Source organism: Ascaphus truei, chromosome 5 (genome assembly GCF_040206685.1).
Source record: "Ascaphus truei isolate aAscTru1 chromosome 5, aAscTru1.hap1, whole genome shotgun sequence".
NCBI lineage: Eukaryota > Metazoa > Chordata > Amphibia > Anura > Ascaphidae > Ascaphus > Ascaphus truei.
In genome coordinates, this window is record NC_134487.1 from 100,122,003 (window position 1) to 100,194,091 (window position 72,089).

At 44.4% G+C, this 72,089-nt stretch overlaps 1 protein-coding gene across 2 annotated transcripts; it reads right to left on the bottom strand.

The window, feature by feature from the left end:
- Positions 1–7,422: 7,422 nt before the first annotated feature.
- On the bottom strand, positions 7,423–33,897 carry CAND1 (cullin associated and neddylation dissociated 1). 2 transcript variants are annotated; one of them, XM_075600311.1, is made up of 15 exons: positions 33,393–33,897; positions 24,720–24,863; positions 24,085–24,239; positions 22,660–22,783; positions 22,028–22,284; positions 21,831–21,936; positions 21,342–21,487; positions 18,802–19,094; positions 15,758–15,899; positions 14,146–15,639; positions 12,334–12,429; positions 9,682–9,851; positions 9,416–9,580; positions 8,504–8,611; positions 7,423–7,973 (listed from the first exon to the last, which is right to left on the bottom strand). In XM_075600311.1, exons 1-15 carry the CDS (start codon positions 33,458–33,460, stop codon positions 7,749–7,751), a joined length of 3,693 nt encoding a protein of 1,230 aa, XP_075456426.1. In that variant the 5' UTR covers positions 33,461–33,897; the 3' UTR covers positions 7,423–7,748. The 2 variants fall into 2 exon arrangements, with proteins under 2 accessions (XP_075456426.1, XP_075456427.1); XM_075600312.1 differs by lacking the exons at positions 24,085–24,239; positions 33,393–33,897 and having other exon boundaries at positions 24,720–24,851.
- Between the last annotated feature and the right edge of the window lie 38,192 nt (positions 33,898–72,089).

Here is a 72,089-nt window from a genome sequence, read left to right on the forward strand (position 1 = left end):
AGGGAGAGAGAGGGGGCAGAAGGGAGAGAGGGGGGAGGAGGGAGAGAGGGGGCAGAAGGGAGAGAGGGGGGAGGAGGGAGAGAGGGGGCAGAAGGGAGAGAGAGGGGGCAGGAGAGAGAGGGGGGAGAAGGGAGAGAGAGGGGGCAGAAGGGAGAGGGAGCAGAAGGGAGAGGGAGCAGAAGGGAGAGAGAGGGGGGGGAGGGAGAGGGGGGGAAGGGAGAAGAGAGGGGGGGAAGGGAGAGAGAGGGGGGAAGGGAGAGAGAGGGGGGGAAGGGAGAGAGGGGGGGAGAAGGGAGAGGGGGGAGAGAGGGGGGAGAAGGGAGAGAGGGGGGGGGAGAAGGGAGAGAGGGGGGGAGAAGGGAGAGAGGGGGTGGACAAGGGAGAGGGGGTGGAGAAGGGAGAGAGGGGGGGCAGAAGGGAGAGAGACGGGGAGAAGGGAGAGAGACGGGGAGAAGGGGGAGAGAGAAGAGGCAGAAGGGAGAGGGGGGAGAAGGGAGAGAGGGGGGAGATGCGGGAAGTGGATGAGATGAGGAGGGGGAGATGCGGGGAGTGGAAGAGATCAGGAGGGGGAGATGTGGGGAGTGGAAGAGATGAGGGGGAGATGCGGGGAGTGGAAGAGATGAGGGGGAGGTGCGGGGAGTGGAAGAGATGAGGAGGGGGAGGTGCGGGGAGTGGAAGAGATGAGGAGGGGGAGGTGCGGGGAGTGGAAGAGATGAGTCACTGTCATCCACCCACCGCCATTCACCCACCCACCGCCATTCACCCACCCAGTCACTGTCATTCACCCACCCAGTCACTGTCATCCACCCACCGCCATTCACCCACCCACCGCCATACACCCACCCAGTCACTGTCATTCACCCACCCAGTCACTGTCATTCACCCTCCCAGGCAGGCAGTCACATGTCTTTTCTTGAAAATATAAAAAATAAACAGGTTGCATTGTAATGTTTTTTTCTGTATCACAATAAGAAAACAGTTAAGTAAAAGTTGCGCGCTAAAAGATATTTTTTCGTGGTAGGTGCGCTATGGGTTCGGGGGGGGGGGGGGGGCCCTGCTCCTTTCATTTGTCCCGGGCCCCATGATTTCTGTTGATGGCCCTGTGGGTGATGTGAGGTGCATGGGGGGAGAGGGTAATGGGTGATGGGAGGTGCAGGGGGGAGGGTGATGGGATGTGCAGGGGGGAGAGGGTGATGTGAGGTGCAGGGGGGAGGGTGATGGGAGGGGCAGGGGGGGTGATTTGAGGTGCAAGGGGGGTAATTTGAGGTGCAGGGGAGGGTCATTGGAGGTGAATGGGATGTGATTTGAGGTGCATGGGGGTGATTTGAGGTACAAGGGGGGGTGATTTGAGGTGCAGGGGGGTCATTGGAGGTGCAGGGGATCATTGGAGGTGCAAGGGGGGTGATTTGAGGTGTATGGGGGGTGATTTGAGGTGCATGGGGGGTGATTTGAGGTACAAGGGAGGGTGATTTGAGGTGCATGGGGGTGATTTGAGGTGCAAGGGGGGTGATTTGAGGTACAAGGGTGGGTGATTTGAGGTGCAAGGAGGCAGAGTGATGTGAGGTGCAAGGGGGGTGATTGAGGTGCTAGGTGGGAGAGTGATGTGAGGTGCAAGGGGGGTGATTTGAGGTGCAAGGGGGGAGAGTGATGTGAGGTGCAGGGGGAGAGGGATGTGAGGTGAAGTGGGGTGTGATGTGTGCGCTGTGCAGGGGGGCATTGTGTGTTTGATGTGGAGGGGGAGTATTATGTGTGTGGGTGAGGGGAGAGATGGGGTTATGAGAGATAGATGGGGAGTATCGCAAAGGTTGATAGTGAGGGGTTCTTGGGGAGATATGATGATGATTATGAGGTGCTGGAGGAGAGATGATGATGATGGTGATGGTGATGATTTTACCCGTGCGGCCCAATTTTTTTTCCCTTGGAGCAGTTCGGCCCTTCTCACTTTACGAGTTGTGCAGGCCTGCCCTAAACAGACTGAATAGAAAGATTCACAAAAATGTCTGAAATATTTAAATTTGCTGGTACATGTCTCCCTCTAGACTACTGTGAACAAAGGAGAAGAAAACCCCATGAACTGTTGCACATTAGTAGTAATAATAATACAATGGTAGGTATAATGAACTAAAAATGAGCTTTCAATTGGTTAATGTGTCCCTGTTCATTACTGTCACTCTCATCCATTTATTGCCCTGTCTGTTTATTCCTTCTTTGCCTTAGATGGCTTTCTTGTCTTTCATTTTTACGTGTTAAACACATGGAATCTTTGTAAATCACTATTGACCGGAGTAAGAGAGAACTCTCAAAAGCTTGTCTTATAGTATCAATTATTAGTCCAAAAATAGAAAAGGTATTACCTACTACTGATGTACTCTTAGGCCTCGGCCAGGCTCCCTGCTGGCGTGCTGAGGCGCAGGGAAAGCGGGTGCTTTCCCTGGCCTTGCGGTTGCTTACCGCACGCGCTGTCAGGGGGCGGGCCGGGGGCGAGCACGTCACTGGCCGGGGGCAGGCCAGTGACGTCATGGAGCTGGTTCGCCCTCATTGGGCGAACCGCTCACGTGACCGGCCTGTCGCGCCGGCAAGCGGGGGAATTTTAAATTCCCCTAAGACCTGCGCTTCTGCGCGCTTGCGGAAGCGCAGGTGAACCCCTACTAAAGCCGCTCTAATTGCGGCTGTAGGGGCTCAGTGCTGAGCGGGAGCGCGCGTCAGCCAAGGCTTCCGCCAGCAAGAAGGGAACATGGCCGAGGCCTTATTGGGTAATATATTAAAATAGATGTCTAGATAAGCCAAGGACATACATAAAACAAACAAACAAACGACAGTACCGTAAAGTTAGATCTATGATAGATCTTTGTACTAGGGATTTTACCCACTTTCTTTTCTATATATATTCCTCCTCTCTATGCTAGGCATTACTGGATAGTTTAGTCAAAAATCATTCAACAGCTACAACTGACTTCTTTCAGTAGATGTATTATCACTGAGCTGTGGCTTGGCATTTGTAGTAGCAGGTGTGGTATAAGGCACGTTCGATAGTGCCGGGCGCGCGCGCGGATTTTTAGTTCTATACAAGAGCCGCGCGCGCGCACGGCAGGGAGAGGGGAGCCGACAGACAGCGGCGAAGATGAGGAAATTCATCTTTTCGCGCAGCTGCCTGCACTCAAATGTATGTGTGTTTGTATGGATGCGTGCGTGTGTGTCAATGATTGCAGAAGTAAAAAAATTAATATTTATTAAAGTTTTTTTTTCTTTAAATAAATCTTATCTAGCACTTTCTTTCATTCACACAACCCATGCACACATATACTCGCACATTACCTGCAGCTCCCGGCACTATATACTGGAAAAGCATGCGGCACGTACACGCGCGTTCGCATAGGAACGCACGGCCGCCTGCTGTATATAACAGCCCTTAGATGCACGTTACTTTGGCAGGAATTATCAGACAGCCTCAGTGAACCTAAACAGATAGGCACCTTCATACTCCTTTTTTCCCCTCAGGGAATAGAGCGGTATCTCACTGCTCTCTAAAACCAGAGCCTTTCATAGCTACAGGTCTGCTATATCCTTTGAAGCTATTTCTTTCTGCAAATTGCCTGCTTTCCAGTCCCCAGTGGCTGGTAACGTTTTAACTAGTTTTAAATTGTTTATACGGCACCTACTAACCCCTAGTTTGATCTCCCAGCTTCTCCCATGTGAGGACTAGATCAATATTATTTATATAGGGCTTGTTTATTTGTGAATTTTTCACTTAATCCCTAATATAAAGCACTAAACCATTAATGCCCACACGTGATACTCCTATTTTAGCTCCAGCTATACAAACAGTACTGTGTCATTGTTTGCTTTATGTATGTGCTTGGCCTATCTAGACATTTATCTTAATATATCAAAGAATAAAAGCTAACTTTTAGTTAATTCCACTTGCCACTATTATTAGGGTCCAACACTTCATGGGGTTTTTCTTTCTTCTCCTTTGTTCACCTGTAGATGTAGCACCTATTAATGTAGCTGAGCGAGAGTTAGCCCCGGTTTAGGAACACTTTCTGTTTTCCAACTCCCTCTAGACTACATCAGATACATCAGTCTCGTTGTGTTGGATGAAATGTGGTACGAAGACTGGCACACCCATATTTGGTGGCATTGCCCAATTATTCAGAGCAATTGCTTGACTGAAAATAATAAAAATAATCAATGTCCTTGCAGTGAAATGGCCTTTGGACCCATAGTTGATGGTTCCGAGCAAGCTTCCACAAGATGTGCATAGATGCAATTAAAATTGATAAACCAATTAAATGCAATTGCACATCTTGCAGTTAACACATGGAAGTTACCACCGACTATGGCTTAATTAAGCAACAATATGGTTGTTGGTTTTTTTTTCCAAAAGGACAAATAAACTGTATGAGCAATTCAACCTATGGAAAGATGCTCAGCATTGGTTTAAGATCTCTAACTAGTTTTTTTATGCTTTTGGTATGGAGAGGAAGGGGGGAGGGGTTGGAAGTGAACTTTACATGTATTTTGTTTGTCACCATCTAGCTTCTTAAACATTTTGGACTTGTTATACGGTGTATAACTTTAGTTTCTTTTTAAACTAACTTAAGTATTACAGTGCCCCCTTAAGTGAAGGCATGTTATTACTTAATTGAAATGTATTTTAACAGGTTAAAACAATGTCCATGTGAAACAGATGTAATTTTTTATACTACCAGTATAAATGTGTGGCAGGGGAGAGGGGGTGTACACCTTCAATAATTTTGCAGATTCACATTTGTATTTACAGTATAGCTTCCATCTGTTTTAACTTGGTCTACAAAGAAAGAACTAGAAAACCCACACTATTCATTTCTGTTCCTAAACCCACATGTAAATTCACTCTTCATATGGGCTCAAGAACCACAACTTTAAATGTCATGGAACCAATTCTGCTAAAACATACCATACCACACCAATTGTGACCAAATTAAGCACAAAGGCAATTCATAAAAGCCTACAGACAGGAATAGGACAACTACATTTGTTATAAACAGCTTAGTCTCCAAATAAGTTTGCAATATTTTGTGTTGTCTGCAGATTAATACTTCACTGGCCTGATGTGTGTTCAGAGCATGAGAAGCTTTAAATACACATTTTTCTACACTGTGTAGGCAGGTGACAAATGATAGGCAACTGCTATTTTGAACCTCATCTGGCAAAGGCATTTTTTCCTAATTGGATTCCTTAAAGCCTTGAGTGTTCAATGTGTCACTGCGTTGACATGGAGAGTATTGTCCTCCTCATCCACATTGCATGATGACATTCTCCTAGAAAATAACAAAATTCATGACGTACCAGTTGCATCATAATGGGCTCCAGCCATCAGGATGTACAGTGTGTGTCCATAGGGCACTCAATAGATTAGTTTAATCTAACTTTGCGAAATGCAAATGTGGCTGCTTTTGTTTCTTTGGAAAATACTGATCGACATTTCTTTGGAATCTCTGATAAGGGGGAGTAGTGTTTGTGAATCAAGAGTTTCTTCTACCCAGAATCCACCGTGTGCTGCCATTGGGCCAATAAACAAAAAAGGTAAAGGGGAAAGAGGAGTTGGAGGATGCAAACTCTTGTTGCAGAGATGTAAATTTCTTTTAAGTAAATATATTTGGTGCAGTTACCCTGACACTAGAGAAATTATTATACAGAAAAGTTGTAACATGCAGAAAACAGATTGTCTACAATGCAAGAGGAAATGTAAACTTTATGACTAGTGGCACATGCATGCTCTGCAACATGTTTTAGAACATTTGAAACATTTTAGAGGTTGGAGGGAAAAACCAAACCAAAAAAAAACGTCCATTGATATCAACCGTAACTCGTTCCTACTGCAGCCAAAGGAAAAAAAATAATTGTGTAGGGTCAAAAATCTGACTATGTACACTTTGGAAAGTAATATATAGTATAATAAAACAAAGCACTCAGCATGATGAAAAAAGTTCCCAGGCAGCTGTACTTTACTAAAGAGCATTAACACAGAATACGGATATCTTTTTAATAATGGGAGAACCGTTACAGTCCTGACAGGCTTTATTTTACAGAAACAACTTCTATCAGTGGTTAGGATAAGTAATATCTCTTAAAAAAAAAAAAAAAGCAATTTTTTTTACAATTAACCTAAATAAAGCACCCAACGGTTCCTAGATAAGATTAGTACTGTATCTATCTTTTCCCCAATATAAAATTTGGATTTGGTCAAAAAGATTTTTAAAAGCAGGAATTATTGAACCACTTCAATTTTAGAGGAATCAGCAATAGATCCATGCAGGCTCTGCCTGAATTGAAGGGATACAACATTGCAGAACCAAGTAGCTTTTTGTAAACGTACCACGTTTGGGCCCATTTTAGTGGCCAAAAAGGCTGGTGGTGCACTCTTGAAATTGCCTCCACTATGATATTCCCACCACTGATTTAATATTTTTCAAATGTATGTTTTCTTTTTACGCTGTGTCCTCATATTTGCACGAGTTGATTTGCCATTCCTTTGATTTGCGAATTTCTCAACTGACGCAGTTTGAAGCACCCTCCTTTTAACCCAAAATTTGTCTGAATACCTTTAGTGTACACAAGTTTAAAAAAAAAAAAAAAAGAAACAATTTATCAGGGTCCCAGTCACCTAAAATTGAGTATTGGCACTGTCCTTTCTAGCAGAAAAGGGGGGTGTTACGATACTTGACATTTTTTTTTTTTTAGCAATGCAAACGTATTCTAAATGTAATCCTCTGGAAAAATAAATAAATATCAAATTCACCACAAATGGCATTTCTATTTTGCCCATAGCATTTAATGATTATTTTTTTCCTTTTTTTTTTTTAACAAACTTTTATTTTTAAGTCGCAATTATGTGAGTGAGTAGCGTTTGTTTCTCTATGTAACAACTGTTATAGAATTGAAAACATTTGCAAATTAGTTTAAAATAATGAGCAAGTTTTAAATCAAAAATGACTGAACAATAAAGTAGGAAGACAGTGTTGCACTGCTAGAGGGGCTTGCAACAGTATTTTAAAGAACAATAAAGTATTTATTTATATCATGTCAGACCATTCTGTATGCTATAACACACCTAAAGTCCCATCATTTCTGCAATGTGAAAATTGCCCCAAGAGAAGTTATTACGCAGGCTCGGTGAAAATACAGTGTACATGCCGTTTTACAGACACTATATATTTGTGGACCCAGTCATGCAAACTATGTGCAGATTGTGGATAGTATATTAAATCTGCTCTGTCCAACATAATAAATATTACAAAAGACTTTGATCTGCAAGCCAGAAGCCATTTATGTAGCCGAATCAAAGAAACAGAATAGAAGTTGTACAAAAAAAGCCATGTCTTCATCTGCTTAAACAGCGAAGAGAAAAAATATGAAATAAAAAAAAAATGTTCATGGTCAAATTTTTAACATTTTTAATCCTAAACATTACAGGGAAAAATGGATGTTGGAATCTATTTCCACACATCATGCATTCTAAGCTATTTCCATCTTAAAATTGGCTGAACCCATAACCTCTGGATTATGGAAATACATATTCCTGAAATAAATGCTACAAAAAGCAACAATGGAATAAAGCCAACCTGTCTCCGTAAAATGTAAAGAAAGTGGAACATTGTGAAGCTTGAAACGTAGATATTTCATTCTCTTTTACCTTACTTCTAACCTGCCAATTTCAGTGCATTATCTGGTTCAACATTATGGTCCCTAGTTAGAATTAATATTTAGGTAGTGTCCATTGATTCCAGGTTAGCGGTGGAAGTATCTTTCTGGATACTTTCAAAGATGGCCGCCAGTTCGGGATTTGAGCTGATCTGGGACTGGAATTCACTCATCAGGGGACTTTTTTCTGCTTCAGGAATGGTTAGAAGTGCTGCCACTGCTCTCATTGCAGAACGCTTCAGTTCATCCTGCTTTTCGAACTCTTGTTTCACAGAGTTTGCCTTTACCTATTTAGGGAGAGCGTTGTAACAGTTTAGTTAAATGCATTACTCTTTTACAATTAGACACTACTGCCCCAATGATATACCCCCAGTGCAGAAACAATGCAAGCAGATACTAGGAAAGTACACCCTAATGAACAAAATGGTAATCGTGAAAAAGATAATTACATCGCTAAATATGCATTCACTAACATTCTGTTATGGTTCAAAGGTTGACTCTTTAGATTAAATTTATGTTCAGTATACTTGTGTTTACGAAATTAGATTGTTTTGTTTCACGTTTGTGTGCATACAAAAATAAAATTAGGCTTTGCATTTATAAAGCCTAGTAATACAGTCCAAAACAAACTTGAGGCATTTATAAGAGGTCACTTTTTATTTTAGAAGCTGCATCTTTAAGCAATATCCATAGAGGATATTAATTGCCATAGAATGTTAGTCCCAATAAGTCACACAAGGCTGAGTCAACCAAGAATGAATATAAAAGAATAGGTATAAATAAGTGAAAATTCCACTGTATCTGCAAAAGATCATACCTTTGTTGTACATGTGGCACGCAGGGGCTCTACCAGCCTATCCAACCTCTGCAGTACCGCACTTGGACATAAAGTAGACAGTCTTACCAACATTAGAAATGTCAGCATCTATGTGGCAAACAAAATAAGTATCAGTATGAAAAAGCCAACACATTTCATACACATTTCATACCTGTGACACCTCAAAGAGGGTTATTTGATGGCATCCTTCTGACATGCCCCAGTTAACATACAGAAAAAGTAAAGCAGAAGTTCATCTATAAGTTCTCCTTCTCTAAAATGGGAATGTTGGAGAATACGGAGACTATAAATCAGAAAATCAGTGTGAAGAACCATTACTTTTTTTTAACTTTTATATAAACCTACTAGTACTACTATTATAATACAGAAACTTACAGCTCCCCTTTTTATGAATAAAAATATTTGAATGTTATATAAACCATGTTTATAAAATTAGGCTCAAACAGATTACAATTAATAGATTTACAATTTCTGGAATCAAGCATTGTATAAGAAAGTCAAACACTGGTTACACTATAAACTTCCCAACCCAGACCGCTCCGAACCCAATACTGAAGCTCTCCAATGCTTAGTGCCTGCACTGCTTCTATTCAGTGCCTTGGAACCTCCATTGGATTTTGAAGAGCATGGGAAGACTTTCTTATTAGTACTCACATGTATTACAATACAGCAGCAATGATGAGTAGGGCAGCACTATTGAAGACTCAAAGAAATCTTACATGTTCACTCGTTAGGAAAATAAGGGAAGATAAAAATAATATAGAGCCTAAAATCTTGCTTTAAAAAAACCCACCAAGGTTTACAAATTCTTAGCACTTCATACAAAGGTTTGGGAGTTGAAAATCTGTGCAAGACATGGGCTTTTTACACCAATACACTATATAAAAATACCTTTATGTCATAATGATCCTTTAAGCCATCTTCAACGTGGTTTAGAAATTCAAAGATGTCTAGTCTGTCCAAGCAGCTGTCAAGAAGAGTATACATGCACTCAAAGGCTGCTTTTCTGATGTCCAGGCCATCATCAACAGTGTGCTTGAAAGGACCCATTTCAACCTGAAATTGTTAAGTAAAAAAGTAAGAATGCTGCCAATATCGAAGAACCCGGAGGGGGGAGAGCAAGGCGAGGGAGGAACACTCTTACAAACGTTACCAACCTCTCTTATTAGTTCCTTTCTGACTTTTGTTTCATTATACAAATGAGGAAGCACAGAATCAAGCAGATCGCGGATTAAGGATGGTTTGTTGTGAGCTGCAGAATTGAATGTCACTAGGGCTACTCGTCGGACGTTTAGATCGGGATCCTCCAAGGTTTTTAGAAAGTCACCTGATAAAAAAAAAATATGTATGTATTTTTTACTGTAGTTAAGAGTCTGTCAAATTCCTATTCATGTTACATAGAACCAAGTGTCAAAATTGGCAGTGCCTCCTACGACCAAAGGACAGCGTCATGTTTAATACTCTATATAAAGCAGATTGACACATTTGTAACAAAAAATATATTTTTAAAATTTTTAATGTTTCTATGGTAAACAGATGTTTTGGGTGGGTTTGTTTTTTTTACTATCTATACCTAGTCTTGTTGATGACTTGTCAGTACCTAAAAACCAGAGGTAAATTGCTCTCTGCTTTGTTTGCAAAGTACTTATATCTTACGGTGTCATCAATAATCAAACAATTAGCCAATTTGTTTTACTCTGGGAACAATGAATTTAAGCATAACATTTTTTTTTTTTAACAAGACGTGTAACAGTTTAAGAGTGTTTGAATCGTTCTAAATAACGAAAAGAAACAGGTCTCTGTATGCTGCACTCATATATACAATTCATTTGTAGTGATGGTTTAGTTAATTAACTTTTATTGGATATATATTAAAATATTCAGATTATTAAATAAAAGCAGAATTAGTGATTATATACAGTTAATAGCACGATTAATAATTACCCTTGGCATAATACATGTTTTAAAGTGTGGTGTTTTATTTGTAGTACAGGCATACCCGCATTAACGTACGCAATGGGACCGGAGCATGTATGTAAAGCGAAAATGTACTTAAAGTGAAGCACTACCTTTTCCCACTTATCGATGCATGTACTGTACTGCAATCTTTATATACGTGCATAACTGATGTAAATAACGCATTTGTAACAGGCTCTATAGTCTCCCTGCTTGCGCACAGCTTCGGTACAGGTAGGGAGCCGGTTTTGCTGTTCAGGACGTGATGACAGGCGCATGCGTGAGCTGCTGTTTGCCTATTGGGCGACATGTACTTACTCGCGAGTGTACTTAAAGTGAGTGGGGTATGCCTGTATACCAATGTGGGTAGTGTGCGCTTGTAGCAGTCCAAGTAGGTAAAAATTTGGATTGCTCTCCTAAAATAGCCCAGTATCTAGTTTGTAGAGCGAGTAGATGGCAGCAGGTATTGCCATCATGTATAGCCCTTTATTGGGTCAGTGTAGAAATGTCTATATGCGAAGCGGTATACAATAGACTATTATAATTATATTGAGAGCATTTTAAAAAAATCTAGTGTTGATAAGAGATTATATTGTAATGATCAAATAACTAGATGTCCATTTTAGTCTGACTATTATGTAGTGATGTTCAATAATAAAAGCTCTTGAATAGTCTGCTTAGTGTATACAATATTACATTAAATATAAGCAATGATCTTCAGAGTCACTGTTCTAAACCCTGGTCAAATCATGGGAAGGGAATAGGAGGACCCTGCGCGGCTATTCTAATGTACTAGGCTTTTAGTTGGTACACAAATGCGGACACTGTTGCCAACGTGTACGTCGGTAACACAGTCAATCGGAGGAGCAAGTGGAGTGTTTGAGTGCCCTCGGAGAATAACATACTACTGACGTAATGACGTTAGGGCGGCAAAATAAAACATTAAAACAGCAAAATAAACATTATGCAGCTACTGAATACCTTTCACAAATAGACTATTATACTATGGTTCGCATGCGTGTCACAGATTTAACCCATTTTCCAAAGCAGTGTTTTCCAACTTTTTTTTGGTTAAAGGAACCCTACGTGAAATTCGGAGAAATCCTTAACCATCTCTATTAGCAATTCTGATCAGATGCATTGTAAATTCTTCTGTATTACCAGAAAATTGCAGGGAAACTTTTAGGGATGGCCAGGGACGTGGACAGGGGGAACTAGTGGCTGCAGGTGACCCGGCTCTCCCCCAGCTGCAGGCCTCACGCTGTCCCACGCCAAGCTTCTGACACGCGATGGGCCTCTGACGTCAGCGCACCGGAAGTAAGCTTGGCCCAGCTTCCAGCGCGCGCCGGCATCAGAGGGAGGCCCGGCGTGTGCCAACATTGGAAACTCGGCGCGGGATTGAGGGAGAGGCCCACTGCCTTTGTCCGGCTGCCGGGACCCCCACAGCCACACGGTCCGGCCTGAGACCATCCCCAAGGTAACTCTGTATTTTGAATATGTATTGGGGGTGGTGGGTGTATTTTTATTATGTATTGGGGGGGTGGGTGTATTTTTTATTATATACTGGGGAGGGGTGTATTTTTTTTTAAATTATTTATTGGGGAAGAGGGAGTATTTAAAAATGTATTGGGGTGATTATATGTATTTGGGGTGTGGGGGATTATATGTATTTAGTTGGTTGGGGTAACTGACAAGAGGGTTGGGGAGAGGGAGGAAAAGAGGGAGTAAGAGTGAGTAAGAGTGAGTAAGAGGCCGGGAAATCTGTCTGCGGCCATAGGGATGGCCAGTGTTTGAGAGAGCCAATTAATATTTTTTATAAATGCATGAATTACTTATTTGCAAATAACACTTACCAATGCAATTCTTCAGCAGTGGGTCTATTGGCTGAGGATGATCAGAAATGGTAAACTTGACAGCTGTTACTACGGAGCTTCGAGCGTATGATGACCCTAGAGTAACGGAAACATTAGTTGTCAAAGAGAATAGCACTGCCTTTCATACAATTGCATTTACATCCAATTCTTAAAATTATTAGTATATTAACGCAAACTTTTGTTTAGTACAGGAGAGCCAGTGGCAGCTTCTTTAAATTAAAAAAAATATATATTTTTTTTTAAAAATTCAAAGTACTACATTATATTCTATTCTTAAAACAAGTCACAATTGCCTACTTCTCAGATTTAAAAATTATTCCACTTTAATACAAAATATTGATTATGCTAAAGAATGAAACGGGTAGCTTCAAATAGCCAGTTTTAAGTAGGGTTGTACAAGCTATTGTGATTGATTTCATTATATCTTGGTGCCATACATATATACACACTTTTTTTTTAATTTGCAGACAGATTCTCAGTTTAGTATTGGCCTTAATATGTGCTACCAAATTGTATATAAGTGTCATTTTAAAACTTAAGTCAGGAGCTAGTAGTGAGTTACAATATTAACTCTCCACTGCAAATTAAAGAACTGGCAATGAATAATGCAACACAAAAAATGTATTTCCTCCCCCTTTGCCAATGTTAAAACCCCAGCTGAACCTTGCTCTCAATGTTATACTGAACCCCAGAAACAGATTGAAAGGAATGCATTACAATGGTTGTCAGGAATTGTACTCTAATACAGAGTAGCCAAAACACAAACACTTCAAAACAACCATCAATTAACCATGATCATTTAGAGCTTAGAGACATCTTAGAGCCCCAATTTATAAAAAATGTTCCCACTTTGTGACAAATGAGATTACCAGTCCCTTCACTCAACCGTAAAAAGTACTGCTTGTTGCCCTCTTGTCTCTCTCCTACGGGCGCTCCTGCTTCCTCAGGGGCATAGTCTCGTGAAATGTGTAGAGGAAAGACGTTAACTTCCTCATACCTGTCATGACTTCACCTGCCGCACACCGTAACACAACTGCCACCACTAGAGCTCCCAGAGAGGCGGGGCAAGCAGTACAGTACGTCACAGAGGGACTGGTAACAGTGTTGGTGTTGTGTACTCTTCTGTTCTATTGTGATTTTACATGTACAATGATTGTGGAAAAAAACCTACATGGGGAGGAAGCCACACCATACCTCACTTTCTCCAGACTTTATGGGCCCTTTAAATGATGATCGTTTTGGACATTTGTCATTCAAGGTTGTCTATTTTTAGTGCTGTACGGTTTATTGCTTTGTGCTTTATGGCAATTACTAGAGCTCATAGGGTAATATTGGAATTGTACAAGGTTTTAATAACTTGCTGCTTAAACCGCATAGTTCAGTTTTGCAGTTATATGAATTTAGGCATCTTAAAATAGGGCAAACCAAGATACCTTAAGCTATTTTCTAGAATAAAAAAAAAAATATTCAGGAATAACTCCACGAAGAATGACCCAATGAAAAAATTGCAAGTCTGAAGCCTTGCCCTTATAGCAATTTGCATCATTTTATTCATGATATGCTTTATCAGCGGTTCATGGACATTTTGGATAGGATTTCAGACTAGTTTAGATTCTACTAGTTCCTGTACATAACGTCCTCCCCCCCCCAAAGTTAAATGAATGGAATCCAAAAATGTGAGGGAAAAAGGAAGTTTCAACAACTAAAAAAAAAATCCCTAGGTTGTGTACCAACTCTAACACAAGCCCAAACCAATTACTTCAATAAAAAACAGCACAAAGTGTTACAAACCTGAAACCAAGTATCCTTTAAGCCGTGGTAGAAGAGTTTCTGGATCTATCAAAGTAAGCTTGCCCAAGCATTCAGCAACAACATTCCTGGTTCCTTCTTCTGCACACTCACAATGTTTAAGTAGTAACGCCCAGATGTTCTCAACATATGGTTTAAGGCCTGCTACTGATGCAGAGCTTATTATTTCCTTGAGGGAATGAAGTAGAAGATATTGCCTCTTAGGCTGACTAGTTATCTCTTGTAACACAAATGGCAGATACTCAGGCAGGTTGCCTACACTGATACTGCCTAATGCGTAAGAAGCCGCTGATTTTACTTCTTCACTAGGAGAGGAAAAGGCTTCCAATATCACAGATTTTAACTCAATCTGCCCACTAAGGTCAATATGATGTCCAACTTCACCTAGAGAGAGCAAGGCTAAGAGACGAATGGAATCTGTGGACCTAGAGTTCTTTACATCCTGGATAAACTGGCCAACGACAGCAGGTCCTTGTTTTGGACATGCTCTAGTAAGTGCTGCTACACATTTGGCAATAGAATAATATGACTGCTTGTGGGTAAGTGCGGTACTCTGTGCATAAACTGGACCTGTCAACATACGCAATAAGTCCATGTAGCCTAGACTAGCTGTTCCAGTCACCACCAGAGCTTGGAAAAATTCTAACATTGCACTAAGCGCTCCTCCTTGAAGCAACGGTGACCTCACCAGCCCAATAAGTTCATTGAGGATAGATCCACTAATCTTTGACAGAGAGGTTGGATATACTTTAGCCAACGTTGTGAGAAAGCTGATGGCCATCTGAGACACGTGCATGTCACTTTCACTGATGAGAGGTGGAAGCTCATCTAGCACAGCATCAATCATTGCTGCAGTTAGGCTGTCACAATAGTTTTTTATTAAGATATCTAAAGCAGAAAGTGTTCCAAGTTTTAAAGCCCGCTGATTTTTTCTGAGGAAGGAGGCAAGAATAGGAACCCCTTCTCCCAAGATCGGCCTTAGATCTATTTTCAATGAGGATCCAGCTATCAGCGTTAGAGATTTTACTGTGGTTAATCGAGTGATCTCATTCTTCAGTCTCTCAAGGAAAATCTGAAGAGTACTAGGAAGATCACTACCCAGATTATCACCAAGACTGCAAATGATTTGACCCATGCAGGAGATTGCTCTCTCTTTCACTTCTTGATCAATGTCTGCTGCTTTTAATCTCTTAATTGTACATGTAAACAGATCTTTTATGTATGGGGTGGCATCAAAGGAAGATGGTTTGTCCAATGGTCGGATGACCTTCACAAGTTGCTGTGTAACTAACAGAGCCTCGGACGTTATTTTGTAGAATGGATCACCAACACAGATAACCACTGGTGAAACCAATGCCTGTACATGTGGATGGAAGACTTGAGGAGAATGGTTACAAAGGATCACATAGAGACACGATAAAGCATCTATCTTCAGATTAGAAGAACTTGACTTGTCATTCAATGAAAAAATGATCCCTGCAAAAAAAAAAAAAAAAAAAAAACATTACATCAAATGTAAAAACTGAACATATTTTCTTTTCTGAGCAAACCAAAAAAGTTAATTAACAAAATAAATAAATGATGTTCTGCTTACCTGGCACTAGAACTGGAATGTGCTGTGTCAAAGCACCAGGCAACACATTGACCAACTCTGTCAGCATATTAAAACAACACTGGCGAGTCTTCACACTCTTCTCCTTCATTTGTTTATGTAGTGCTTTCACAATGTTAGGAACCTGAATTTGTACCCCAGGAGGCAAGAAAGTATTTATTTAAAATATATTAGTTCAATAAAGAATCCACAAATTAGTATATCAGACAGAAATCAAATTTAAATCGATAAAGGATTATGGGGTATTCAAGACAAAAGTTACATCTCTCAACACTCAGCAACTAACTGATACTTTGATGGTTGCCCATGAACCATTGTGACAATTTTCGGTGGCAATATGTTGTGTATACTGGCTAGGTCATAAAAAAGTTGTAACAATTGACATTGTAAGCTATACAGAGCAAGTATGTGTTTTCATTTTAGAAGTAGAGATGTGCAAACTTCTTGTACGCCTTAGAAAGCTTTGTGACTATCACCCTTTTTAGTTCGGCGAAAGTATTCATCTACTGTTCACTTTACGCTAAAAAGTCGATAGGCATTGCACGTTTAATTATTTTTTATTACTGTCACTTTTGAAATTCAATCTAGAAAGAGTTACAGATGTGCAAGTTTACCACTTTAAAAAAAGCGAAATAGCTCATTTTGAACAATTTGGGTCATTTCGCCAAAACGTTTGGTGCCAAAAGCTCTATCAAAGTTTTTGCGAACTGTTAGAAAGTTTGCTCAAAACTGAGGTTAATCGAATCCCGGCAGGTTCGGACATTTCGATTTAGAAGTATGTAAAAACTTGACATGATATAACTATGCTCCACCTACTACAGACAGTCCTCGGTTATCCGACACAATGCGTTACTCAAAATGGCGTTGGATAGCGAAACACGTTTTCCCACAGGAACACTGTTTAAATGAAAGGTTCCGTTCCTGAAGGCATTTTTAACATTAAAATACACCAAATATTTTATGCAGGCAATACATACATTATATAGTGTATATACTGTATTATATAAATAATATAACATAATAAATAATTATATAACATAATTATAAAACATAATAAATAATTATAAAACATAATAAATAATTATAAAACATAATAAATAATTATATAACAATAATTATATAACATAATAAATAATTATATAACATAATAAATAATTATATATATATATATATATATATATATATATATATATATATATACACACACACTCTTACGACGCTTTGCAACGTTGTTTGTGTGTATATATAAATATATACACAAACAACGTTGCAAAGCGTCGTAAGAGTGTTGGATAAGCCGTTTTGGCATTGTAAAAATGAACATAGGTATTGCATAGCGTTGGATAAGCCATTCGTTGTAAAACGAAGCGTTGAAAAACGAGGACTGCCTGTACTGCTGTTATTCTCCAGCACAGTACACCAAGATGAACATGTTGGTGTTTCAAGTGAAAAGTAATTAATGGACTCTACAATTAGATATAGTAGTTGGTAGTACAAGGGGGGCTGAAGGTCAATTTTGTTTGCTTCACTCAAATTCGAAGACTAGATTGGACACTCCTTTTCTGAAGATTGACCTTTGATCTATTTTCAGGAGGTCCAGCTGAAAATGTTCGGAGCTTTCGTTATTTTAAATGGGCAATGCATCCTAGGAGCAAAGTGAACGAATGCCAGTCACATGTTTAAAGAGGTTGCATCTGAGTGACACTATAAAACAAAGTATTTCAAGTTCGTTTGCCAACATGGTGAGCAGCGACTTAGGAGGTGTTTTCATTTCTTCTTGTAAGTCCCTTCTCTCTGTCACGGTGTTCAGCAAGTGCTTGCACAGCTAGTGTCCTCTCTGTCCTAACTTATCTTGGCTCTCCGATTAGAACAAAGTGGGTTAAGGATAAAGAATACGATTGACAAACCACGCACCTTTTCAGAAGCCCCCCCAAGAAATGTAATTCATACTTAATTTCCAAAAAAGAATCAAAGCTGAGAAACCTTTGCTGTTAGCATGGTTTGGTTTACTTAGATAAGCCAATTCGACTTCAATTCTTTACTATAGGTAGTTTTCAGGCCAGCTATTTGGGATCGCACCCCTAAATGCAATTAAATAAATTATTCACCCTTTTCTCAGTTCTACTTAGACGATTGTGTAGGATAGAAGTGAAGGCAAGAGAGCTGAAACCATCACAACAAATTTAAAATAAAGTTTACAAAAAGTGAGATTTTTTTTTTTAAACACTTATTTTCAACGTATTGAACATATTACAGGCATACCCCGTATTAACATACGCAATGGGACCGGAGCATGTATGTAAAGCGAAAATGTACTTAAAGTGAAGCACTACCCTTTTCCCACTTATCGATGCATGTACTGTACTGCAATCGTCATATACGTGCATAACTGATATAAATAACGCATGTGTAACAGGCTCTATAGTCTCCCCGCTTGCGCAAAGCTTCGGTACAGATAGGAAGCCAGTATTGCTGTTCAGGACGTGCTGACAGGCGCATGCGTGAGCTGCTGTTTGCCTATTGAGCGATATGTACTTACTCGCGAGTGTACTTAAAGTGAGTGTCCTTAAACCGGGGTATGCCTGTACTGCTATTTCAATCTGGTCCTACGTGATCCAGCTTCTTTAAGCATTCAGCCTTAAAAAGACGCACATGTAAAAACAAATTATAGTGTCCGTCGGAAAAAATTTACAGTGCCAAAAATATAAAAATAAGAGTCGATAAGCATCAAAGAAAGAATCGCGTTTAAGAGCGCAAAAAAATGGTTTGTTTTATGCTTTCCTGAAAAATAACTAAATGGCAATTTCAGAATTTAACGTGAGTAGGATAAAGATACAACTACTGCAGGACAAACATTTTTGAGCAGAGTACTGCTTCAAAAAGTACAATGTAACCGTTTACTAAATATGTTTTTAGGGAGTAAAACAAATATTGATCAAATGGTAATAATGAAATAGGAATGGAAAAACTGTGGTTTTTACAAACCTCTTTAGGCAAAGTCATTTTACAGTGCAATCCACACAAACCTGACTCTGAAGCATCGTCAAAGGAGTTTCTCCCTGGTCCATTGCATCAGGGTCACAAAGCCAGCTCTGTATCGGCCGCGTCTGTTTCAGAAGTGAGAGATATGCATGAAAAACATCAGCCTTCACATTCTCTTCACGTTCTTTGAACCTGGCTATCAATGCAGGAGACACTGTCTTGTAAAACTCTGGCAGCATTTCATGTCGAGTGCTGACCACAGCATCCAAGCACTTGGCAGCTGCACGTCTCACTTTCCAGCTCATATCATCATCATCGCTATACTCATCATCACTACCTATGACAGATAAAAATAAAAACAAAATTTAGAAATGCTAAAATGGATATCATGGTGGAAGTAGTTAAACGGAAGACTGGAAATATGAAAAGCAATGGAAAGAGCTGAACAGTTTTAGCCAAGTAATTGTCCTATCTGAAATTTGTATGGAAGTATGCAAGTATGGGTCACCCATTAACAAATTTTGTAAAATCTACATTAGTGTTGTATGTGACTACACAGGCCCACCACCTAAAACATCTTAATTAGAACTGCTTACAATAGATTATGGCCTCACAGACTATGCCCTAATGCAGAGGTGCACAAAGCATTTATAGGCCCCGCGCTCTTTCCCACAACATTTAAATTAAACACCGGGGGAGCGCGAGGCCTCCAACTCTTACCTGCTCTCAGGCGACGCGGCTTCAAATGGCAACGCGATGTCACATGATGCCACCTATGCCAGAGAGCCGGTAAGGAGAGAGTGGGCACAAGCAGGGGGGGGGGGGGAGAAAGAGAGCAGACAGTGGGGCACAAACAAAAGTTTGTGCACCCCTGCCCCAATGCACTCTTTAAGGCCAGTCGGGGGACAGAATTTAGAACTATGATAAAAGAGAAAAAAACTTACACAATACGGCTGCTCAATATACTAAGTGTCAAGCTTTTCATTGCTACGTTTTGGAATTTGAATCTGTGCGTTGTTTTAAAATCGGTATGCTGGTGAGAAACGCCATATTCGTTCCTCCCCCTAATTATATTCACCCCCACTTTAAATTATGTATCGATTCTGAATCTTATGTAGGGGTCTTTCAATAAGTTTACCTACATGGTGATTTGTTCCAAATGTTCTTCATAATCAGAAGAACACGAACAAGCCAGTGTGACTAAGAAGCCGGTTTAACAGACCAAGGCCTGCTCACATTTAAGCTTTAAAAAAAGTGTCAGGAAGCATATGCAAACAATGAAATCAGAGGATATGCTGCTTATATTCTGCTTTTCATATGTCTTCACTCGGCTGTTAGAAGACTGTACAGAATAGCAATCCAAATACCACTTTGTTACAATGGTTCATCAGTCTAGTCACCAACAAGGCCCAAGGCAAATAAGTATGAATCTACTGTAGACTGAAAATTCCACATGCTGACATTCCTACCAGAGCACTTTATATTTATTTATTTTAAAGCCTATTGATTTTTCTTTCCTTACTCATGCATATATAGAACCCATTGGTATCTATAAACCTAAATTACAAAATTTGTTAATTTTATACAGCAAATAAAAAAGTCCCGTGAGCACATTCACGTCTCAGACAGGTCAGCAACCCTGCTTTTCCCCATTATCTCCTAGCATAGTGTGCTTCCACTGCAGCAAGGGATTCTGGGAAATTACATGTATATGAGCACAGTGTGTAACGTTTTGCGTCAAAATCGATTTTAACATGGACCCTTATAAGCTTATGCCAGCGACATTACATTGTGGTTTATTCCTATATTAGGTATACAGCACTGAGCTAGCAAGCCCACATTACATTCATATATGTAAGTGAGGAGGCTGTTTCCAGGACGAACCATCAAATACATACTATCACCTATTTGACTATACAACACGCTTTAATAATGTATGATGTAATAACATTTATTTATATGTAGTGTGCCTTTTTTTATACGAATAACTACATTAAAGGCTTATTTTTATATTCACTTATTGAACTACGCAGTACCACTGCTTTTTTTTCCTTCTCTTTCTTGCGGTCATACCTTTTGCTATTTCCATAGCTACCACTATTATAGGTCTATTTGATAGGTAATCAGCACCCATCTTGGCTATATGTATAGCAATTACAATGGCCCCTCTCCTCTAAGGTGTTGTGCACTGATTAAGGGATGTTTCCTCTCCATCCTTCTTGCAGGTATTTTGGCTATTTCCCATTCTCCCTTAGGTGCACCCTCTAAGGCCACAACTATTTTTCATCGCTGAGCAGTAGGCTTCTTTAGGCTTATATAGCCAGTGAACCCTGGGTGGATCTTTGCCAATCGATCAAGAAAACGAAATCTGCAGCTTAGGTAATTCATTTTCAATAAAAAAATTAATCAAAGGCTGCATAATATTCAAAATGCATATATTTTTTTTAATTTAATTTCCACTAGGATTGCTTCTGATCCCTGGTACATCATGCTGAAGCCCTATGACTATTTCCTTGCTTGCCATGCTTTATTACTTTAGTACTGTTTGTCTTTTTTTACTCAGACAAACAAATGTAAAGAGTACCTTGATCATCATCATCTCCACCATCAGCATCCATAGCATTTTCATCTTCATCTTCATCATCATAATTGTAATTGGGATCATATGTCAGGTATTTTAGACATATGTTTATAACAGTAGACACATGTGGATAGACTTCTTTAGGGCATCTACAAAACCAATATGAGGTTTTATTTGCTTCAGATTAATACATCATTCATTCTTTATAATGAAGGTAGAAAAGTTTTACATATGAGTAATTTACAATTACTGTCTCATAACATTCAGTGTCCATCACCACCTCAGTAGTGATATTGTTCCCTTAAATTCAATCAAGACGAAGTATACATATTAGAAATTGCTTTGCTCACTCCTGACAGTTACATATGATTAGCAAAAGATCTGCGTTTCAACCCCCACCCAAAAAACGACAGGCTGATACATGAATTAATGAAACTAAATGAATAGGAGCGATGAACATGTTTAAAATGCACATAACATGACAATTCTTACCTCCTGACAAAAGATTCAAATGCTTGAATGCAGTATTCTCTCAATTCATCATCATCTATATTACAAAATTTTACCACAAGAGGAATTATTTTCTCTAGATATTCACCTAGAAAAGGAACAATTGCCATTAGGTAAAGTAAGGCAACTCAAGACAACCATTGACCATCTCTGCATTGTTTAAATTGTAAGCATCTTACCTATTCGGTGGCCTGCTTGCCTACTAATAGCAGCAATGCATTGTATATAAGTCCTAGTGGTAGACATGGAATCATTTTTAGACAGCTCTGCCAAAAGATGTTCAATGAGATCAATGAACACTATATTGCCGCAACTCATAACCAGATGGCCGAGAGCAATAATGGTTCTTTTTCTTACAGCCAGCCTTGGGCTTGTCAACTGCGGAAGCAAACAGCTTAGAATCGAAGGATGGAAATTAACAAGCAGCCCACCTTGTCTGAAAAGAAAAAGAAAAAACATTGAACCTCTAAGAACAGATCTTGGTCTGTTAAGTATTTGGGGGTTATTTCTTTAGAGTGCACATTGGGATAATATTGCATTAAAAAAAAAAAAAAACATCTCATTGAAGTCACTGGAGTTTGTTCGATATTGCTCTGATCTACACTATTGCAGTTCAATGAAAGATTTTAAGTATATTAAAAGCAGAAAATATATGTTACATATTGCAAATCATACTCCTTAAGAGATGAAGCAGATGTATAGAATGCTGCCTTGAAATATAGAAGAAACAATAGAATAAATGGCATGACTTAACATAAACAGCTAACTTGGAAAAGAACAAACATGCATCTACTAATACTTTACTGCTTACCTGCAAAGCATATCAGCCATAATGTCCAAGGCTTCAAGCTGGACAGACACATCCTCCTGTTTTGCTATTGCGCTTGTAAGACGCCCAGTGATCTTTTTGCAAACATTTGCAGCTAAAGCAGATCCTGTGGAGTTAGATCAAGAAATTAATTTAGACTCTTGAAAATCTTATAGGTGAAGAACATTAAAATGCACGAGTGAAAACTAAAATAAATAAAAACAATGCATTCTTGGACAACAGCACATTGTTCATACATTGCATTGTTTTCCTAATTTACATTTTAAAATCCATTATTAAAGCTTAGATTGTTTGCAAAAGTATTAGCTCTTAAACAACTAGTACATTTACGTATATGCTCAATTGTATACAGATACAGGCATTTGACCTGTTCCAAGATGGTTGCTGATCAGCGTTCTGCCCGTAAGATAATAGAAAAACAGATTTTGACGGCAGATCAGAACCACTTGGCCCGCCTAGTTTGCCCATTTTATTATTTGGTGTAAAACTTCAGACCCGGTTTAATTGTTGGTTTTCATATTTAGAATAGCCTTACGTCTATTCCCCACGTTTGAATTCCCTCCATGTATTAGCCCAAACCACATCTGTTGGGAGGCTTTTCCACTAATCTACCACCCTTACGGTTAAGTACTGTACTTCCTCACTTTCCCCCCAAGGCCGTGCTTATAGTGCCGGCGACGCGAATTCGTCCAAAAACAAAAGCATTGCCGCTGCCGCGTGCGCTTATAGTGCACGCGACGGCGACAAGCGACGGAGCGAAAACCCACCACCGGCAAAATTTGATTTTTCAAGGGCCGTCACGTGACGGCCCTTTAACAAATCAAATTGCGGGAATGCCGCCGACCGGTGAAACATAACTTTCGCCGGTTGTGACGGCGACGTCACCCATCGTGTCACCGTCGGCGGCACTATGGGCAAAGCCTAAACCTGCCAACCTCCAGAGAATGACCTTGTTATAATCAGTTTATTAAAAACAAAAGCGCATAAAAAAAAAAAAAAAAAATTTAATCGAAAGGTATGTTGGACTTGACTGTCTATTGAACCTGGATCCACCATTCAACACATAGGCACTTTAAAATGTGAAATTCAACAATAACAAAATAATTATTGAACAACTAAAATGCAGTATACAACAAGTGCTGCTAGTTAGGCATTCATATCCAAATGATGAGGGAGATTTGGGGGGGGGGGGAGGAGTGATATATGTATGGAGGACCATGGCAGAGTGCTTAAAAAAATATTTAGATTTTTTTTTTTTAAGTTCTGGATGACTGATGAAACAAAAAAGTGATTTTGGTCTAACTGAGGAAACTCCGAGTAAGAGCCACCCTGCAAAGGAAGGTTTACTTAGCATTTAAAAATACTCAAAAATAACCATATGGATTTTATGAGGTAATCATATCTCACCACTGGAAGCTGGGGGAAGTTCCCCAATTACTGTCTTTAGCCCAATGCTTGAGATATCGCGCAGTTGCTCCTTGTCTGAAAGCATGTTGGTACAAAGGGTGTCTACAATTGTCTCGACTTGGTACTCCTTTACTTTACTTACCAGGGGACCAAGACTAAAGAAAAAAATAAATAAAAAAAGAAAATCAAAAAGAATTGGAGTTAAATATGTATCTGTCATACAACTGACTTTCATATTACTCTTCATATTAGCACCATATGGCTTTTAAAGATACGAATAAGCTCTTTGTATTAAAAAAAATATTTAATACACGACCTCTGCTGAACGTAGGATGAGTTGGAAAATCCAAGGCTGCTTGGATGAGTTGGAAAATCCAAGGTTGCTTGTAATAATTCAACAACCCTCTATAGATGTGCCTGCAACTTTTTTTTCTTCGTGTAATTCTATTTTGCATTAGTTTTTAATAAAAATATACTGCCTGGCATTAAAGCTGTCTAGAAACATACGGAATGGAAATCATTTTTCTTCTACATTGCAATAGCTGCATAGAGAACAGTGAAAAAATAATTTACGTTATAGTCATTTTTATCGTTGAGAGATTAGGAAAAAATATTTAAACAAGTTAATTACTTACCACTTCACAGCCAGGTTTTGAACTTCACCATTCTTATCTTCTAACAGCTTCAAGATCATCTTTACTACTTTCCTCTCACTGTCATCATCCAGCTTAATGGAGTCCTTTTGAAGCTCTGTCATTAAGTCATTAGTTGCCATGAATCTAGAATGCAGAGTTTACAAATATAGTGCGCTGTTGGCACAGATATATCACCACTTTAAGTATAGATATGAAGGATGAAGCGTTTCTTCCATTAATACACATATATCATAAATGCCCTAATCTTATGGGAGAATAGGGCATAACTACATTAAAAACAACCAATCAAATATTATAATATATTTTGATGATTAGTCCAACAAAAAGGAAGACCGACATTAAATAAAGATTTAATAGTCATTTAGAAATAAAATACTCCATAGCTGTTTAAATGTAGTCCAAAAACTCAATCCAAAATAATCAAGATATATCCAGTTTGCCTAGTGGCTCATAGCAAAAGGAGGGAAATGCAGCAAAGAATGCTAGAATTATGGAGTGATTTGTCTTGTTAAAAGAACAATAAAGTGGCATCACTTTGCACTCTGGTGATGATCAGGACAACATAATAAGCATGCATAATTCCCCTGGTATTCTGTGGCCAAGTGTATGATTTTGTACCTTTTGTCACATAACTGTAGTTACTTACTCATTGGTCACGGACAGTCTATGAAATACCTCAGTACATTTTAAAAAGGCATATTTTCCCTGCAAGCGGTAAAAAAAATGATATAGATATATATCATCACTAATAAGAGTACCAGGCCAAGCAAATAGAACTGTGACATTCTACTGGTTACTTCAAAATGACAAGCTGTCATCTACCACACAGAATCTCATCTACATAACTTACGGGCCAGATTCAAGACTGCTTAGCTTGCTCTGTCTCATTGTTTACAATAGCAAGCACTACCATTGAAGACCAAAAAAGTGTGGTAACCAAGAACTTTTGATGCATTAATATGATTGCCTACCACCAGTAAAACTGGCAGTATTGGATCTTGAAGTCTGCTGTCATCAACATATGAATTATTTACTTCAGGAGTTTGAATGACCTTTCAACTTCTGAAGTAAGGTTCATTGATCTGTAAACTACCTCCAGTATCCAAGTGGAACCACGAGTAACAGTTCTTTGGGACCATTTTAAATCAAGATGCTGCTAAAGCTACTACTGTATGGCAATAGTCTCAATCATAAAGATACACTTTATATTTTCTGATACACAAACTCAAATTTGCCTGTATTTATCTATCTTGTTTAATCTACCTTTTTGCACTTTGCCGTGCCTTCCTATAGCAAAGCAGCTGAAAGAAAATGTAGTTCTGATTTGAACATAAAAACAAGGAGATTGATAGACCTTTAATACAAAAATTTTTTTAAAAAAAATCAAATTGCCATACATGGGAAAAAAGATTGTCATGTTTGGTAGGATTAAGGCAACATTTCTTTTAAACGATGGTGAAACAAACATCAATCAGATACATGACTGGATAGAAGACTTCATCGATTCTTGTATATCATAGAATTTACAGGATCAATGAATACCAGCCTTGAAGATCTAAATTTCTTTGCTAGGCATTAAACATCTGAGAAGTAATTTGTATAAAGGAATTGACCATGACCACCCCACTTCAAAGTCAGTGACTTCAATAATAGGCCATTCCTTTCCCATAAATATTGGGAAAAAACCCACTGTATAAACACGTTTTACATCAAGTATTAAAGAACAGAAAACATATACCGATCAGGGCATGACATTTATCCGATGTCTGCTTGCTAGTGGATACTGGAAAATCCACCCTGGCGATCAGGCCCTCTGCCTGGCTACAGCGCTCATTACAAATGCCCCAGTAGTAAAGGGAATACTTGTTTGTTGTGTCCACCCCTAAACAAGAACTTCTACTGCCCCTGAGTGTCAGATTACTTTAAAAAAATAAAAAAAAAAGTTCCATGCCTCTCCTGAGGCTTACGTGTCAGATTGGCATCACAATCGGACCCTTAGGCCGCGTTCACACAGCGGGCTTCGCGACGCTGTGTGCGCGCTTCCGTCTGCTGGGCTATGGGTGATCATCCCCAGCAGACGGAATGATCCAACATGCGGGGGGCAGGGCGGCGCAGTGTCACCGGCGCAGAGTGGCTGTGTGTGTACACAGAGAGGGGGGGGGGGGTCCGCACAGAGAAGGGGAGGGCCCCCCGTCCCCACTGCCGAGTCTCTGGTCAATTTCAGCAGCCAATCAATGTAAACGTCTGGACATTGATTGGCTGCTGAAATGGACGTCACGCTGCTGCAGCCGGAGATCACAGTTTCAAAAGACACCCGCGACTGTAGCAGCGTCAACGCCGTACTTTGCAGCCAATGGTAGTTTCAATACTGAACACTACCACTGGCCACCAGGAGTCTGCCACGAACGCGCGCACATAAGCAAGCACGCGCGCGCTGTGTGAGCGGGGCCTTAGCAGCAAGTACTGCACTGTAATCAATCAGCTAACCGTGGCTCGCAACTGAGAATTTATGTAACCAATAGCTACAGAGCCTCATGCGATTGTACAGGGTTAGCTTTTGACTGTCCAATGCAGCAACTGCATAGGAGAAAAGAGGAAGAAAGTACCCTTTACAAGGCAGAGATGCACCAAAGAGGTACAGGGATATCCCCTATAGACTTAGAAAGAAAATAAATAAATAAAAAGTCATAGAAATTAGAAAAAAAATAAACACTGATATGAAAAAACAAAAATCACACAAACATGTATTAAAGAGGAAAATAAAGATATTTACTAAACTAAAAAACTAAAAAGGAAGTCACGCAGAAAAAATGCCAGCTGACCCCCCTCCCTCCCCCCCGCGGCCTTATTGCACCTTATCGGTTCCACCATGACCCTTGGCTTTGGGATCTTGTGTAGTACCCATAATATGAAAAACAGTTCTCAAGCCTGGATTTGCCGGGCAAGGTTAAAACTTGTGTATGGTGTTCACACATCTCTCACGTCACCAGTGCCGATCATCTCTCCCCTTCCTCCCCATGTTGTTTATGCCATCTGTATACTTTACAATGCAACATCTAAAAAGACACAATTTCTCATTGCCAATGTCTAAAAATAGTTTATGGATTATTAATATTATAAATCAGAACAAGCCAAAAAATATAAAAATGTAGGATGTAGTCGCATGAAACATTTTTATATATGCAAGATGCACAGCTGTGTAATGAATAGATCAATGATTGTGTTGGATTCTGAACAAAATCAAAATCCTTAAAAAAAAAAAATAACTCTTCGGATGTATTTGAAAACCATAATTTTGCTTCCTTAAGATAAATGTCTGATTATGCCGATTGACGGATCGGAAATAACCCTTTATTGCTTTCATCTTTTGTCATTCAATTTACATTACATTCTTTAAACAAACTTTGGCAAAGGTACAATCTACCCAAGTGTCACTTTGAGCAAATTCAACATTACGTGTGCAACAAGTAGCACCCACATTTTTAAATATTTAAAATAAAAAATAAACTACACATCTACAGTACTAACATTTTTATTTATTAGGTTTGCCACTGTATCAGAACATCTATAGTGTTGTGTTTTATATATCTCCCAGAATTAGCTGGTCTCAACCTAATTATTTAAATCAACTCCTCAAAATGAGGGCAGTGACAAATTCAGATTAGAACTTCAAATGTATCGAATATTACGCCAGAAACTTTCTTTCCTACTTGGAAATCTGCAAGAAAGTTTTAAGAATTTGAAAGGCTGTCCTTTTAAAAATGTAAAGGTTATTTGTGGTTTCTTAAAAATAAAAGTGGACTGCATCTTAAACATCCTTTTGTGTTTTGGGTACAGGTCCACCCACCTCTCTCCCTGCATCTCGTAATGCCTCCTTATGGCTTTTCTGTTTGCCGTTTTCTCAAATTTGTAAACTTTTCTGTTCTCTCCAACAATCTCTCCTTCCCTCCACCTATGCTTAAGCCCATACACTGCATTGAAATTTGAGGCTGCAGTCGCGTCACGTGAGCTGGTTCAGCCAATAAAGGCGAACTGCATTGCCATGATATAGTGAGCCATTTAAAGTGAGCTTTTAAGTGAGAAGTTATAGTTAGACTATAGTTAATAAACTTACTTTCATCATCCAATAAAGGCGAACCAGCTCCGTGACGTGTTCGTTAAGCCCCCCGCCACGCCCCAACTCCTACAGTTTGAGAGCAGATCGTTGGGCTGCAGGTGCGCGCGGCGAAGATGCGCACGGAACCACGTGGATGTAGCAGCCAATCTGAGCGAGGCCTAATCCTGGACAAGGACACACACCCCTCCCTGCTCATGGTGTTAACCCATCTAATTTAATACCGACCAACCTTAAAATTCACCTTGCAAGAGAAGCATCCCAATAGCCTGCACTCATGGCTACTGTCCCACAACCAGTCACTCCTACCAACCATTGTGGCCAAGCAATGCCATCTAATGCACTTATTCCCTCACCTGCTGTCTCCAAGTCTCCCAACACACCATTTAAGATTGTAAGCTCTCCAGGGCGGAGATTTATTTTCCTTTTCTATTGTCCGACTTTGCTGCCCTTATATTATTATTCCCCGTACGGTACTGTCTTTGTAAAGGACCAAGTACACTGTAGGTGCTATATAAAGATATACATCTTACTTAGCAAGGCATGGTTATAATTTAAAGCATGCACCAAATAGTCATTGCAGTGCAATAGTTGCAATGTGGTGAACAAGATGTTTAGATAAAAAATAAAAAAACTCTAAATACAGCTTCCCAGTATAAAATAAGAAAAAAATATATGTGTACGCACGCGCGCGCACACACACGCACGCTAAAAAGGTATCCGACAATGATTCTAAAATATAAACACAGCCATGCTAAAAGTAATAAATGGATATGGAGAATGGTGCGGATATGTTGCCCATGTGTTTGACTCTGCTTGTACCTCCTTCATAAAGAGCTCTTAGCACATTGAGAGTGGCATATGGTACCGTATCAGCCTTGAGGGCACACCATAGCGATGGGTGATCCACAGTCAAAAGCGCACGAGAAGTCAACTAATACCATAGGTATCTTTTTTGCAGCGGAGTCGTATTTCTGCTAGTTGTCGAAGTGTGAAAATTTGGTCAACAAGGGTGCATAATATCGCCTATGTTATTCAATATGACCATGGATTGGATTCTCAGAAAAACATTTAAAGAAAGGCCTGGCATACAAGTGGGAAGCGAGTTTCAACATGACATCATGTTATTAGCAGATACAGCGCAAGACGCACAAGAAACTTTGAACAACAGGCAAGACAATGCAAAGAAGCTCGAATTATCCATGAATACGGAAAAGACTAAATACATATTTACAGGTACCCAACAGATTCAACTTCAATTGGACAGCAACCCAAATCGAGTGAGTGGACTCATTCAAATACCTAGGGTCTATTATTGATAGCCAAAGCATAGCAGCTATGAACGACCTCAAAAGCCGCATCAGTAGCGCCACTGCAGCGTTCGCCTCCTTAAAGAAATTCTTGTGGAACCAACAGGACGTGACAAATGTAACAAAAATGCGAATTTTTAACGCCTCAATACGCACCATTTTACTGTATGGCTCAGAAACGTGGACACTACTCAAAAGCAATATGAACCTACTCTAACGATTCCAACTAAGATGTCTACGTAACATACTCCATATTACGCTACGAGACCGATGGAAAAATGAAGATGCACGGTTAGCCTGTCAAAACCAATCCACCAGTACATTAAGTGACACACTTAGGTGGTTTGGCCACGTCTGCCGTATGGACATCACCAGATTACCATACCAGTGCCTCAACACCACACGGCCCATTGGCTGGAGAGTGGACCGAAATGCTCCAAAGAAAACGTGGTCGAACCAGGTGGCGCAAGATCTCAAACCGCTCCACTTCACAGGCCGAAGCCCAAAAAGCCGCAATAAAATCGAGATCAATGGCGCGGAATCACTAGAGATGTATTGAACATCCTGCCGCTGGCCTCCACAACGCATCGCTCCTTACCTAATAAAAGATGAAGCAATGTTGTTTATGAAGTATATACCATAACAGTAATAAAACATCACATGCTTCATCTAAAATGTAAATTTCCCATTAAGGAAAAAAATAAATAAAACCAACATTGTAGTATGACACTGGATCACTTTGTAGCATACAATGTAAAAATGGTGATGAGACAATGCAAGAGGATTCAGATTGGCTTTTGGTTGATCTATATTCTGGTTTCAAAAATGACAAAGCTTTTCCCCATGCATTCAGGTGAACTAGAGGGAAAAAAATAGGAATACATAAAAACTTCATACGAAAATAATTTACAAGTAACTGATTTCAACAAAAGATTCACTGTTAAGAACATAGCAACTAGCAAAATTAAACTCACATAAAAAAAAAAGTAGAAGAAACTTTAGCTGTGGAAAAAGCACTAGCCAGACATATAGCATCATCGGTGGATAACGTGGCCAGAATTACGTCGTGGTGCAGCGTATTATTCGGCGTTAACTGCCATTCACGTCAACAACAATGCCAGATCAGTACGATACCCTGTATGACGGCCTAGGGAATGCTTATCATTGTAGGTTGATGCCTTTTAATGGACCAAGAGAACCTCGTCCTTCATAGATGTAAATAGTGTGCAAAGGACATCTTTCTTTGCACATGTAGAGACCTGTAAAATGTTTGAAAATCTTTGCATACCATATATTTATTAAAAACTCACCCATTTGTCAGTTAAGAGTTATCACAAACTGCAATTAAACTCTTTATAAAGGAATTGTAAGGTTACTGCATAAGGCAGGGGGGGTGCGCAAACTTTTTTTAAGTTGCGTCCCCATGCCATTTTCCGCTGCTTTGTCATGGCGACACGTCAGGAGAAGCCAATTACAGAGGCCCCGCACTCTCCCCATGCAATCAATTTAAATATAGCGACGAAGAGCGCTGGGCCTCTGTAAGCACGGCGCTCCTCTTAGAAAATGTTGCACCCTCCCTCACTTTGCACACCCCTGGCATAAGGAATACTTAATGAGGGTAAGAATGGAACATTCCTCCATGTGATGTCTAGAACAAAAAATTGTTCCACGTGGGACAAAATCAGTTTCACGCCAAAACATTTTATACTTAACTTGAACGCTCTAAAAGCCACCTTTACCGATCTCCGCACTGTTACGTCAAACCTTAAAACTCATCTCTTAAATGAAGCATTTCAATAGCCTACACCAGGGGTGCGTGAGATTTTTTTTGGGGGGTGGGGGAGCATGGCAGTTAGAGGCCCCGCGCTCTTCAAAAAGGCATTTAAATTAACTACCAGGGGATCGCGCGAGGCCTCTAACTTTCCTTATCGAGATCGAGACTCAGTCGGCTTTGCAACGCGTCACCATGGCAACAAATGCCGTGTCAAGGTGACATAACGACCTCGCGGCGTCGTGACCCCGTGGTGTCATTTGATGCTTCAGACTAGGTAAGGGGGGGGGGGGGCGCGTGAGAAGTGGGGGAGACCAGGGAGGGGGTCGCAAGGCAAAATGTTTGTGCACCCCATGCCTACAGTCCCAGTCACTCCTATCAACCACTGTGGCCAAGCACTGCCATCTACTGCATTTACTTACTCACCTGCAGCCTGTAAAATTAGATTGTAACCTCCTCAGGGAAGGGATTTTCCTTTCCTATTATCTGATTGTTTGTTGCAACTTATAATTCCCTATACTGTATTGTCTCTTTGTAAAACACCAAACACACTGTGGGAGCTACATAAAGATATACATACAAGAGCCAGGAAACATACTTTTCCTTTTCTCCTTTCTAATTCCCATAAAGTGGGAAATCATATTATGCCTGAAAATGTATGTAACTGCAGTCTTCAACTACCAGTCTGTTATAGTGTAATTTGTCACTCAGCTGTTTATGACTGGTTGACCCAAAGCCAAGTAATATTGTCTTTCATTATACCAAACCTCTGAAAATAAAAGCAAGTCTTGGAGGTAGGACTGACATAAGTTGGCAAGTTTCACTGATTTGGTGTCTCATACACTACTCGTATTTTGACTATAACAGTGTCAGAGGTCTATGCAATCATATCATGCTTACCACGGCTACTTTGATGTTATATATGTAGCAACAACCATTTACATGGCCCTCTACAATGAAAGCATGGTGATCATTTTAAAACGGCGTATACCACAGTATTAGGGTAAGGGCATAAGTGTCACATTACAATGAAGTAATGGGCAATTCTTGCCCTGGTTAACCTATAAAGCCGTTAACACGCTGCTGAAGATAATGTCAGTCTAAAAGACACAGCCATAAAAAAGGTGCCAACCTCTACCTCACGAAGAGTGCTTTAAAACGAATTGTTTTGCTGCACACGTGCTCTTGCACTGATGGGGTTAATGCCCCCTGCCTCAGCACCAGTACAGAGGTCCCACTAGGCAGTAATTGAGAAACACTGCGGGGCCCCTTCACATCTCCAATCCCAGTGGAGCCGTCTGCAGCTGCGGCCTAGTAGAACAGGCTGAAGGCCAGAAGTCTGACAGTTAGGCCGCACCCTGAGCCCCAGACAGCGGCCTTCACCCGCCCACAACGCCTCTGATATCTCTGACACACCGCGAGGCCAGCCCCCCGCCGCGGCGTGTGCCCCGTCCTACCTGAAGTCCTTGTCGCTGGACGTCATCTTCTCCAGCAGGTTGGAGATGTGGTACGAGGCGCTCGCCATGATGCCGTTGCCTGGTGCTGATGACGGCGGCTCGCGCGCGCGCTCTCTCTCCTCTCTCCCTTGCCGGTCTGAGCCTCGCGCCGGGATCCTACCTGTCCAACTGCAGCAGCCACACACGCGCGGGTTGTTGCAGCTACGGGGAGGCAGGCGCGCGCGCACTCGCTCAGACACGCAAGGGCCGCGGAGAGAAGGCCGCCTTCCTCTCTGTTCCCGGGCTGTTCCCTCCCAGGTCCGCCCGCTAGTTGGAAGAGTCAACGGGCAAAGGAGGGAAGGCTAAACAGAGATCATGCTCAGCAGACCGTCTACAGCGGGCCTCCGAAGGGGAGGGTGGAGCCGGCGGCTGGACTAATCCGGCTCTCTCACATACAGCCCCTTAGCTGAGGCGGAGCACAGGGGCAGGGGGGTGGCGATGGCTCCCGTACGTCAGGCAAGTCAAAGTTTACGGCGTATCCTCGAGCGCCGTCGGCGTGGGGTGGTAACACGACTCTCATTGGTGGAAGGATGTGTCAATCATCAGAGCACCGCAGTGTTAACACCCGTCTTGGAATGACTACGTCTGGGCGGGCTGCAGTGACTGACGTGCGCGGCAGCCAATTACCTGGCGTAAAAAGATTTATTTGGGGGGGGGCAGTAACCTGGTTGGAAGTGGTGACATGTTCAAAAACATTAATGTTAAGATTTTGCAGGTACTGTACCTGTTGTGGTAGCATCTTTGGTGTAACATGGGTATTATGGCCAACTGTAGTTATCAAGAGAATTGTGCATATGGGCTTGTTTAATTTATGGTTTCAATCAATTTGTTTATTTATTTATAAAAATATTTTACCAGGAAGTAATACATTGAGAGTTACCTCTCGTTTTCAAGTATGTCCTGTAATGTCAATTTGTTTATATTACATAAGAGGCGTCTTTAACAGGGGGTATGATTACTATATACAAATATATTCGGGGACAATATAAGGATCTTTCAAAATAAGTATTCATCCCAAGACCAGTACAAACAGCACAGGGTAATTCCTTAAAAATGCAGCAGTTCAAGCAATATTCTGCATGTGTTTTTTTTTTGTTTGTTTTTTAAATAAATCAGTTCTGTACTATGAGAAAATACTTGTAGCATTTAAAAAAAAAAACAATGTTTTAAAGACATTTTTAATGTTTCTAATGTAGGAAGCATTTCCAAAGTGACAGCCCCCTTCCCCTTCTGATAGGCTCTGGCTCTTGAGCCCCGCCCTCTCTCTAGCAGTGAACCAATTGTATCTAGTAACTGCCCAGTCAATCATAGTCCAGGACTATATTGCCCAAAATGCTGTGCAAGAACTGAATTAAATAACCCGGATCGATTACAGGAGAACGGATCGATCTGCATCTTAGCTAATCACTTGTCCGTGTGCAGATTGGATTGATGCACATATCGAATGGGGGGAAAAATATATATATATATTTTTTTAAACGGCAGATTGAACTGCAGGTTTAAGGCAGGAGGAAAAGACATTTCACCAGCAACAAGGTACTTAAAATGTGGAATTCATTACCCATGGAGACTAGGGTTGCCAGGTGGCTTCTCCAAAAATACTGGACACAATGGTGACAGGTGCTACGAGCTCAAGACACACACACAACAAATGACACACAGTTTTCCTGCTCTCCTTGGCCCCACCCCCATGCTCCTCACACCCACTGATTGGCTGTATTATCCAGGAGCAGCTAATCAGGATGGAGGAAGCTGCCCAGCCCCCTAGCAACAGCCTGCTCTCTCCCTACTCTGAGAAATCCCGCAGCTCCCCCAAGCCGGTCAGGTCACTATGTCCAGAGCGGCAATAACGGACATATACATGTCCGGTTCAATCCTGGACACCTGGCAACCCTGTGATGGCAGATAATATAGATATCTTTAAATAAAAGGTTGGACATCTTTTTTAGAAAGGAAAGGTATACAGATGTAGCAAGGCCTCCCTCTTGCCCCTTACCTTTGCTACAGTAGGCAGCATTGCGGGAGAGGTGAGCGGGCGATGGGCTCGCCGCAGACCCGCAGCGGACGCAGCTGCATGGCACCGCCATGTTGGTGTGCGCACGTGTGCCAGGGGACATTTCTCGCATGTGCAGTGATGTTTCCAGTTGCGGCGGCCATCCCCAAGGCTTCGCGCATGCGTAGAGGATGCTGCAGGGCGGCTCACATATGCAGAGCTGCTGCAAGGGAACTACAGTTCCCAGAAGGCTTTGGGAGTACTATCACATGTCACGCAACAGCCAATAGGGCACCAGGATTCCCCTGCTTAGGGGATAGATACATTTCGCGCGTCTGCACGACGAGGAGTCGGAGCTGGGACACCATTAGGATAGGATGTATGTGTGCAGGGGTCTGTGACTCCTGCACTAGGCCAGATATTCCCTTAGGCCCCAGCTAGGCCCCGACTCCCCTGTCTAGCTTGTGGTTGCTGCAGAGACAGGCCCATAGATAGGGATACTGCCCCTGTAGAACTGAAAGTAAGGGACACAGTCAGGACGCGGCTGCATCCTGATTACAGGTGGTTTTAACTAGACACCTGCTGCAAAGAGACTATATTCACAGGGGGACACTCCAACCGGATACGTGCGCTCGCTCTGCACAGTCTCATAGCGGTTATGTGTTCGATCGCGTGTCACATGAGTGCACAAGCGCACTCAGCTTCACCCTGGACGAGGCCTTAGAAGTGACGTCACCGCCTTACACTATTTAGAAGCTGGACGATTTCAGGCAGGAAAAGATTTTTCTAAGCAAATAAAAAGTAATGCTAGAAACAAGCTCAATATGAAAAATAGCACACAATCTAAGGCTGCGGCCAGGCAGGGAGTGTGCGTGCTAGCGCTCGAGCACTGTGACATCATGCGCTCTGCTTGGCCGTGCTTTTCCTGGCCAGCTAGTTGATTGCGTGTGGGGTCGTGTCGGGTGACACGGCCATGACGTCACGAAGCTGGTTCGCCATCATTGGGCGAACCGCTCATGTGACGCGCTAGCGAGCAGCATAAACAAATTTGCTTGCCTCTGCAAGCAGCTGAGCGCGGTACGCTCATGAGCAAGTTCAGGCGCTCGCTCACGCTAGCCACACACATTGCAGCAATGTGTTTCATCGCTCCCGTTCAGCATCACCCTGGCCGCAACCTTATCCAACTCGTTTCGTAGCAGGTACTTCTTCATCGGGGAATGATTGCAAATAGAGAGTGTGTGCCATTTAAACCCATCTTCAGAAGGGGATTGGTCAGTAAAGCCAGGTGTATATGCTTAAGTTGCAGAACACCTCATTGGTTGATGTAACAAGGCCAATAGCAAATACAAGTACAGTACATTTATAGGAGAGGTGGATTAACACAATCCTACCTGTCCAAAAAAAGTGACAGCGGTTTATATAATGTTTATAAAAACATAATTAAAAATAATTGCATTGTTGCACGGGGAGAAAATAAGAGAAGGGAAAGTAACAAAACATTGGCTTAATTCATATTCGGAAATTCAATATATTTATAACAAGAATAAGGTTTAGAAATGGTCCTGGCTAGTTCTTTAATATTTGTTGAAGGGGCATGCACACCCCCAAGTAGGTAACAAGGGAGGAAGGTCAAACCTGGAATTTGAGGTTGCAGAGAGGAAATGCCCGACCACATAATGACAGTAGTGGGTCATAAAGGCTGGCTACAGGGATGATATTAATAAAGAGAAAGGATATCTATATCCTTATACAATTCCAAAGGTATTATTGTATTGAGTCCAATAACTCTCCTGTTTTGAGAGTGCCTTTACTCTATCCCCTCCCCTTCTGTTTACTGGAACAACTTGAATACCTTTGTATTGAAAGGAAGAGGGATTCTGTCCATGCATATCTTAAAATGTCTAGAGACACTGTGTTTATCAAAACTAATTCTAATGTTCCGTACATGCTCCTGACGAAGCACGTTGTTGCGAAACGCGTTGAGGTCACGTGGAGCTACTCAACGCGCTTGCTGATTGACTGGGGCTGGGTGTACCAGGAAGTGCTCGCTGTGGTTCCTTCTCCGTGGATGACGCGGTCCGGACTTTAATGCGCCAGCAAACGGTTCCAATGTGCTCTTTTGGTCAGTACCGCCCCCCCTCTCAGCCTACTATATTGTGCAGCAGAGGCATCTATTTTGTATTAGGTGTTTTTACCTTAGCCTCGCATTTGGAGACGGGGTTTGCTGCTGTTATTGCATGTATTGTATTTATTTATTTTTAGAAGAAGGTAAAAAAGCAGCAAGCACTCCAATGTAGATATCCAGAAAGGCCTGGTGCTAGTCCCATAAATAATGTAAAGAGTACGTTACTATCCAGCAGGGCAGCAGAACAGCAAAGAGAGACAGCACTCAGAGGTAAGTCAGCAAAATACTGTATTGAAACACTGTATTGAAACAGACACAAAAATCTTCCAGGGAGAAGATCCCTCTGGGGATGGAAACGTCGGATTTTTGTATCTGTTTCAATACAGTATTTTGCTGACTTACCTCTGAGTGCTGTCTCTCTGCTGTTCTGCTGCCCTGCTGGATGGTAACGTACTCTATTTATTTTTATATGTGTAACGGTTTTTGTGAACCGGCCTGACCCACCCAATCTCACATTGGCCCCTGTGGTCTAACCGGTCCCCATTACAGTGTGATAGTGTCTGGTGGTGCACCTGTTGGCAACAGGACTCCTGAGTCTCCCGCATGATGGTGTGTGGGGAGGACACGTCCAGACAGGCAGCTGAGGTAGTGTGCTGAGTCCTACCTAGTTCCAGTGCAGCGCCTCCACCTCATCAGGGTCCCTTTGGTCACTTGGGGATGGTCCTGGCGAGGAACTCCTCTGTGGTGCTCCTCTCTGTACAATCACTCCACACATGTACACGAGAGGGTTTGTAATTAAGAGCATCTTTATTGCTTGAGGTGGGCTATGCTGCCCCTCGCAGTAGTTTCTCTAGCCACTCATAATCATTCAGTGCTTCCCTTTGAAAGGTGTAATTCTCCTTTAATAGGGATTCCCTATCCCAGCCGGGATGTCTTTACCCTGTGCCAGGTCCCTGGACACAGTCTTCTTACTCAGCTACTATAACATAACTCTACTCTTCTCAGAACCACGCAGAACTCCCCAGAACTAACTTTTAGACACAGTGCTGTGCCTTATGTATACTCTGGAACTGACACACCTCTGACATCACTAACCATGGAGTCAGAGCCTGTGACCACTCCCATCCATACACAGGGCACCTCACCAGGGTGTGAGGGCAAACCTCCATAATTACTGCTGGCATGCCCACAACTTACCAGGCCTTACTGTCAGCAGGAGAGATGACTGTAGCCATTTTACATGACCGCTACATTCTCCCCCTGGTGAATCCCATCGTCCTCGCTGGGACCTAAATTTACATACCTTCTTCCAGGAAGCACTGTAACACATAACACATAATTGTTAACATCCACAGATGGTACTATATAACAGAAAAATGACCACAGTGACATCTCGCCAAGCCCGCCCCGACCAGCAGCCACGAGCCCGCATAATGCCTTAGTACCCCCTAATAGTAGTGACTCGGGTCAGGTTTTCTAACCTCTCTACCACCCATGTCCAGGACCGTGACATGATAGTGCCTAGGCAGTCCCCTCTCGGGCCTATAGGTTACCCTGTGTTTGTGTATATTCCTCCCTATACTCCACACTCGCATCAGGTGATCTATTCTGTCCTCTGCCCTCCTTCCAGTAACTTCATTCCCTTTACTGACCAGGTACATCTCGATGGTTTCCCTAAGCCACCTTTCTCTGTTCTCTTCTATCTCCTCCATGAGGGGTTCAGGGACATAAGGGTACTCCAACCCGTGGGAAGACTTATATCGAGCCATTATTGCCCGTTCCGCTCTACTGATCCTGGTCAGGTCAGCCCTACCTGCCCTCCCAGGTAGCACCCATGACAGGGGTTCGTCAGGATCCACAGGATCTGACAGTGTGTCAGGACCCATGGGCTCTATCTCCCTGTGCTCAATCTTAAACCACCGATCCTGCAGCTCCCTATCTCGCTGCTCAGGGGTGAATTCTCCCTCGGCCCACCACAAATCGACTACATCCTCCCTTCGGATAAGGAATCGCGTACGATCCATCCAGGCCACATAACCTTCAAAGAGTGGGGCCCACCAACGGTGTTCCTTGAACCTGTGTGAATCCCCTGAGTCACTCTCTTCCGCATCCCCCCATGAAAATACCACCGATGTCCGTGCCGACCATGGTACGGACCACCGTGATGATCCCAGGGCCTTGTCCTCTGTTTTGTTGGTCGCAGGAGGCAACCACCGGCCTACCGCGGCCTTACCTAATTCTCCCCCTCCCCGAGAAATGCCCTCCGTAGCGCAACTGCGCTGTCTTTCCCCAGTCCGTCTCTCCTCCCCCCCCAAAGGTACGTCCACAAGTTCCAGGCTAGGCGGGGACCCCGTGGAACAGGTGATGGGGGCAGGGGTTTTACCTAGGGCGTGGGGTTGGGCGTAAGGGCAAGAGGGGATACGCCACGGGGCTACGACCCGTTCCCGGCTGTCCATGGACTGATCCAAGGAGGATAGCTCACCCTCCTCAGTCTGCGGTTCGCCCATCCAGCTCTTGGGCCCTTGAGGTGATCGGGGACCTTCACCCGATCGCCGAAGCGTCGCTGCATCCTTCCCGTCTGTTCCGCCGTCGCCACCGGAAATGATGTCCTCTCCGGAACCGGAAGCGCCGCCATCTTGGGTTGGACCCCCATGCGGGATCTCTTCCTCGATGACGACATCCGGAAGCTCCGCCGTCGTCTCCACCGGAAGTGGTATCTTCTCCGCACGTGCGTCTTGGGCCTGGCATGGCCTTGTTTCCGCTACACCGTCTACCGGAGCAAGGTAAGTAAGTGGCTTTCTCTTACCATCCCGCAGGGGTGTAGGCGTCTCTCGCCCGTCGCCACCATATCCTGGGGCGGAGGGACTCCGTCTCTCGGCTCGCCGATCTGCGGGGGACGCCCTGCTTTCCAGGCTGCTACTCACGCCACGGGGTGTCGTCCTCCCCGGTTCTGTCCTGGGCCTTGATTTCACCTCCGCTAGCTCGCGGAGATCCTCATCCGAGTAGTCTCCCTTCCCCGACTTAGGGGTCACCGATCGGGGCGATAGTCTTTTTTCAGTGCGGTCGGGGGCTTACCCGACCGTCTCGGTTGCTGCTGACCCAGCTGATTTAATCCACTCCAGTCCCCTTCTCCGGACTTGCACGACTGATCCACAGTGCACCAGGGGACTCGGCGGAGCGCCTAGCCGTATCCCCCGGGGGGTCAGCAGATTGGATCGTAATGAACGTCGGCATTGGCCACAAGTATAATGTCCCGCATTGTGGGCAACGTGCCGCTGTGTTAACAATGCCTCCGGGCAGCCCGCATTGAAGGCAGAGCCCGACCACCGTCTCGGTGTTGGCCACCCTGACTACCAGTACCCCGCCGGGTACCGAGTAGGGCTGGGTGGAGACCATAGTGCCCACAGTGGAGGAGCAGGCCATTCTTCTAGTAGGGACCACTTTCTGTATGGGTCTCTCCAGGTCAGTGGTTCCTCGCAACTGACTGGTAGAAGCTGCTGGGCCAGCCACTTCCTGCTTCGGCTCCTCCTTCCGCTGGCATAGCTGGAACCCGCCCCCAGGGGTTGCAATTATGGGCGGGTCCCACAGGGGAATAGCATGCCCCTTAATTAAGGCCGCGCCTTTCTCAGTCCTGGGGGGCGCGGTCTGCGTTTTCGCGCCAATTTCCTCATCAGAGTGGGATTCTTTGCCCGCGGCTAGTTCCCGCCTTCTCCTGGCAGCCGCCTTTCGTGCAAAATATCCCTCCTTTTTGCACGCTACCTCCGCGGCCGGCACTACTTCTTGTAGTGGCGCCGTCTGGATATCAGTCCCTGGGCCCAGTGGGTGCATTCCCACAGGCCATAGTTGAAAGTCACTCCCCCTGGTGGAAATCAGGGGAGGGTCCCATAGACTAAGCGGTTGACTCAGCACAGGGGCCGAGTGAGTCACTGTCCATGAAGGCGCAGCCATAGCTTTCGCGCCATGCCCCCCATCAGGGCGGGGCTCTGCTGTTCGTGCCATTCCCGGCCAGCTTTTTGCAAGTCCTGAATCAGCCAATTTCTCTGCGACTGGCCCACGCGGTCTCCCTAGCAAGCGGGAACCGCCATTTTGGATAGCTTTTAAGCCCGAAATGTCAGTTTGTTTGCTTTCCTCGCTGGGTTCCCCCCCAGTTATCACAATGTCCTCACACTCTTCAAGGGTGGCCCCTCGGTGTCCCAGACAGGACAAAAACGGGGCAGCCACAGCCTTCGCTCCACTCCAGAGCAGATTAGTTAGAGACAGCTCAGCGACAGTTTGCTCTTCAGTGGGGCGCACGCCACGGGTGCCTTCCCCATCAGCCTCTGATCGCCATTTTGGGCTCTCCGCACCACGCGGATCCTCCATTCCTTGGGTTGTCACGCTCTCGTACCAATTATCGTACATGGGGCTCCGCTCTGCGGGGCAGCCACCACACCAGTACAATAAAGATTTGCTCAGATGCACCACCACATGTGTACCTGATCTAGGCTGGACTCATGTTGCACTACCTCAGGCTAGGCTCACTCTCTCAGTGTCTGCTGTAACTCCTTCCTCCCAGTCTGTGCTCCCTATGGTAAGTGTCTGGAATGGGCTAGAGTACTCTGGCTCTGCCATGCACTACTTGGGGCGTCTACCTCTCTTGGTCAGCCTAGCGCAGACCCTCTCCAGGATTCCTGACCACGTTAACAGGCTATCCCTTCTGGCGTCCTACCAACTAGCACTACCTCAAAGTGACTCGGTCAGCTATAGCCCGGCTCCAAACCCCTCACTCCTTTCAGGCCCCTAGGTCGTCCCTGCGAACTGACAATACCCTGTCAGCCCCTGACCACCCCTAGGTCCGTCCCTACGCAGCACAGAGTGGCAGCAGACACTCTCCCTGTTTCCCAGTGTGCCTAGCTAGAGCCTGTCCTGTTGACAGATCTGATCTCAGCAGCTCACCTCCAAATGTAACGGTTTTTGTGAACCGGCCTGACCCACCCAATCTAACATTGGCCCCTGTGGTCTAACCGGTCCCCATTACAGTGTGATAGTGTCTGGTGGTGCACCTGTTGGCAACAGGACTCCTGAGTCTCCCGCATGATGGTGTGTGGGGAGGACCCGTCCAGACAGGCAGCTGAGGTAGTGTGCTGAGTCCTACCTAGTTCCAGTGCAGCGCCTCCACCTCATCAGGGTCCCTTCGGTCACTTGGGGATGGTCCTGGCGAGGAACTCCTCTGTGGTGCTCCTCTCTGTACAATCACTCCACACATGTACACGAGAGGGTTTGTAATTAAGAGCATCTTTATTGCTTGAGGTGGGCTAACTGCCCCTCGCAGTAGTTTCTCTAGCCACTCATAATCATTCAGTGCTTCCCTTTGAAAGGTGTAATTCTCCTTTAATAGGGATTCCCTATCCCAGCCGGGATGTCTTTACTCTGTGCCAGGTCCCTGGACACAGTCTTCTTACTCAGCTACTATAACATAACTCTTACTCCTCTCAGAACTCTGGCAGAACTCCCCAGAACCACGCAGAACACAGAACTAACTTTTAGACACAGTGCTGTGCCTTATGTATACTCTGGAACTGACACACCTCTGACATCACTAACCATGGAGTCAGAGCCTGTGACCACTCCCATCCATACACAGGGCACCTCACCAGGGTGTGAGGGCAAACCTCCATAATTACTGCTGGCATGCCCACAACTTACCAGGCCTTACTGTCAGCAGGAGAGATGACTGTAGCCATTTTACATGACCGCTACATATGTATGCTTTGTTTTGGTTCAGCGGTGTTGGAACCACTGATCTTGTTTGTCCTTGGTCTGATTGTAGACCCATTCTCTTTTTTATTTAAATTACCATTACACCTAAGCAGTTATCTGTTTATATATTTGAGTGTGTACTAATTCTTGGTGCGCTTGGTGTGTGTCTTTCTCAAGAAAACATTATCTATTGTTACAGTTTGCAGCTCAAACTACTGGGAATATTGACAACAAATTATCCCAAACAGGAAAGTGTTGCAAAGATCTTGTACAGCTTGGGAGGTGGGCTAAAACTTGCTATAGGAATCAAAGGGTGCTTATTATATTAAAACTCAAAAATGACTGCGTTTAATTTAAAAAAAAAAAATTTTTAGTAAGTATTAACTAATGCTACAGAATTGATTTATTAATTAAAAAAAAACATTTATGATATTGCTCCTTATATACTCCTTTAAGTAAAATGATAAGTAATGAACAAAGCCTGTATATTTATATTTGTAGAACAAAAGACTCCTAAATTCAAAATGCATTAAATCACAGATTGTATTCTTCAGAGGTGCTGTCACCCTGTAAGATATCCTATCAGCTTAAATAGATACAATACAATGAAGGGATTTAATGCTCCCTGTATAATCTATATAAACGAGATGGCACAGATCTGGTCTAATAAGATAAAAATGTTTAACATCCAGATAGTACCAAGAATATTCATCTACAAATAATAATAGTGCTTGCTTGTTGAGCCAAAGTGATAGCTGTGTAATCCCTAGAGCAGCAGAAGTGGCATCCATTTTCTTCTAACCCAGTAAAGTAAGGGAGCACATGTTCTGTTCATCTTTTATTTAATATCACCTGGCTTCAGTAACTCATAGCCCTAAGTACATATTATTACTTTGTGCTTGAAGGGCTATCAAGGTTACATCAATAAAATAGATAATTGTAGGTATGCTGTTAATAGGCCGAGTGCACTGCTAGTCATCAGCTGGTTTAGCTCACACTGTTGTTCTGAATAACAGAGGCTGTGTGGGTTCAACTTCTGATCCTGATGGGTCTGGCACCATACACCATTTCTAAGGTCCTTAGACTTGTCAACCCAATAACAATAACAAGTCTTTTAATTCAGTATGTGTCTGGCAGATGGCACAGTGAATATCTTTGTCCCTGTTCTGTTATACCATTGCCAACTTTGTGCATATCCTTGACATAGCATCAAAATTAGTGAATATACCTATAGTAGCTCCCTCCCCCTTTCTTCCTTTAGAAGAAGATCACTTCCACTTCCTACTTGACAGTTTAATGTTGTTTGTGGAGCAGACCTGACATACCCGTGACAAACGCTAATAACTGGATTAGCTACATGTGTTATCAGTGAGCACCTTTGTGACAATGATGCTTCCATCAGCTGGTTTAGCTCACACTGCTAAAGCTCCTGGCTAGAAGAGCAGTGGCTATGGGTTCTTGTCCTGTTTGGTTTGATACCATTCCAGTCATTGGGTTGGTACTGTAGGCTTATTGTTAAATAATAATATTATTCCACTTATTATTATTACTTGTTCAGATAGATTCCAAAACTTCAGAAGATGGTTTTCCAGCAGACAGAGTCAATTTATTCTTACAATGTTACTTATAGATAAAAGTTTAGGAGGCGTATACGTGACGGTGAGGTATATGGCAGCTTAGTCTCTGAGCTCCACTCTCACCGGCGCTAAATAATTAAATAACTTCAATAGAAGCGCGAACTTTACAGCGACTTAGATTGCAAAACATCACTGAACATACAGAGATGGCGACGAATGAAGTGACTCGCAGAAAAACGCAACCTGTGTCTACATATTTCAAAAGAGGGGAAGCAGCACATGCAGCACAGGCAGATAAGATAGGGTGACCAGATTTTGACAACATTTTTTTTTTACATAACAGTTTATTTATTGTAGTACACTTATACTTTACTACCGTTAGTCCTTGTTACATAGTTACGTGTGTACGTATGTGTGTGTCGGATTACCTCACTAATCGAACAAAAAAAAGCCATATGTGAATGATTTTGAACCCATTAACCAGTGTCAGGATGCCCCCTCTTCACAATTTCTAAAGCAGCAATTCCGCCTGGGATCTTACCTGATCCGCAGTCCCTCAAGGTACTATACTGGAGGGGAGGTGTTCCCTACCTGTCTTCCGATGTCTCCCGCGTGAAACTTGAGTCAGATCTGGAAGAAAGCAGGGTAGGTTACTTCGGTGTAGGTATACGGCAGTTAAGATAAGACATAGAGAGTGAGGGAAACAGGGAGGGTGAGGGAGACAGGGAGGGTGAGGGAGACAGGGAGGGTGAGGGAGACGGAGGGTGACACACCCACTGATACATACACACACACACACACACACAGATACACCCACACCCACTGATACACACCCACTGATACACACACACACACCCACTGATACACACACACACACTGATACACACACACACACACACACACACTGATACACACACTGATACACACACACTGATACACACCCACTGATACACACACACACCCACTGATACACACACACACCCACTGATACACACACACACACTGATACACACACACACACAGATACACACACACACACACACACACACACACACACTGATACACACACACACCCACACTGATACACACACACACCCCCACTGATACACACACACACACACTGATACACACACACCCACTGATACACACCCACCCACTGATACACACACACACACACACACACACACTGATACACACACCCACACACACACTGATACACACACACTGATACACACACACACACACACACACACACACTGATACACACACACACACACACACTGATACACACACACACACACACACACTGATACACCCACCCACTGATACACACACACACACACACACCTACTGATACACACACACACCCACCCACTGACACACACACACACCCACCCACTGACACACACACACACACTGATACACACACACACACACACACACTGACACACACACACACACTGATACACACACACACAGATACACACACACACACCCACTGATACACACACACACACACACCCACTGATACACACACACACACCCACTGATACACACACACACAGACACACCCACTGATACACACACACACACACTGATACACACACACACACACCGATACACACACACACACACACACACACACTGACACACACACACACACACACCCAATGACACCCACACACACACACCCAATGACACCCACACACACACACCCACTGACACACACCCACCCACTGACACACACACCCACCCACTGACACACACCCACCCACCCACTGACACACACACACACACATACACCCACCCACTGACACACACACACACACACACACTGACACACACACACTGACACACACACACCGTGACACACCCACCCACTGATACACACACACACCCACACCCACCCACTGATACACACACATACCCACACAATGATACACACACACACACACACACCGATACACACTGACACCCACCCACTGAAACACCCACCCACTGAAACACCCACCCACTGATACACACACACACACACACACACTGATACACACACACACCCACTGATACACACACATCCACTGATATACACACATCCACTGATACACACACATCCACTGATACACACACACACACTTATACACACACACTGATACACACACACCTATACACACACACACACACACACACACACCTATACACACATACATACACACACACATACACACTGATACACCCCGCCTCCCCCTGCACCGCCCGCCAGCGACGGAAGTCACTGCTCGCCAAGCCCATGGACCAGACGGGGGGAGAACCCGCCCGCCAGACCTGGCTCCACTCTCTCCCACCTATCGGGGATAAGGCCGCACGCCTGGGCAGAAGCAGGGAGTTCCCCAACAGCAACCCCGCACTGTCCCCTCCAGCCATCCGCGCTCCCGCCAACCCTGCTCCCCCCCGCGCCTACCTCTCACCCGGGCAGCAGCAGGGAACGGAGGCAGAGGGGGGGAAAGCGCCAAACAGCCAACGGCTGTCCCCGCTCCCACCTCCCTGCCCGCGCGGGCCGCGGGGATCGGGGGAGGAAGCGGAGAAAGCCCCGTCCCCGGCATCCTCCAGCCAATCACCTGCAGCCCGGCATATTAGAAGCCCAACCCCCTGAAATTCAAAAAAATACTCACCGGCCGGGCTGCCGCATCCTCGCCGCCACCGCGCACCGCATCTACAGTACAAAACAAACGGGACCAGGGAGAAAAACCGGGACATTGCCGGGACGGACTGGCAGCCGGGACAGCACAGAAAAAACCGGTACTGTCCCGGCAAAACCGGGACGCCTGGTCACCCTAAGATAAGATGGAGTCCCCTGCAAAGCCTGCACAGCTTGCATTATCAGATCCGGACACAGATGCCCCAGAAAAAGAGCCAGGGGATCAGGAGATAGTGAGGCGCAAAGACCTTAAGGAGTTCTGTGCTCAGATGAAGAAGTTTTTTAAAACTAAACTATGGGCTATAAGGAAAGACATGGATGCATTAGGGGAGCGGACAGATACCTTGGAAACTAAAGCTGATGAAACTACCACGGAATTGGTACAGACACAGAAAATGGTGGCTACACTCTCAGTACAAGTTAGATCCCTAGAAGATAAAATTGAGGATTCTGAAAACAGGGACAGGAGATGCAATGTTCGCCAAAGAGGAGTGCCTGAGTCTGTCTCTGACCCAAAGGATTTCACAAATAAATGGCTGGAACATCTGTTCCCGGTTAAGCCTGGCAATGAACTGCTCCTGGATAGATGCCACCGTGCACTTCGGGGGAGACCGCAAAGCGGAGACCCCCCGAGGGATATAATTATGAGATTCCACCACTACAGAACAAAAGAGGAGGTTTGCAGGATCTCAAGAGACACTAAAAATATGGAATACGAGCAGATAAAATTCCAGATCTACTAAGACATCTCCCCGGTCACCCTCGCCAAAAGAAGAACCCTGGCACCAATAGCTAAGGTGTTGAGGGACCAAAAGATTAAATACAGATGGCTCTTCCCCTGTGCACTCATGGTGCTGAAAAATGGTGTGGCACATACCTTGAGAAAGCTGGAGGAGGGCGATGACTTTCTGAGCAAACTAGGCACAGGAGGGGAGGCTCGGGGATCCCCTCGGCCAGCAAGAGAGGAAAGAGGATCGCCCACACCGACATGGAGCAGGGTGGGGGCCGACCGACACGAGGCACAATCAGCAGCGAACACCAACTGATGTCCTCCCCCTGAGAGCAGTGCCTTGAGCTCCCAGGAACGATAATCCAACAGTGGCGCAGTTACCAGCTATACCGGATCCACTATGTGCTTTCCAGCCCCTTTTCCCATCCTCTGACCATCTTACTGATTTGCCGAGACCCGGGGGGAACTGCCCTTGGTGTGCATCCCACCGAAGGGGGGCGCCGGGTGAGGAGCTGATCCGCACACGACTTCGGGGCGGCGGCCATCTTGTCCTGCTCTTTCCCCGAGCGGAGCGGGAACTGCTCTGCCTTTCGCGGGCTGGGGGAGTGACGTCATCTTGACGGGACGGAGCTGCGCCGACGTCTCGCGAGAAGTCCGACCGGCCCACACCTGAAGTCTCATTCTTAAAGGGGCAGCCATCCGGGAAGCGAAGAGGGGAAGAGGAGGACCCAACGCACAACATACCCCGCCCTGGAGAAGGGCGACCCCGGCCTTCGACCGGGAGAGTGTACGGAGGCCCCACGGGAGGAGGGGGGTAGCAGACGGGGGGTCACTCTCCCATGCGTGCACAGTGCGGGAAATATCCTGACTGAAAAAACACAAAACTGCAAAATACACACCGCTCCCCCATAGACCACATGAGCAGGAGGGCTGAGCTCTGGATAGTTGTGCCCTGGACCCTGGGGGGAGGGGGCGAGAGCCATGGGGAGGAGGGTGAGTGCGGGAAACCCTGGGTTACACGGTTTTGAGCACAGTTTTAGTTAATTTAGCAAATAGAGTTAGTTAAGTTACAGGTTAAAGGTTAAGGGTTAATAGGCTTAGATTTATTAGTATTAGACGGGAAGATAAGTTATATGATATAAGTTATATGTTATATAAGTGTAGCCCCGGTGCCCTCCATGCTCCGGAGACCCCCCTCCCGAGGTGTCGCGCGGTTGCGGGTGCCGCCGGAGGCAATGGCGGACCCGCCGGCACAACGCGAGGGTGGGGGCCAGTGCAGGGAGCGCTCGGCGTCCCTGGAGCTCCGGCGGCGCACCCGGTTAGCGGGGGCCGCCATTGCCGCTACTCGCACATGCGCAGTGATCGCGCATGCGCAGAAGGGTCCCTAGAGCTAGGGAGAAGTCGCGAGAGTGCAGGAATAGGAAGGGTAAGGTTGCGGCAGCCCCAGATAGATCGCGCAGGCGCAGAACAGCTCAACAAAAACCCGTTTTATTTAATTTTAAAGATTACAGTAATGTAGCAGGGGTCTCCGGAGCTGAAGCGCATTGATTTCAAGTACGGGGACCCCCTGCTTCCCGAGATACAGGCCCCGTTATGGGGTGTCGTTATTTTCTATGCATGGAAATGTCCCGATCACGTGACGCAAGACATTTCCATGCATAGGAGATACCGGCACCCCATAACGGGGCATGTATCTCGGGAAGTAGTGAGGATCACGGGCATATCTCGAGAATTCATTTCAAGATTTGTTCGAATAACGGCCGCTGCATCTGTATTCATAGAACAAAGGAACACTTGTCTCTCACATGTTGCTACTTAGATGGCACATGCAGTGTGTGTGCTTGAAGGGCATCCAAGAAAAAGAGAAAGAAAATGGGGAAGGGACTGTAGTTATTGATCACTAACTCCGCCTCTCTCTCCTCATTCCTCGTGGGTTTCTTTGGACAAAGAACTTTCAATCTGCTTCAGGCTCAGATTTCCTACCAGGCCTTTACTCAAGCCAGCCCCCAACATCTGCTATGCATTAAAGACTCACTAGTATTCAGTTCCCTTTGTTACATATGAATTCAAAATCCTACAACATATTCTCATGCAATTGTCTTGAGAAAAGTTCTCACATTTTAATATAATAAATGGATTTCTAACACCTATCAACTCTATTATTGGTATGAAAATCCTTTTTTTAGGAAGTGTGGGAGGGAACTCATTTAAATACACTTTGCATAATCATTACATATCTCACAGCCAGGTACCTCAGGTGTGCGCCTTTTTCAGCATGTCTCCTTAATTTATTTGGCGGGACATTTGAGAGGAGATAAATATATATATATGTAGCCCATGTACCCCCCCCCTCCCCCCCAACCTCATATCGGGTACCCTAGGATGTCTCTTGGTCTGGCTATGTGTCTGATTGTGGGGCATACCTGCAGGCAACAGGAGGGCCTGAGTCTACCGCGGTGACATGAGTGACAACAGGACAGGTCTCTGGGGTGGATGCCTTCGTTCTTCTTCTAATGGTGCAGCTCCTCCATCTGTAGTAGGCCCCAGGGATACGGGGTGGAATCCCTACCGCAGAATCCCCTCCCAGGGACGAGAGATTCCAGTCTCACACACTGTCTCTTTAACTAGCAGCAGCTCTTTATTAGTCTCTCAGCAGTAGCAGTATATGCATACAGCCAGCCCGCTGTCCTCCTTCAGGATGTCCCACCTGCCTCCACTCTGGGCCTAAGGGCCACCCAGAGTTTGGCTAGCTCTTCCCTCACCCCCTATGCAGGGTAAGAGGTACTTGGTCCACCTAAATCTAGCAGCTCTACTCCTCTGGATCCTAACTCACTACTCCACTCTGTCAGATAGAACTCAACTCTCTAGATAGGAAGTGCACTGCTCTTCATAGTTTCAGCAAGCACCGCCCCTGTGTCTCTTGATTGGACACAGGGTCAGGTAACATACCTTCACCATTTCAGGGCAAGTGCTTGAGGTGGGGAAAACCCATGATAACTCCTGGCAAACCTGCCCTTACACAGGGATTACTGCCAGGAGGAGGATAGAAATATAGCCCATAAACTTACCAGGGCTACATATATCTTATACTATATAATTGAAAGCACTGTATGCCTGCCTGCCTGCCTGCCTGCCTGCCTGGATGTCCGGTGTCCCTAGGGGAAATCTCATTGGTCCCTTGGGCCGCCCCCGCACACCTCTCATTGGCCTGAGGCGGAGTGACGGGCCAAAGGACACACAGGGACACAAACACACACACACACAGTAGGGGGGGGTGTACATTAGCAGCATGTATAACCCGGGGGGTGGGGCTCACATACCCGCCGGTCCCGGAGCCTCCGCCTCTTCCTCCCCGAACATCAGCCTCCACACCCGCGCGCACCTCCTCCTCTCCCCCTGTCTCCCGCGCTTTCAGCCCCCCCCGGCGCCGCTACAGTCAGCGGGGGAGCGAGTGCCCGGGACACAGTGGGGGAGCGGCCACAACAAGCTGCCTCCCGCCTCAGATCCACGTGGGAGCTGCCGGATGGCTGAGGGAGCTGCCGGACGGGTGAGGGAGCTGCCGGACGGGTGAGTGAGCGGCCGGACGGGTGAGGGAGCGGCCTTCACCTCCCCTCACCCACCCCTCACCTCCCTCCACCCCCCCTTCACCTCCCCTCCACCCCCCCCTTCACCTCCCCTTCACCCCCCTCCACCTCCCCTTAACCCCCCCTTCACCTCCCCTCCACCCCCCCTTCACCTCTCCTCCACCCCCACCCCCTTCACCTCCCCTCCACCCCCCCCCTTCACCTCCCCTCCACCCCCCTTCACCTCCCCTCCACCCCCCCCCTTCACCTCCCCTCCACCCCCCCTTCACCTCCCCCCCACCCCCCACTTCACCTCCCCTCCACCCTCCCCCTTCACCTCCCCTTCACCCCCCACCCCCTTCACCTCCCCCCCTTCGCACCACCTGCCCCCGTTCCCCCCCCTTCCCACCACCTCCCCCCTCCCCCTTCCCACCACCTCCCCCCCCTTCCCACCACTTCCCCCCTCCTCCCCACCACCTCCCCCCTCCTCCCCACCACCTCCCCCCTCCTCCCTCCTCCCCCCTTCCCACCACCTCACCTCTTCCCCCCCCTCCCCCCTCTACCCCCCTTCCCCCCTCCTCCCCACCACCTCCCCCCTTCCCACCACCTCCCCCCCTCCACCCCCCCTTCCCACCACATCCCCCCTCCACCCCCCCTTCCCACCACCTCCCCCCTCCTCCCCCTCCCCTCCCCTCCCCCCCCTCCCCTCCCTCTCCCCCCTTCCCCTCCCCCCCCCTCCCCCCTTCCCCTCCCCCCCCCCCTTCCCCTCCCCCCCTTACCACCTCCCCCCCTTCCCCCCTCCTCAACTCCTCCCCCCCCTTCCCTCCTCCTCCCCCCCCCTTCCCACCTCATTGGTCCCTTGGCCCGCCCCCGCACACCTCTCATTGGCCTGAGGCGGAGTGACGGGCCAAAGGACACACAGGGACACAAACACACACACACACGTAGACACACACACACACGTAGACACACACACACGTAGACACACACACACGTATACACACACACACACACACGTATACACACACGTATACACACACACACGTATACACACACACGTATACACACACACGTATATACACACACGTATACACAAACACACACGTATACACAAACACACACACACGTATACACAAACACACACACGTAGACACAAACACACACACGTAGACACACACACACACACACGTAGACACACACACACACACGTACACACGTACACACACACACGTACACACACGTACACACACACACACGTAGACACACACATGTACACGTAGACACACACACACATGTACACGTACACACACACATGTACACGTACACACACACACACATGTACACGTATACTCACACACATGTACACGTACACTCACACATGGAGACATACACACACACGTATACACTCACACACGTATACACACACGTATACACACACACACGTATACATAAACATAATGTATACACACACACATGTATACACACACATGTATACACACACACATGTATACACACACACACACACACGTATACACACACACACGTATACACACACACACGTATACACACACACACGTATACACACACACACGTATACACACACACACGTATACACACACACACACACACACGTGTATACACACACACGTGTATACACACACACGTGTATACACACACGTGTACACACACACACACGTGTACACACACATGTATACACACACACATGTGTATACACACACACATGTTGTATACACACACAAACATGTTGTATACACACACAAACATGTTGTATACACACAATATATACATACACACAATGTATACATACACACATGTATACATACACACACATGTATACATACACACACATGTATACACACACACATGTATACACACACACATGTATACACACACACATGTATACACACACATGTATACACACACATGTATACACACACACGTACACATACACACACACACACACATGTATACACACACACACACACACACATACAATGTATACACACAAACATGTATACACACACACACACACACTATCCCCAGCACCACCACATCAGCACACCGGTATCCCATGCCCCCCCAGCACACTGGCATTCTCGGCTCCCCGCCATTCCCAGCCCCCATCAACACCATCAGCACCCACACATCGCCACCTTTGCACCTCCCCCATCGGCACACCGACATCCGCACCCCCACATCAGCACCAAACCCTCCCAAATCAGCACACCGATACAATCACCATCAGTACAGCCACAGCAGCACTACCACCGCACATGGGCCGCGTGGACCACTCCCCACCCAAATGCCACACCCACACCACAAACATCCCGGGCAACGCCGGGGCTCTCAGCTAGTATATATATATATATATATATATATATATATATATATATATATATATATATATATATATATATATTAGAGAAAAAGAGAAAAGAAGCGCCCGATCCTTGTGTAAAATCAGATGAACAAAGTTTTAATATCTCATGGACAAGACAAATGCACACTTACAATTTGTCTGATAAAATAAAGCATGTTATGGGACCTGCCCATGCACCAACTGAGGACTCCTCGGTCTCTTCTTTGTGTGTGAGTGTCAGTATTGGCTCCAAAAAGGATGTTGCTGTCAGCTGCTGTCTCCAGGGGAGTAATCCTTAGTGTTTGTGAGCACTCAATCTCCACATGCAGCCGCCATTTAGCCTTTCTTCTCACACTTGAAACCGGAAAAAAATCTTCAGGCAAGTCCTTGCCTCCTCACGCTGGTGCTGGGAGCTGCCCTGTCACCGTAGGCTCACTGCCAGATATCCCTACGCGTTTCTTCCGACTCTGCGGATTTCATCAGATCCCCTGATGAAATCCGCAGAGTCGGAAGAAACGCGTAGGGATATCTGGCAGTGAGCCTACAGTGACAGGGCAGCTCCCAGCACCAGCGTGAGGAGGCAAGGACTTGCCTGAAGATTTTTTTCCGGTTTCAAGTGTGAGAAGAAAGGCTAAATGGCGGCTGCATGTGGAGATTGAGTGCTCACAAACACTAAGGATTACTCCCCTGGAGACAGCAGCTGACAGCAACATCCTTTTTGGAGCCAATACTGACACTCACACACAAAGAAGAGACCGAGGAGTCCTCAGTTGGTGCATGGGCAGGTCCCATAACATGCTTTATTTTATCAGACAAATTGTAAGTGTGCATTTGTCTTGTCCATGAGATATTAAAACTTTGTTCATCTGATTTTACACAAGGATCGGGCGCTTCTTTTCTCTTTTTCTCTAATAGGTACTGTGGGAGTTCGGTGAGCCCAAGAAGAAGCAGCCTGGACCTTTTGCAAATCAACCTATCATGGACACATGTGGACTTAAGTATTTTTAATATTCACTGCATTTATGGGTTCATAATCGTGTATTGAATTTTTCATTGCTTATCACATGAACCCATTTTTTATATTTGCATTTTTTAGTTAAGTCCCAGTGACACTCAGTGTCATTTTTACCCACATTAATTGGCAATATCTTTTTTATTGCTTTTTTTTATTTTTATTTTTATATGTTATGCACACTTCTTTTTTGTTTTTGTGTTTTTATCTAATAGTCACTTTTAGTTTTTCCTGCCAGAATACATTTAGTTATTTTCACACCACTGTTTATTGGGCATATTTGCCTGGTGTAATTTCTTGCCACATCTATCAGGGCTGCAGCAATTTAGGTGTAGTGTGTGAAGGGCGCTGTCTATATTTTCTGTCACTAATATATATATATATATATAACTGGCAAATGCTAATAAAACTAGAAAGGTCTGTCTCCCTCCTATCTCCTTTTACTCTGTGGATGATGTCATCGATAGTAGGAAATATGTTGTGTTCCCCTCATGTCTATACATAGATGAATTGAAGTAGGGTCATGGTATTTTGGGACCATGACAATGGGAGGTAACCAAGTGGTAGGGTCTTGTACCTCCTCAATTATATCTTACTCTATTTGGCGTCTGAGATGACCAGGGGTGCCCCTGTGCTACTGGTGGCAATGACTGATCCATGTGGAGATGCACGTGCTTACCTTTGAGATTTCCAACTCCTCGGAATATTTCTTTGTAGTTTTCAACGAGTAACTGGAAACTTGTGTCTTAGCACCCATTGCTACCTCCATGTTAGCAAAAAAACTGGCCTTGGTAGTCTTGTCCTTGTACTGTAGGTTACTTGTACATGAAATAGACCTTTTAATTCTGGTGGCTCTTTTGTACCATAGGTATAGATCTGTATATCAGTAGGCGTTAATGTGACGTGTCCAAGTTGAGCATTGTCCTCTATATTAACCATTGCACCTGACTCAACCAGGAAATCCACCTTGGTCTGAAAAAGTGTCACAGTTGCCTTGAGTCTGCCCATTCCATGTATATGATGTATTGTGAACACAGAATTTTTATTTTCAGGTGAACTTTCTTGAAGGAAATTCAAAGTTGGTTTTCTTGACCGTACACGAGTGACACACTGCCGCAAAATGATTTATCTTACAACACATTTTTCAGGTTTTACCTAATGCTGGGCAGTCTCCCACATGTGAATATGCATGTCCACATTTGCAGCACAGACGTGTAGTAGATTTGCTTGTGGACATCTGTCACAGGCGTGCTTGCTCTTAGTCTGTTTCAGACTTGCTGTGTTTGTTGTCCCTTTTTCAATGCCGTGTGTGTGTGTGTGTGTGTGTGTGTGTGTGTGTGTGTGTGTGTGTGTGTGTGTGTGCTCAAGGCTTCTTTCTGTTTTCAGAAGTGTAGGAAGATCTACCTCCTCTCAGATCGCACGTCTACATGTTCCTGATGTTGCAACTTCATGTTTTATTTATCATCTACATCAGGAAATTGACATGTTTTTGCTAATGATCGCAGCCTGTTTACAAATTCATCTGTGAATTCAGATGGTTGATGTGTCTCTGTTCTGAGCACATACCTGGCATGAATGGCATTGATTCTGGGTGCAAAATACTGCCAGGGCTATTTTGCACTGCTAATATGTTGTGGTTTTATCTGCAGGGATAATGTTATAAAGATCATATACTTTGACCCCAGCACAGTGGCTACGAGACCTTTCTTCCTTTTATCTTCACTCACTCCCATGGCCTCTAGAAACTGTTCAAATCATCCCAGCCATTTCATCCAGAATTCTGATGCATGAGGAGCATCTGTGCCATCAAATGCAGGCACAGCAGACAGCTCAGGCATGCTTGCTAGATATTTGATTGTTGTATTATTTTATGTATGTATGTACAGTATGTATGTCCTTATTTATATGGCATTGTGACAGGGTGAATGAACGTCACCAGCCATATACCTGGCAAACCTATGCTTAGGCTTGCAGTGCAGCAGTGACGAGGTTAAGTTTCAGTTGAGAAGGGCTGCTTAATTAGTCTGACCCCAGCTGCATAATCAAGGTGTTTTAAAACCCCCAGGCTGTACACACATGCAAGCTAGCTGGTCAGGAGACAGGACTGAAATACTGAAGAGATTACTGCTAAGGTCTGTTTTTCAAAGTACATGTGTGATGAACTGTCTGTGGCCTGCATGCTGAAGAGAAGCTGCCTTGTTTTCTATGCTGAAGATAAGCTATTTTGTTTTTGTCTGCTGAAGAGAAGCTATTTTGTTTTTGTATGCTGAAGAGAAGCTATTTTGTTTTGTGTGCTGTATGTTTTTAAGGCTCAATAAAGAAGCCTTATCAAGAGAACCCGCGTGTGTGGTTGCATGTACCCTGCAACAGGCATCATTAATGTACAAAGCGCTTCACAGAAGTAATACACATGACAATCATATAAATAACAAATAATAGATCATGGGAATAAGTGCTTCAGACATAAAAGTAACATTTAGGAAAAGGAGTCCCTGATCCAAAGAGCTTACAATCTAATTGGTAGTAGGAACATACAGATACAGTAGGAGGGCATTCTGGTAAGTGCGTCTGCAAGAGGCCAAGCTTTATGTATCAGGTGTATAGTGTTAGACACAGAGTTACTCTGGTGTGTTTTAAGGTGGGTCTTAAAGGTGGATAGAGAGGGTACTAGTCAGGTATTGAGGGGAAGGGCATTTCAGAGGTGTGGGGCAGTCAGTGAGAAGGGTTTAAGGCGGGAGAGGGCTTTAGATACAAAGGGGGTAGAGAGAAGACATCCTTGAGCAGAACGCAAGAGTCGGGATAGTCCATAGCGAGAAATTAAGGCAAGGAGGGGCAGAAGAGTGTAAAGCTTTAAAAGTGAGGAGCATTGAATGTGTGATGTGGGATTTGATAGGAGGCCAGGAGAGGGATTTCAGCAGGGGAGACACTGAGACAGATTTAGGAAAGACTAGAGTATTCTGGCAGCAGCGTTTAGGATAGATTGTAGAGGAGACAGGTGAGAGTCAGGAAGGCCGGACAGCAGGAGGTTACAATAATCGAGACAGGAGAGAATGAGGGCCTGAGTCAGAGTTTTAGCAATTGAGCAACTGAGGAAATTGCATATCTTTGTGATATTGCGGAGGAAAATGTGACCGGATTTATTAGATATGTTTTGAATTTTACTGTATTTTTTTTCTATGCTCCTAGCACTTAGCTTGACACTGCAGGTTTTCCTCTCATTAAGGGGTTACTTTGCCACGTTCAGTTTCTCTTGTCCTACCAATGTGCACGTCTGAAATCTGCAGCGCAGTTTGTTTTAGGTGTCTGTTAATTATAGAGTAGTTGTAAAATTAGTGTTCGAATGTTTGAGTTGCTTTCTTTTTTTTAACCAGGTATAGATCAAACGGGACTGTCCGACACTTATTATCTTCATTAAAAACAAATCTTTAACAAGCCTTTATATTATTTCACTTATTTAACATTTGAATTCTGCAGCCACCCTGCCCGTGTTTTCACACTGTATGCCTTTGCTCATTTTGCATAGTCGGGGGCCTATTCTAGTAGCTCCGAAGTTGGCATTGTCAAATCGCACGTTTTGGTATGTTTGCAAGAAGTGGAATGAAATGTGTTAAAAAACAAACGGTATTCTTTATTGCAAAATGGCATTTACTAAAGCGCTTCTATAGAAAGTGACAAACCGCTCGATTTGTACTTGATTTAGAAGCAAAATGACCGGAAGGTGGCGCTAACTCCCTCCAGAGCCTGAAATAGGGCTTTTGCTTTGTGGTGATGGTGGTGGTGATGCACTGCCTGAATGATAACGCTTCTAAGAGCCTCTGTCGCACGGTTTGGACATGTGCAAAGGTCTTACAGAATAGCAAAACATATGCACATTTGCTTCTAAAGTGTACTTCAGAAGCGATTTGTCACAATCTCGGAGCTACTAGAATAATTGCACTTTAATTGCACTTTTAGTCTTCAGTTATATTCACTGTTAGGTGTTAGCTGCTGTTTTTGTTCAATAGAGGAGTTTTGTTTTTTTTTACCTGGTCTTGAAACTGCTATCTGTCCTTAATTCTGGGTATCTTATCCACTGCTCGTCACCATTGTTATGTTCTCAGTAATACTGAAACATCTCATTACTTTGTTCCAAGCACACTTGCTAGACACAGGTAAGCACGAAACAAACCTATTTATTTAACATAACAGAGTAATTAGTGATTTGCCTCAGGAGCTAAATAGAGCAGTGTCTAAGGAGGCGGCCCCAGTCCCTTCTACAGCGCACGCCGAGGCGTGCGCTGTGTGTTCAAGCTCCGCTCCCGGAGTCAGGCTGGTCCCAGTTAGTACCCTGTCGCGCACCTTTCCCCAGAGGTGCACGACAGGTTTTCAGGCAGACAGGGAAATTTAAACTCAGCCAATGAGGGCGAACCAGCTGCGTGAGGTCATGGCCACGCCCCTGCAAACCCACCGCCACTCCCCCTCCCGTCGCAAACGCTCCCCATCTCCCCCAGACCGCAGATTGCGGTGCAGCGCTGTGCACGTGACGCCCCTCGCCGGGTGCGCGTGTTACAGTGCTGACAGGGGACTCACCCTTAGTGCCACAACAGCAGCAGGTTAGAACAATTCTCCCTTAAAGATGGCTACCACGCCACGTTTTGTCTACCTAAGTCCTTTCTCTTAAAAGGTACAGTACTTGCTTGTACTGTTTAAGGCTATCGCTACACCACCCAACCGTGTGCATTTACCCCCTAGTTGGCATTTTATCAGATACATTCCCAGGGATTCACAGATATTTGATGACTCACTCCTTCTCTTCTCATCTCTCACAATGCTGAGGGCTTCAGCAGCCCCTGCAAAAGGTGAATGGCATTCTCAGACTATAAAAAAAATGGGCGGAGATATACTCCTAATTCAGGAGACTCACTTCAAGCACCCACTGGTCCCTAAATATTATGACATAAATGTTCCGCAAGTGAAGAGGGGAGTTATGATTTTAATTAATAGGAATGTTTCCTTTGTACACAGACTCATGAACAGGGGCAGATTGACCTATCAAGTGTTCGGCTTTGCCCCGGTGGGGCGGCGCTCGGGGGGGGGCTGGTGCTTCTGTTAGATGCCCCATGCTCTCTTCCTCGCAACAATTAAACTGATTGCCGGGTGAGAGCATGGGGCCTCTGTAAAGGTCTGTTACCTTCTTCTTCGGCGTTGCAGCGTCCAATGATGCCGCAACATCAGATAGCGATTTGATGCCATGACAATGTGACCTCACGACCCTAAAAGAAGAGGAAGCCCGGGCCGATGGTGGTCCGCAATCCACCCTTGCTCGTGAAGACAGACAGTGAGAGCAGATTCCTAATAGCAGTAAGGAGCAATTTTGGGAGAGATTTAACTATAGCTAATATTTTTGCCCGAATTATTGCAGTTCAAAAACTTTTCATAGGTTCTTCCGCATTCTCGGGAGCATTGCAGAGGGTCAGATAAGCCTAGCCCTTAGTGCATTTTTGGACAGATCTTTTCCTTCAGGCACTCCTTTCTAGAGCTACAGACAAATGGACACCAGAGCACTAAATAGAGGTCTGAAGTCCTACACCTGGTGAATATTTGGTGATTATTAAATCCCTTAATGAAAGATTACACCTTTTTTTCTTTCCCTTCACCAATTAGTCCCAAATTGAGAATGTGTTCTAACAGTCAAGGGGGAGCATATGGGGAAAACAAACAAAAACACAAGGCACAAAATCTAAGTGTAGATGTATAAAGAACCATGAAAAGGTAGGTAAACTTGGCTCTATACCCAGCCTACTTACAAGAAGTAGGAGGTGTCAAAGCAGTGTACATATAGTGGTACAAACACTAATGGCAGTCGTGGTTCTCCTTGGTGTCATTCTCAGCAGGTATACGGACATATGTTATTGTGGAGAGATGTACATGTGGAGAGAATGGAACTTCATGATGCAGATCAATGAGTATACAAAATTCCTTTATGTAATATATAAAAAACGAACTTACAATAGTGCTAAAAAAGCCAAGCAAATATACCCAAACAACAGGTGAATCACACTGATGTTCGTCTCACCGCCTCTGGAACTCGTGCTTCTCAGCGTACTCAGTGCACTTGCGGAGGTGATCCACTTCTTGGTTCGTCGCGCTCATCGCGGCTATGACGTCACGTTCCTCCGATAATTCTTTCCTAAGGCTGGAGACTGTCACCGTGTACACCGGCTGCTGTTCTGCGTCCTGGAGATCCTCCCACCCTACGTGTTTTGCCCCGAATAAGGGTGTGGCTTCGTCAGGAGTGATGATTCCCCTTAGTGGCAACTGCCCAGCGTGCCCATACGTTAAGACGGCCCTGGGTTGACCTGCACTGTGAGACTCAGGAACCTCTGCTCTGTTTCCTTGTTCAGCTCACGTGTGAGCTCAGGAAGAACTAAGATGAGACCCCGGGTCCTCGCTCAGCGATTATTGGACTTATGTACCCGCTGGATACAACCAGAGGAGTGCACTAAGGAGCCAATTCTTGAGCAGGTGGTTTTGGAACAATTTCTACAAATAATATCCCCTTCCGCACGCTCGTGGGTAAAACGCCACGCTGCTGAAACCCTAGCTTTGGCGATCCGACTCATGGAGAACTTCCTTGCGGCTGAGCAGCAGGCGAGTGTCCTGGACCCGACTCCACCGGCACTTGCGGACGCCCAAAGAGGGAGGCCGGATCAATGGAGAACCTACGGCCCGTCACGGAACCGCCAAGTCCAACGGAAGGAGCAGTCATTCCAGCGAGGACGGAGTCCAAATGCTGGTACCCGCAGAGACCCTAATCTCCTTCCGGATGTTGGCTCGTCGCAAAGTGAGAGGAACTTCCGAGGACGTCGCCCACAGGACCCACCAGATGCCTGGTCTCCAGTAACCGGTCCAGCGGAGCTTTATCCACAGCCCCCTCCTGCGAGGGAACCCTCTCCATGTTCCGCCTGCGGAGAACAAGGCCACTGGTATGTGGACTGTCCACTGATGGATTGTTCATTCAGCAGAACCGTCGCCTCGGCTTTTACTGAGAAAAATTACAAGCCCTGGCTACTTCCAGCCCTGATTGGGGGAAAAACCGTCCAGGCCCTTGTAGATTCGGGCTCTGGGAAAACTCTGGTCCTCCAGGAACTGTTACCGCCCAACGTGTGTTCTTTTGACTCCCCATGGAGCATAGAATGTATACACGGCGATGTAAAACGCTATCCGACGGCCAAAATCCGGCTACAGGTAAAAGGTCAGGAGGCTTACCTCGAAGTAGGAGTCGCTCCTTGGCTCCCTGGCCCCATTGTGCTCGGTCGGGACTGGCCTTTCTTTTCGGACCTAATGGCCCCAGCCTTTCACGAGGAGCCTCCTTCTAGGGCTCAGGAGAACCCTGGCAAACTGTTCCCCTTCTCGGCAGACCTTTTTCCCAGTAGACACCGGGTTCCAAAGACTCGGAAGCAAAGACGCTTGGACAAACAGGACTGGTTGCAGAAATCTGGGTCTCAAGGTGACCATTCTAGTAGTCAGAGGTCACAAGTGATGGCTGGGGATGGCCAAAGGGAGGGGGATATGGGCCCTGGAGATTTACCAGACCTGTACCTCCCTGACTTTCGCCAGAAGCAAAGGGAAGACCCAGTCCTTGCTAGACAGTATGACAAGGTGGTGAAAATTGATGAACAGATTTTAGATGCACAGGGGGTGATAGTATTCCCCCATTTTGAGCTATCAAAGGATATCCTATATAGGGTGAATAGGCAGACACAAACAGGGGAGGTCACCAGACAGATATTGGTTCCCAAGGCGTTTGTTAAATCTGTGTTCACTCTAGCCCATACTGTCCCTTGGGGTGGTCACCTGGGCAGGGATAAAACATTGGACCGTATTTCATCCTGATTCTATTGGCCAGGGATGCATAGTGATATTGCTAAGCTATGTGCAGCAAGTCCGGAGTGCCAGCTAACTAGTCCAAAAGCAGCCCCTTTGGTTCCTCTAACCTTGTTGTCAGTTGCCTTTGAGAGGATTGGGGTAGACTTGGTAGGACCTCTAGAAACTTCTGCGAAAGGACACAGGTTTATCCTTGTAATAGTGGACTATGCAACAAGGTGTCCTGAGGCGTTCCCCCTGAGAACAGCAACGGCGAAGCAAGTAGCCAACAAGTTGTTGGAACAGTTCTCACGGGTTGGACTTCCCCAGGTTATGTTGACAGACCAAGGTACAAATTTCATGGCTAAACTGATGCAGGATGTCTTAAAGTTACTAGAGGTCAAGTCTGTTCGGACATCTGTCTACCATCCACAGACTGACGGATTGGTGGAAAGATTTAACCGAACTCTAAAAGGGATGCTGAGGAAATTTGTAGATTCAGAGAAGAGAGCCTGGGATGAACTTCTCCCTTTTCTGCTGTTTGCAGTGCGGGAAGTTCCCCAGGCCTCCACGGGATTCTCTCCATTTGAATTGCTCTATGGCCGCCAACCCCGGGGTATCCAAGACCTCCTAAAGGAGTTCTGGGAGGAACAGCAGTCCCCTTCTAAGAATACCCTGCAATATGTACTAGACCTTAGGAAGCGCCTAGATGTGGTTGGCCATTTTGCCAGGGGGAATCTTAGATCAGCCCAGGACAGTCAGGAGAGACATTACAATCAGAATGCTCGCATGAGAGTGTTTCACCCAGGAGACCAGGTGATGTTATTGTTACCCAGTTGCGAGAGTAAACTCCTGTCCAAATGGCAGGGGCCATTCAAAGTACTCCGCCGTACGGGTGATGTGGATAACGAGATCGCTCAACCAGGGTCCAGGAAGGGTAAGCAAATTTACCATGTGAACTTGCTGAAACCCTGGAAGATGCAGCGGTCTCTATTCATCCACCCGGTGGAGGAGGAAACGGACTTGGGTCCTCAGCCTCCATGGGAGAACATCGTGACTGACGATAAAATCCCAATGGGTAAACAGTTGTCCTCTGAACAAAAAGGGGACTTGTTAGCAATAATTACACAATTCCAGGATGTTTTTTCTGACTTACCAGGACAAACTAACTTAATTTCCCATGCAATCGAGACAGCACCTGGGGTAAAAGTACGTTCCCGTCCTTATAGGTTGCCTGAAAGTCGTAGGGCTCTGGTAGAGAAGGAGGTACAAGAAATGTTACACTTAGGAGTGATTGAGGAATCATGCAGTGAGTTGTGTAGTCCACTAATTATGGTCCCTAAACCCGATGGGAAGGTAAGATTTTGTGTGGACCTCCGAAAGGTCAATGCGGTATCCAAGTTTGACGCATATCCGATGCCAAGGGTGGACGAATTAATTGACGCCCTTGGTAACGCGGAATATATATCGACGTTGGACTTGACAAAAGGATACTGGCAAATACCCTTAGAGGAAAAGTCCAAATGCAAAACAGCCTTTGCCACTCCCATAGGTTTATACAAGTTTGTGACAATGCCATTTGGACTGCATGGAGCCCCAGCCACATTTCAGAGACTCATGGATAAGGTACTGAGGCCCCATAGGACTTATGCCGCAGCCTACCTAGATGACATTGTCATTTACAGTAAACACTGGCGGGCCCATCTAAATAGGCTGAAAGCGGTCCTCAAATCTCTGAGAGGCAGGGCTCACAGCCAACCCTAAGAAATGTGCCTTGGGTAAAGCGGAAACCAAATATTTAGAGTATGTAGTGGGAGGAGGAAAAGTAAGGCCACTAGCCGACAAGGTAGCTGCCCTGAAAAAAGTTCCGACCCCCCAAACAAAAACGCAGGTACGCTCTCTACTGGGTTTAGCAGGGTGCTACCGGCGGTTCATCCCCAACTATTCGGAAGTGGCAGCCCCTTTAACGGACCTCACAAAAAAGTGTGCCCCTTCACAAGTGGTGTGGTCAAGGGATTGTCAGAGAGCCTTTGAGGACATAAAAAGGTGTCTATCAGAGGGTCCCATCCTTAGAAGCCCAGAATTCAACAGCCCTTTTATAGTGCAAACAGATGCATCAGAGATAGGGCTAGGGGCAGTGTTGTCACAACAGTTTGAGGGAGTTGAACATCCTATCCTTTTTCTGAGTAGGAAATTGTTCCCAAGGGAAAAAAACTACTCAGTGATTGAGAAAGAGTGCCTCGCAGTAAAGTGGGCAATCGAGGCTTTGAGGCATTACCTGGCAGGAGTCCATTTTACTTTGGTGACGGATCATGCTCCACTGAAGTGGTTAAATAGCATGAAGGATTCCAATGCTAGATTGACTAGGTGGTATATGGCCCTCCAACCCTTCTCATTTGAGATTCAGCATAGGCCGGGAAAAGAGAACGCAAATGCTGACTTCTTTTCTAGAGAAGGGGTGGATGGTCGGGCTTCAGCCGTGCGTAGCCCCAGCCACACACTAACAGGGGAGGAATGTGACAGGGTAAATAAAAGCCACCAGTTATATGCCTGGAAAACCTATGTCTAGTCTGCAGTGGAGCACTGACTAGGTTAACTTCAGCTGGGAACCTCAGGACAATTAGTTGGATCCCAGCTGCCTAATCAAGGTGTGTTAAAACCCAGGCTGTAGACACATGGAGCCTGGCTGTTGATGAGTGAGGAGTAAGAAGTAAAGAGATTCCTAAAAACAATGTCTGAGTAGCAAAGTACAGGCATACCTCGCTTTAAGGACACTCACTTTAAGTACACTCGTGAGTAAGTACATATCGCCCAATAGGCAAATGGCAGCTCACACATGCGCCTGTCAGCACATCCTGAACAGCAATACCGGCTCCCTACCGGTACCAAAGCTGTGCGCAAGCAGGGAGATTATAGAGCCTGTTACAAAGGCGTTATTTACATCCGTTATGCACGTATATGACGATTGCAGTACAGTACATGCATCGATAAGTGGGGAAAAGTAGTGCTTCACTTTAAGTAAATTTTCGCTTTACATACATGCTCCGGTCCCATTGCGTATGTTAATGCGGGGTATGCCTGTAGTTGTATTGTGAACTGTCTGTCCCCTGCATAGAAAAAGGGTAACTGCCTTATATATAAACTGTCTGCTAAAGAGAAACTGTTTTGTTTGGTTTGCTGAAGAAAAAGCCATTTTCATTTTTGCTGATAGAAAGCTATTTTTGTTTTGTGTGCTGTATATCTTTTAAGGCTAAATAAAACAGCCTTGTCAAGAAACCCGCGTGTGTAGTTGCATGTACCCTGCAACAGACACCAAGGAGAATCATGCCTGCCATTAGTGTTTGTACCACTATATGTACACTGCTTTGACACCTCCTACTACTTGTAAGTAAGCTGGGTATACGGCCAAGTTTACCTACCTTTTCATGGTTCTTTATACATCTACACTTAGATTTTGTGCCTTGTGTTTTTGTCTTTTTTTCCCATATGCTCCCCCTGGACTGTTAGAACACATTCTCGCTTTCCGGAACCAGTGAAGACAGGTCCCACCAGAGGGTTTTAGCTGGGAACTAAGATCGTATTTATTTATTTACTTCACACGGGTGATTTTGCACCTCTATTGTATGCACTTAATATTTATTGTCACTATTAGTAGTTAGCGCCTGAATAATCACTTTTACTTATACACCATCTGGGAGGCCCATAAGGCCACAATTTGAGTCAGGCTGATAAGCATAGCTGAAAATAGAAAATTAGACAGGTTGGGAAAATTGATTCTTTACAAACTAAAACTGACACCCTATCTAAATTGCACAAGAAGGACTGTAGGTTCCCCTTTCCACCGTTTCAGAAATCTATTCAAAATTCACCAGATACTAGGCAGGACACATCCACAATAATTCACATAGAGAAGCAGGAGGAAGACTTAGCACAACTTGGCACTTTAAACAATTTATTTGCAACTTCCCGCATCCATATCAATTTACACATCTTTCTCTGTGTGAGTCCTGTTTCTAACCCTTCAACTGCCCCACTTCCTATTCAAATCCCAACTGTCATCCCTAGAACCCCACTGGTGGCTCCTTTGAAGGTTCCAATAGCAGCATCTCAGCTCTTGCAAAGTCTATGCCTCTCCTAGGGCATTACAGGATGACATTGAAGCAGCACTGGAGAGGCTGAGAGAGGTTGTTCCTTGCAACACTTGCTGAGCAATCTGTGAGGTGGACGAGGAGGAAGTTCTTGGAGAAGGCTAGCGAGCCAGACTCTGTTTGGCCAAATTAAGAAATAAAGACCTTCCTATAGTATCCATTCTATATTCTTGGATTCAGGCCCTTCCAACCCTAACTTAATAGTTACTGAATTTAAAAAGTTTTATACAAAACTGTATAATGGAAAACAAGTCCTTCACAATAACCAATATGAAAACCTATTATCTGCATATCTAAATTCAAACAATTTACAAAAAAATTCCTCTTCTGACAAGAAGTTGTGCGGCCAACAAATGAACCCAGAGGAAATGCTTTTCTTTATAAAAAATGAAAAATTCTCAAAAGCCCCTGGCCCTGATGGATTTACCAACATGTATTATAAAAAAAAAAGTCTCACAAGTTCTTTCCTCCGTACCTACTGACCCTGTTCAATTCTGTGCTGAAGGACTCTTTTCTGCTCAGCATGCTCCAGGCCTCAATCTCCCTTATTCACAAGGAGGGCAACGACCCAGCCTGCTGTGCAAGCTATAGGCCAATCTCACTAATCAACTCAGATATAAAATATTCTCGAGGTCTTACAAGCAGGCTGAATGCATTCCTTCATATAGACCAGGTCGGCTTTGTACCAGGGAGATAGGCTGGCAATTACATCAGGCGAATTATTTACCTGGCAAAAAAATAAGCGTTGCTTGGACTAGACATACAGTAGAAAAGGCTTTTGATCGGTTTCACAGGCAACTTTCTAAAGGCAGTCCTATCACTATACCCCATCCCAACAGCCAGAGTAATAAGCCGTGGATTCCCCTAAAACTTGGCACCCATTAAAAGCAGCACACATCAGAGCTGTTGCTCCCTGCTACTGTTTGCTTTAGGCCCCCTGCAAGAATTTTGAAAGAGCACCCACTAAACATAAAAACGATATTGCTCTCACTCCCTTAGTCGCCCCTCTCTTCCTCACACTCCCCCCCTCTCATCTTCACAAGCCCCAATCAATCCTGTTCCCCCCTCTCCCCCTGTGTCTCACCCCTTTCTTATTCTTCTTCCCTCTCACCCTTTTACCCTCCTCTCTCCCTCACACAGCCCCACTGCTCACTCAATCCTCCCCCACACACTCTCCATCACCCCCACACACATTAAATTCTCCCCCTACACACACAATTCCCCTTTCCTGGTTGGTCTGGTCCTCAGGCCTGCAGGGAGCAGGGTCTTGAGTCCATCTGGGAATCAAACTCAGGAAACAGAAGTGCGACAGGCGTGAACAAGCCACAGGACACTGCCCTGCTCCAAGGAATAGAGTGGAGCTCTTATGTGACCAGAGGGATTGTCTGGACTCACATGGGACACAGTCCCCCAAATGTTAGATAAGGACTTTAATATTATTCCCTGATACTATGTCACTAAACATGAGGGTATATTTTGGGGCTAGTAACTGACTTAGCTGGCCAGCTATGTGGTCTAGTAAGTCTCCCAAGGATAGTAGGGTTTTATTTTATGGTTTGTGTTTTTTCCTTAAACGAACAGTGTTATTATTATGTTGTGTTTATGGAGAATAAACCACTGGAGTTTAAGCCTAACACATTGTTTAGCCTCTTACTAACCCCTGCTGTTCCCCAAATGTCAAGCTCGTAAGCAAGAAGTTCTACATACAACGTCACACTCCCTAAAGCTATGGGAAAAAAGATTAGATTTAAAGCTGCCGTTTTAAAAAATGTTTTATTCCATTCAATATGTGCAGGAATACAATCTGCACACTCACAAGTGATTAGCCAAGCTGCAGATCGATCAATTGCCAAATCGGGGGTTATTTAATTCACTCTTAGGGCTGCACAAAAGTACCCAGGATGCAAAATTCTGTGTGGAAGATCATGTGACCAGGCAGGCTCTAGATACAATTGGTGCACTGCTAGAAAGAGGGCAGGGCTCAAGTGCCAGAGCCAGTTTCAGAAGAGGACATACTTGAAAACGAGAGGTAACTCTCAATGTATTTACTTCCTGGTAAAACATTTGATAAATAAATACATTTATTAATGTGACTGTAACAGGGGACTTATCCCTGTTCACAAATGTGCCTCTAATCCAGCAGTGTGGTGGTTAACTGCTGGTAGGCAATTAACTAACACCACCTGCCTGATTTAGATGGCTTAGAAAAAGCCTGCCTTTGAGGCAGGAAGTGATTCCTTAGCTCACATGTGAGCTGAACTTTGGAGACAGAGCAGAGGTTCTTAAGTCTCCCAGGAGAGACTGACCAAGAGAACACAGATCTCTGGAGCTGACCATGTATTGAGCTCTGCCAGAAGACACAGCAGAGCTGCTTCCAAGACACAGGGGAAACTTCTAAACCTGAATGCTGACAAACCCTGCAGAAAAGGTAGCAACCAGGGACAGAGAAGATTTTCCCTCCAAACTACAAGGAACAGATAAGACTTTTATTACAAGACTTTTTATATCTGTTCATTTCATGCTATGTGTTTGGGGCTGGGAGACATGCTTAACTAAGGGAGTTGTGAATTGCATAGTATTTCACTAGAACCACTCCCAAGTGAATAGAAGCTGTGTTTCCCCCCTTGTTTGGATGGTTTCCTGATGTTAAGGAAAAGGCACAATAAAGCCTCGTTATAATTTCACCTCATAAAGTCTCCAATTGTGTACCTCTGTGAATGTCCGTCTACCGTGACTTTGTAAATGGTTTCTATAGAAACAAAAATGCTTGCTGCATTAGAATACATTAAAAATGTCTTAAAAAATTGTGAGTTTTTTTTAAACGCTATAAGTGTTTTCTCACAGTACAAAACTGATTTATTATTAAAAACCCATGTAGGATATTGCTTGAACTATAGCTTTAAATTCTGTATTAACTAATATCCAGACGTTCCCTAATGACCCCACTACTAGATAATTAAGCATTTGAATCAGGCCTATCACAGAGTGCTTTCCTAAATTGGGGCAAAGCTAAAATTATAGGGTTGAAGGACTTAAGCTTAGACCTCAAAATCAGGCAATTTGTATACTTCTCTAAAGAAAAGGGCTTGCCAGCCAGCAAACTATTTTGCTTTTTACAACTCAGAGTATTTTACACCAAAATAAACCCCAACTCTTCTTTATCTAATTTCGAGAGGCTATGTCTGGGGGCTGGTGACCAGCAAGAACTAACATCGTTTATACTTCTTGTGCCCAACAATAGACTCCCAAGACAATAAAGTTCACGAGGGAATGGGAGATAGACCTTAATGAGGAGCTGGAAGGGGAAGATTGGGAAGAAATATTTGAAGCTGTAGCTAGCAGCTCCATATGCACAACCATCATAGAGAATGCATACATTGTTATTTTGAGATGGTACAAGACCCCATTGGCATTATCTAAATATATCCTAGGCTATTCACCACTGTGTGCAAAGGGCTGCGGGGATTGAGTGTCCTTTTAACATATGTGGTGGTCCTGCCCCCCAATTGCACACCTTTGGAATAAAGTAAAAAACTGGTTGCAACAAATCTTGAGTCTTCACGACCCATGGCTCTTTTTTTTTAAATGACCTCTGCAAGATTTAACTAGATCCGTGAACAAACTGATCACACATATACTGTAGCTACAGCAACTAGATGGGAGCTGTCTACCCTTTGGAAGCAGAGGAAAATACCATCCCTCTCCAATATCAGTAATATACTATGGTTTGTATGCCAAATGGTAAAGATGACTAGTTACTTGAATGACTTGGGTCCTATATTTCAAAGAGTTTAGCAGCCTTGGCTGACTCATGCTGGTATCCCTAGCTTGAACCCCACCACTATTCTCCACTGAGTTCTTGACCACATTGGTTGACTTTGAGCATCTTGCTCCATGGTCCCATCTCGGACCCTGTGTGCGTTCTCCCCAAGAAGTAGGCCCGGATATTAACCACACTGGCCCACTCGCCAGTCGACAAAAAAGACTCCTATCTGTATAACTCTTCCATTTCAATATGTACACTTTGAGAATATGTATCAACATGTACTTGTAGTCATTTGAATGTGCCCCCTCTCCACCGCTCCCCCAGGCCAGGCAACATACTGTAGCTTGCATTATTACAAAAAAATGCAGTGACCCGGCGCTCCAGGTGACAACAATACCCCAGTCCAAAGTTCAGTCCATGTGGATAGGGAAAGTCCTTTACAGAGTTCCTGTTGAGGAAGAAGTGATGCTTCAATTTCCGGCTGTTGCTTCCGAACTCCTCCTATGATGTAATATACAAAAGAAAAAAGACCATTGCGCAGCCAGAAGAACCACTGAATGACTTCAAAAACGGATTAAAATAATAAACTTACAAACATATTGTGTCAATATTCCTTTGAGAGAATCTGTGCTTTAACCAACTTCTTTTTCCCGGATCTCACGAATACCCCGTGCTGTCCTTCATATGTCTGCTCACTCTTCTGTTAACTCACAGCTCAGTTATGATTCCCGTGTGTTCCCAGAAAGGAGATAACATGGGAAATGATGGTGCAGATTGATAAAATTTTAATGACAATAAAATAAATAAAAACAGCCAAAGGCTTACTCACATTGGCCAGGCTTTAATAAGACAGCTGACAACGTGCCGTCCGCAGCTTGATACAGTCAGGGGTAATAGTCTCTGGGATGATAGCACTCTCACTACTACCAAACCCAGGGATTGTCGTCTGACTTTGCGCAACTGCCTGACGACACTCCCCCTTCCTGGTTCTCGGCTCTTGAAGTCATTCAGTGGTTCTTCTGGCTGCGCAATGGTCTTTTTCTGCGAGATAAGAGGGATTATGATGAGGGAAAAGAGAGGAATTG

What these genes read in the sequence shown, in the direction of transcription:
- CAND1 (XM_075600311.1), bottom strand. Translation starts at nt 33,460, where the DNA reads ATGGCGAGCGCCTCGTACCACATCTCCAACCTGCTGGAGAAGATGACG. An exon ending in CATTCCAGTTCTAGTGCCAG is followed by an intron (nt 15,640 to 15,757) that starts GTAAGCAGAACA and finishes TTTTTTTTGCAG; the next exon opens with GGATCATTTTTTCATTGAAT. An exon ending in TAAAGGATACTTGGTTTCAG is followed by an intron (nt 12,430 to 14,145) that starts GTTTGTAACACT and finishes CCGTTACTCTAG; the next exon opens with GGTCATCATACGCTCGAAGC.